The following is a 72,089-nucleotide window of genomic DNA, read 5'->3' on the forward strand; positions in this document are numbered from 1 at the left end:
CATCAGAAGACATATGAGAAAGAGTTTGCTTGTAGAAGCCATGGGAGCTGCTGACACACAAATACAAGAAAAGAGAAGCCTTCGTTCTCTGCATGGGCACTGTGCCTCTCCTTCCAACACCTGTCATTGGAAACACTCAGTTAAGAGAAGCCTTCGTTCTTTGCATGGGCACTGTGCCTCTCCTTCCAACACCTGTCGTTGGAAACACTCAGTTTTAATCATATCTTGCAAACGCGTTTCATGGAGTTCTTCGACGGTTGGAATCGTATGCAACGCTCTGAGTTCTTTAAGATATTATTATTGGGTTATTGTAACATATAATTGATTTTTTGTGATTAATTTCACGTTCATTAACTTAACATGGAGATTGACATGTAAACAATCAAATTACTAAACGAATAAATCAACAGAAGTATTTATATCATGTGACAAAGAAGTATATGCCCATGATAGTCATAGCGTACATACATCTGTTTCATGAAACAGGCGTTTCGTGGAGTTCTTCGACGGTTGGAATCGTATGCAACGCTCTGAGTTCTTTAAGATATTATTATTGGGTTATTGTAACATATAATTGATTTTTTGGCATTGAAGATTCTGTGTCTAGCTCTCAAACTCAAAAAGAGAGGCTGCAATTTTAAAAAAAGCAGTGACTAATATTGCAAGCAATTGCAGGAGTATCGCTCATGCTGAACGACAACCTGCATGTATACCAAATGGTGTATGCTTCTGAGCTGAGATTTGTCAGCCTGTGAAGGATTTCGTGGCACTGAACTCTGTAGTTACCCCTTTGAAGAAGAGAGGCTTGATACCCGCATACGACGCTTTGAGTCTTGTCTGAAAATCCGAAGGCACGTCAACATAAAGCTGCAAAGATACGACTCACAACAAAGCCTCATATAATAATACATTTAGATGGCAGAAGCATTTCATTCTTGTGAAGACGATGAGAAAATATGGTTTAGCCTCGACGCAGATTTTAAGCTTCCTGGTTTACAACATTGTGATACAAAATCTCATTGAAGGTGAGAAAATAATCTTGTATGGAATCCTGTATTTCCCTTGAAGGAGACGGAAGAAGATTCGTGAGCCTAGCCATTTCATGGTTAAGCAAGAGGTAACTCATGATTTGATAAGCAGATGCAGAAGCATCTTGAGACGCCTTGGGAATCTCCATGGCTCGGATTGATTTCGCTGCTCCTCTCGGCCTTAATTCCATTGGTAAAGTCCCAGTCCCTGTCCCTGTCCCTGTCCCTATGGGGGTGTTTTAGTGTCGTTCATCTCATTAACTACCAGGCATCACACTGTTACCGTGTTAAGATTAGACCAAATCTGCTTCAAGCTCGACAGCTGCTATCTGTTGCTTCAGTCAGTTTATCCTTTTAGTGAAACCTTGAGCTTGAAGATTACATTAGCTTTGGAAGTATGCCCGCTTCCTGTAATCATCACGGTTACTCATGTGTTATACTTGTTCACGTGTATTGGTTATGTATAAATCCCATTACTATGACCATATATGATATCAATATAAGTTGCTTGTTTCAACTGCTTTCACAGCTTCTCTTAAAACCAATGGCAATGCAACTCGCATCATCAATGAGTGACCAGTGTGACTCCTCTGTTTATACTTCTTTGCTAAGCCCTTGCAGATGGTAAACGCGTCCATGTCCACATGGCTCAGACGGGATTTCAGGCAGACATCTCTATAGAAAACACGCTGCTCAACATGTCCTTGATTAAGCATGCATATCTCATGTGCCCGGGAGTCAGTAGACCTTAAATGTTAACTTGATGCAGGGACTCGCTGCCTCGCAGCTGCCCTAGTTTAACATTATAATCATGGTGTCCTGCCAACTATTACTCATGTCAGGTTGGAAATACAGGAATAACCTTACATTTTCACCTTTTTCGTTTCTATTTTATTACATTAATTTCTAAAGTCTGCAACCATGTCTCTCTTAGACTTTGAAATCAACCCATATTGAAATGATATTTACCTTTGTGAAGATCCCACAATGCATAACTAAACGGACCTGATCTCTTCATTTATTTTTTGTACCAACTATTAAATTCCATGTCGCCACTGTGGTACGCCACTTTCTACTTATAACGTTTCGATATGGGAAATAAATACACATTTTTCACCTACCCTCTATCCATGTCAGGCTCACATGGCTTAATAGGTCTCAACCTCTCGAAGATGCAGATGAGAGGATAGGTTGAAGGCATGGGATTTCTTTTTTCCAAAACCTAGACACAAATCATCTCTTAGCATGCCCTTCATTTGGTATACTACCATTTGGTTTCCTTGACACCTCAAGTGTATGGACCGTCGTGGTCCATGAGGAACGATATACAGGAGCTCGACATCTGGAGCACCCTCGAAGTATCTTAAATTAAGGTATTCTTATCTTGATCCTTCGCCGACGGCAAGGAATTGCAAGTAAAGGTTTCATGCTAGTGTTTTCTCCTTGCATTAATGTCCTTTCAGGGTTCTTCATAATTTATTTCAGTTTAATTCATATTTTTCCAATTTATTTCAATGCTCTTCATAATTTTGATTTGGTGCAATGTGGTTTCATTTTTTCTTATTTTTAGTGTGTCTATTACTAGGTGCCCTCAACGTACATGGATTTTAACAACATCTATGTCTCCCATTGAAGCAAGGCCACCTATTTTGCCGCATTGGTTTAAAATTGATTCTCCCTCCACTTCTCGGTAAGTCCCCCACTCATTACTGGAGCAACTATATTCGTTACAGCTGGTGTGGTGTTTATTGTCTACTTTGTTCATGGTAAATCAGAGAAAGAGTTTTTGGGGTTTATGTCTAGCTCTTTTCTGGATACTAATCTACCACTTGGCTTGAACTCTAATGAATACATATCTATCATTTTCTTATTGAATATTTGTTCCATTCCTGATGTCAGTGTTACAAGCGTTCCATTCTGGGTTGGTCGCAGGTTACGATAACCTAGACCGAAATCCTTGTTGAGTGACTACACTTTGTTCTTCCACACTGATTTCCTGTTTTTTTGCTCCTACTAGCAAGGGTTAACACTCCCATTTTGTCACAATTTATTCTTTAGAACAAAGATTCAGTTCTTGATTCTTATGACCTTGATTGGGTCGTTGATTTAGGAGGTAGGAAAAATAATGGAATACTCTCCTATTGAATGCTTCCTCTCCTTTTTTTTACTTTTGTACTTGTTAATCATTCGAACGATTTGAAGTGTTGAATTAACACCTAATGTCTTGTCTTCTCCCCTCATAGAGATTTTACTAGCTAGTGTTAAATGTCATTGAACTATTATTAGCATTGGAGTACCTTCTAGCCAAGGTAACCAAACTAAGTAGTATTTTTGTTTTTGTTTTTATTTATTTTTGGTCTTCATTTTTGTGCAATTTATTTGTTCTCACTATTATTCTTGTATCCCTCCAACTTTAATATACTTTTTCCTCATATTTATACAATTAGATGTCTTTATTGGAGCTCATGTTTTCTCCCAGACTCCTTTCTTTAATAGATTGATGCTTCAATTACTAAGTCACATTTTTCAAGTCGTTTCCACATTATAAGTTCAGTTATGTCATTCGGCTTGGGGTTCTATTCCGTTGTCTCCATTGGATTTAATTCTACGCTCTCAAGGCACAGATTTATTGGCTATCCAGCCTCTTGCTTGAGTCTTATGAACAGTTTGAAGTTAGACAAATTTGGTAAATATATCTTTTCTATTCCATGTATTTTTGAATGAAAATACATCCATGGAATTGTTGGAGGGTGCGTTTAGTGTCCACTATATTATTCTTGGTTAAATTATGGTTCCCTCTATAGAAGTGCTCATGGAGTCAGTTGTATCTCTTGTTCATCTTTTATGGTCGAATGTTTTGGGGTTAAGTATGATTCAATTTCAGTTAGTTAAGTCTAGAAATATATTAACATTAATTATGCTAATGGTTTCTTTCTCTGCTTTGATTGCGCTTCTTGAATCTATATACATGTATGGAACAGCTAAACATTTTGGTAGTGAGCTGAATTTCTTCTTTCAGAATCTACATATAGCTTATAATTATTTTGTTTCCGTACTTAATCATGCAATATATAAGAATACCATACTTGTTTTGCTAGAAAATTATAGTCAAAATATTGACTACTGTAGTAGCATCTATAGCTTGTATGCCCTTCACATTTCTTGTTCCCATACACTGTAACTTTCTTTACATTAACCTACTCAGGTATTTCATATCATTGTATGTTAGGCTCATTATTAGCACTAAGCACCCATGAAGAAGAATTTATTATGTGTGAGAATTCTATTCTTCTCCTACAATGCATTACATGCAACCATATGCCATCTCTAGTGCTAGTGTTCTAGGAATTATCATGGACCTTCTTATATGAGTCAAAGTCTAGATTTTGATACTTTAATCATCAATAACTTTTATTTCTATCCATGTTCCTAGGTACCTTATTTGTATTTCTTCTCATAGAGAAATTACTCCTAAAGTTATAACAGCAAAGGCCTATAAGATAAACACTAATTGAGTAATGGTCTCCAGAGTTTATTTTGCCTGCGTTATGGGATATGCCTCCATTATAAACTAAATAAAAAAACTATGTTCTACTCAAGACCACACATCATATATTTATCATTCACTTAAATAATTTAACTAAGAGAGTCCAAATCAAACGCACATCTATGTAAGCATCCCTACAATGGATTTTGATATACCTAGTTACACAACTAATTGTAATATAACAACTTCACAATCTTTTCTAGATCTAACCAGATAAACATAGCAATAATTGCAAAGAAACTTGTACTTTAACAAGACATTGTCCAGCCAACCTCGAACTGATTACCAATTCCCCCCTAGCCGAAATCCTTTTTGCCAGGGTATCCATAACCTATGTTGATCCCTTCAACACATATTTAATATCTTTCTTTCATGATAAATTTTTTGTTAGATGCATCCCGCTTTTGTGGAACTTTTTATCCACTTGCCCAGGCTTCTCTACAAAAGCTCGCCTTTCTCTCCCACCATGCTTTTAGGCTTTTCTAAGCTTAGCATATTTCTCTAGTTAGGTAAATATAATGGATATTTCTCTCCCATCCATTATGTTTATCTATAATTTTATTCTAGAATGCTTATCATGAAAGAATTATCAAATCTCATTTATCAATGAGATTTTATCTTTATTTTATTTTGGAAAGAATCTCATTTCTAGGTGTCTCATTCCCAAGTACATACATCTCATTTATTTATTTATTAATAAATAACCATTTACATAATTAATTAAATATTATTCTTTGGCTTTTCTGCCATTCTTTCTAACCCCACTTAGTCTAACGAGAGCGGTTTTACCTCAACGGAGGGATATTAGAAAAATATCTTCTACAGGTTCAGTATTCCAAAAGAATTTGTGATTGACCAAGGCTCCTAGTTTAGGTGTAATTTAGTTGAAGGGATAATGAAACAACACCACATTTTCCATCGGGAGTCCAATCCATACTACCCCTAAGAAAATTGGAAAGTAGAAGTCACTAACAGGGAATTATAGAGAACTCTTACCAAAGTCATCAGTGGCAGTAAGAAGGACTCTACATAAATAATTGTTGAGGCCACCTAGGCCTGTAACACTACTTGGAAAACCATCACTTGTTTCACCACATACATGATAGTCTACAAGAAGATAGTATGATGTTAGGATGTGCTAGTCAACGGGAAATCTACTAACCCACAACACATTACATATATAATTATCAAAAAATACCCGACATATACACCATAGTTGGCACCATATAAAACAAAAAAAAAACAATACACCAAGATGACCAAGTAGATAGGTAAAAGACAATACGTTCATAATAAATGTGCACCTACTAATCGGGGCAAAGATAGATTCATAAACCACCAAACTGCAATGCCGACTTGCTTGGTTGTTAATAGTCTTGGTTGCTAATTATTTTCTGAAAAAGAGTTTGTTGCGGGGACCCTCACACTTGATCCCGAAGGGTCCATGAGATCACCACTATCCAATTCAGAAACAATATGAGCTTTCACATGCACTAAGTGGGAGTCAATCCTATCAAGGAAGAAATCCTGGTTTCTAAGAATCCTTTTGATGTCTTCTAAGGAGGCAAAGATATTATATTGCCTCACTTTCTTATCATTTAAGACTAGGACAAACAAGTAATGTAGAGCCACATAATTCAAACATTATTTTTCCTACCCATATTGTGGCCAGGGTCAGGAACCCATGGTAACAAATCCTACATAATTTTGTAGTGTGAATGGGATTGACATTTAACTCCGACTTGAGTTTCAAATTTTCAATTTTCTCTCCTAATCTCTCATGGAACAACATTGAAATAGGTGGTAATTGAGTCATGAGAAAGGATTTTCCCTCCTTTCATACCCTAAGGAGCACTTCCACTCCCCCCCATCCCCTGGTCTACATCACATTCTCTCCCACGGTATCATAATTTAAACTCTGGGGGCCCAACTCAAATAACTGTTATGAATTTCTCTCCTTGCAAACAAATAGGAGAATAAAGCAGACCAAGGTACTATAGGAATTGGATGCCACCCTAATATATTGTCCCTAAAACCCAAGAGATAAACCTCATACTTGACATAGACTTTATCATGCAAGACGACGGACTCAAAAACCTCTATAGAGAATTCATAGCTCTATACCATTAAACAAAGGAAGAGATACAAATGCCAAATGCCTTCATGACACGAGCAACCTTAATACACCACACACTAAGGCCTTTCCAGCCTCACTTTGAGCTTAGCAAGATAGCACCCTAAAATATTAACTCATATAATAACAATCTGCGCAGACTTTGACCAATTCAAGGGGCCCTAAACCAAGAGACACATATAGAATGACAAACCACTTGAAAACCTTAAGACAACAATCCTAGATAGCGCACTGCAAATAACCAAAATAATCACACACAGAAAGAAAATGACCAAAAATAATTGAGCAATGGGATAAAATTGGAAAGGACATAGCCCTCTGGAATTCCAAGTTCGGAGTGGCAATGCATCAACCAAAACACCTAGGAATATTCATCATTTCCTCCACGAACATCACAAGCTAGCTCCTTCACCTCTCTCCACGACAATTCCTAACCTAAGTCTCCACGCCAAAGTCCTCAGTAACACAAGCAAGCCAAAATACATTCAAGATGAGGTTGAGGACCATCTTTAGCCTCTAGTCAAACCACAACCAACAAAGCCTAACCTTGCCATGCAACCTAAATTAATAGTTGATGTCGCATGTCGATGCATGCGATGGTGGGCCACATCCTCCTAAGTTTAATTTCAATCAAGAAAGCTCCTATTTCAACCTCATTATGTTATTAATTTTTCTTATAACTAATAATAGTAGTAATTTGAAATCAATTTAGTTAATTTTATATTTGTAGGGTTTTTTTGATGCATGGATTGATGTGTATATGTTTTCTAAAACATGGGCTTGTATAACTTATAAATAACTTGGCAAGGCCATAAATGAAGTGAGTTTTTAAAATCCTAGGTAGGGTTTGAGGACTTATGACTTCCGTAACGCTGTAGCATAATGCCTATGATCATCAACAACAAATTGACTGCGTGAGTATGGAAACAACAAATATTTACTTAAGAATTTCAGCTCACACGGAAAGATAGGGCTGCCAAAGAGGGTGTTTTCCGGACTTGCTCTCCCTTCCAAACCTAGACGAAGGGGCTATAAGCCTATATGGATCTCTTGACGCCATTTGCGGCCGCCACGATGTAAGGAATGACCGACAGCCATCATCATTGATGTCCTTGATGCCGAGAGACCAACAGCCGTACTTGGCCATGAGGTTTTGGGCAAGTGCTATTTCATGGACTATACCATTATAAATGCAGTGTTGGGAAGCGGGTTCTGACATCGGCTTTGGCGGTCAGCCGTGTGCATCATTTCTCCGGCGAACGAATTCCGATTCCGTATGTATTCGCATTCGCCGTCCCATGTCATAGCACTTGCCTCTGCGGGATGACCATCACATAGCCATCCATGGAATGCACTCCAGCAAATTTGAAATTTGAAATCTATTTGGTGCTCTCCGTAAATAATATGCTATGATATTCAGGATGCGCTCAGCCATGTCAGTACAGAACTCATCCCCGCCTTTCACAACGCAGGCAGCACCAAAGCGGTCGCTCTTATTTGGGGCATCTCTATTTCCTTCTGTCAGTGGCGAATGCTTCATTCCGTGCTCTCTGGGACAGACATAGCCTCTGCATTCAAAGCCAATTCCGCCATGAAACCTCCGGCGCCAAAATACTCTCCATATTTGGAGATCTCATTCTTCCCCTGCCGCCAGAAATGAAAGCGGAAGACCATCTGGAAGATGTTTCGGCTCTGGTGGAATGTGTCTTGCCGAAGCTAAATTTGAAGGACTGCACAGTTGAGATTGAGCGCATGCAGACAATGGAAGCTAAAGTTAGAGACCATTATCAAGTGCAGGCGGAAGCTTAGAGACCTGATGCAGTCAAATATTGAACAATTTCGCTAGCATCAATATTCAAGTACAGACCAGCTGGAACTATTCAATATTCGATGCAGGGGTTACCTACACTATGTTAAATCCGGTTAATTTTCTGTCTCCAATTTGCATAGGTGTGTTGCGCATCTGGTAAAGAATGATCTCCTTTTTTAATTCAATCAATTACTTTTGTTTTTTAATACATAATATAGCTCTGATACGCCACACATGCTCTCGAACAATCTAAATGCATATCGAAATGAATTAATTTTGTATGAACGGATTTGATTTGTCACAGTTTTTTTCTTGCATATCTAACGAATCCTTGTCTAATAATTATGTGCTTGGCAAGAAACAATGTCATAGTTTGAAGTATTGGTTTAATACTTCATGTTATTGTATATTTAGGGAATTCTTTTGTAATAATAAAGCCAGAAACAATGTAGAGTTTGAAGTATTGGTTTAATACTTCCTGTTATTGTATATTTAGGGAATTCTTTTGTAATAATAAAGCCAGAAACAATGTATAGTTTGAAGTATTGGTTTAATACTCCGTTTTATTGTATATTTAGTGAATTATTTTCTAACAATAACGTGTCCAGCAAGAAATAATAATACTTCTCTCGTTTGTTAGTATATTTAGCAAATTCTTTAACAGCACAGAGTTTGTTGCAAAACTACTTTCTCAAAAGTCAAATATTTAACCTATTTTTTTTTTCGTTTAAATATGTATAAAGCATCAGAGGATTCTAATTTTATTTTTCCCTTTGGGGTTGTTTCGAAAAAATTCTAGTAATACATATTAACTTTATTTCAACATTTCACTCCAAATAATTATATTCATATTTTATTTAATAAATGACATGATTTTAGCACTCTCTTCTCAGGTTAAGAAAAAATGATGTAAATTTATTAATTTGCTTAAAATTTAGTTTATAGAAATACATTTGCATATGTTACTATAAATATATTGATTTTAAATTTAAATATTAAATTTATTAATTAAATTTTTTTTAAATATATGAAATTGACAAAATATGAAAAATGATGTAAGTTTATTAATTTGTTTAAAATTTAGTTTATAGAGACACATTTATATATGTTGCCATAAATATATTGATTTTTAAATTTAAATATTAAATTTATTAATTAAAGTCTTTTTAAATATGTGAAATTGACAAAATATAGAAAAAAAATACAATCACATATCATTATCGTTATTATGAGTATAATACATTTCAAAAAAACACAATTAAAAAGCGAAAATGTTGTGCTCTTTTTCCTTTAAAATGGAAATAACACAAATACAAGGGATAGACACTTCATGTGGAGTGAGAGATTAAATTTGACCCGTCCCCTTCCCATCAAAAAAAAAAAACTATGACGTTTTTATTTTTAAACTGTCCTTCATATGACTTTTAATATTAATTTTTACTGGGTTTATCTAACTTCTACAAATTATATTCATAATTACTCTCATGAAAATAGTAAATGGAGATATTGTTGCAACTAAATTAAACAATAAAATTTAACAAAATAGAAATTGAAATACACATATCATGTTTTTCATTTAAGTCACTTTAATCTCAATCTCATTAAAAGAACACTATTTGTGAAATGAGTTTCAAACAAAAAAACATAATGTGCGTGAACTATGTAAATGTTCAAATAGTACATTCATTATCATCATGTAAATGGACTAAATTTTGGATAATTTGTGTAGGCCAGGGAACTTGAGATGAAGTAGACCATCCAAAAATCCTTTCAATAGAAAGTTGATTCCTTTTTTTTAAGATATTTTTGATATATAATACCTATATAATAAAAACAATTTAATTAGATATACATGAATTTCAATTCATCAATTAAAAACATATTTAAACATTAATCTGGCACGAACTTAATAAATTACCAAAAAAAATCATCTTTAAACAAAGGTATCAATCTCATGTTTTTTAAAATCTCATGGCTAAAATATAAGTTTCATTTAAAAAATAAATAAAAATAAAAAATAAGTTAAACAAAATGAAAAGATCGTATAAAAATCAAGGCTTTTAATAATCCAAGCTTTAACCCGGATTGTAACAATTTGGTAATACCATCCATGTCAAAGACCAAATTCACACTATTAAATTATAAATTATAAGAGACTTCAAAATATGGAAATTTAAAGGTGTCCTTTAGAACTCATTATAGTGACTATTAAGTTTTACAACTCATTAAGGTGAATATTGAGCTTTATATATAAAATATAGAGAAATGTATAGTAATTACAATATTATAGGATCAAATAATTGAAATTAAAATAAAAAATCAAATAAAATTTTAAATAAATCATATAAGAGGTTAATAATACCTAGATGAAGAAAATCGGGAAACCGACCTACTCATCATCTTATGAAAACATTATTTTCTTATCATTATTTCACCGGTATAGAATCAATACATTTAAATGATAATGACTAAATAATAAACAAATTTGTTAGTAGTAAAATCCAAACTATATTTATTAGCCAAAACAATATTAAGTTGAATAGTTATTTATGAAATTTTTAATTTAACAAAAACATTAACAACATAAACTATATATTTAACATATAGGTAAATAATTTTAAATAAATATTAATATTTAATATATTATTTATAAATATATATTATTATTTTAAAATTGGAATCTCCAAAATTGAAAAGTGCAGGCTTCAAAATTAGCTTTCCTAGTTGAGGAATTAAATAATGCAGCACAAACGCTCCATGTGTCAACATGATTAAACCTCTTACTTTGATTATATTATTTGTGATTATTCACCCAAAGTCCACAAATTAAATTAAATACAACTCAATTAAGTTAACTTAAGAGTGATACATAAATTCACTGTGGCCCAATAAAGAAATCCATATAATATCATTCGAAATCACCATAATAGAATACATAAAACTTCGATTCTAAAAAAAACAATGTATTTCGGTAAAATTTAGAAGACCCAAAATGCATCATTTTGGGAATGTGGCATAACTAATATGCACTTTTAATGTAATAAATGAAATTGCAAATTTCGCAAACCTAGAATCTTCCTATACCTCTATAACTACCAAACATAAAACTAAATTCCAAAATCCAATGCAAAAGTATGCTATTCAAGCACAACTATAGGTGCAAGCATGTAAAGTCAATACAATGAAAAAGGTGAAAATTTGCAAATAGGCAAAATCCAACTTTTGAAATCCACCATAAACCAATTCTCTTGTGAATAAAAATTATAAATTTATATACCCTGGTAAAGAAATCAATTGCTAATATAAGTTTATAGAACCCAATAAAGAAAACATCAAATTTAGAAAAACAAGCAAGTAAATTTGTGTTTCACCACAACTTATTTCAAGTTTTTGTAAATTTGGTACAACTAAATAAGGAAAGATGTGTATGCCTCCTAAAACTAAATAGTCTAATAGCTCTAGAGAAGGCTCTCATGTCTCACACATAAAGAGGTCTTACACATAAATCCATCTCAATGAGTCTAGTAGATCAAACATCAATTTGAGGTTGGCCTAGCTAGGCTGTGACATTAAATTAGATTATGCCCATTATCATATTCTCTTCAAGTCTATTTGAGTATATGTTTACCCAATACAACACACGGTCAATGCTTCCCTATCCTACACTCTTCAAATGTAGAACAACTCGAGGAAGGCTAATAGAGATTTTTGTCAATGAGATAATGTAGTCACTAGAATACATACATTATTTTACAAACATAGTATTAACTAGATTATCACTCGAGTTTGGTTTTGAGGACGAATCCTTGGAAGTTCTCATGGAGCTTACAAAAGTACAAAATGCAAAAAACCAAGAATTTGAAGAAATCAGGTTGTGTTCAATAATAGGTGCAGTTAGGTATTCAGGTGTCACGACTCACTGTCAGTTACGAATTAGGATTTAACGATTACAACTGTGCTTTAATGAAAAAAGGGTTCCGAGCAAGGCTTAATCTGTTATGCGACATGCCACAAAAGCATTCAATTTATTTAGCAAATAGAGCATTGAGTAGTTGTCCTCTACAGGCAGCCTTCATTGCAAATTACATAATGCAGCCAATTAGCAAGTTTCCAATATAGGTGAATCTTGATACTAATTGATTTATTGAGTCTGCTACATTAAATAATTTAGTGAACAATAAAGGACACTGAAGTTTTCCCACGTAAGGTGGCAAATCAGTTATTATATATATATATATATATATATATATATATATATATATATATATATATATAGATATATATATATATATATGTGAAACTTGTCATAATTCGGCAAGTGCTATTTCATGGACTATAGCATTATAAATGCACTCTTAAGAGACCTTAAGTACAGTGTTGGGAAGCGGGTTCTGACATCGGCTTTGGCGGTCAGCGGTGTGCATCATTTCTCCGGCGAACGAATTCTGATTCCGTATGTATTCGCATTCGCATTCATCCACCCGCATACCATCCATACATCACTCATTTTGAATTTGGAAACCCGCCGTCCCATGTCATACCATCGCCCGCATACCATCCATACATCACTCATTTTGAATTTGGAAACCTGCCTAAATACTGACTCGCGCCTTTCTCTCCTATTTACTGCCCTCCACTTCCTCCCTGCTTTATCAGTCAATATCGTCTGAATGCTTTTGAAATTAGGAATTTTTGTCCGAATCTCTGCAATTTTCACACTGTACTCAGAATTCGGTGTCAACTGAAGGGAGTATCAATCTCTGTTTCGGCGATTCATACAAATTTGTGGCAAATCAGCAGATAAAGAAGTCAAAAAAATGGCAGTGAATACGCCTGTGTTCACAATAGCAGCTGCGGTTTCCGCAATTGGGGCTTTCTGCAGGTTCGAATCTCATCGCCTTCCATCAACATCAGATACGGATGGCCATCATGTAAGTATATGAAAAATTGCTTCTTCATCATTTTGGGTTCTGCAAAGAGGGGAGGGGTTACTGTTTCTTGGGGTTAGGGTTTCTAATTATGGTGGTTTTTGGGTTCACAGGATCAGAGTTACAGTCGGCAGGGCGGTGAATTAAATAGAAAAGCAAAGGAGGAACGGACGACAGTAAAGTTTGCCCCTGAATTTGACGGTCTCCACTGCTATGAGACGTTGGTTAGGTTCTGATTGCTGTGAGGATGAACTTAACCAACCAGCAAATTGAATTTCACTGATGTGATAAATTATGTAAAATATATTCATTTAAATTATATTTTTGGACAACTTTCCCTTCTTTGTATTTCCTGAACAATTTCTTTAATTTAATTCTTTCGATTATTTTTTAATGATTATCCCACAGTTTTAGCTCGCCAAAATTTGGGCATTCGAATTCTGCTAAAATCGCCCAAAATCGTGGATTCTAATGACACAAATTCAGAGGGCCATTAAAAACCTTTACAACACAGAATCTGTATCATGGAGTCGCAATGCTGGCAGTTTGTATTTTAAAATGCTTTTTATTTTTTGTGCATTTTTTTCACAATTTTTCCCCAGCGGTATAGTATGCAGAATTCGGTATATAATTTGCAGAATTGAAATGTTCAATGTTTTTGGTTTTTTTATCATTTTTTTTTCTCAATTGTGTCCCACATTTGATGGGATGATATTTTCCCAGCGGTATAATATGTAGAATTCTGTATATAATTTGGATAATTGAAGTGTTTTGATAGGATATTTTCCCAACTTTATAATATCTAGAATAATTTGGAGTTGGAGAATGGAAGTGTTTTAAGGAGTTATTGAAATTTTTAAAAAAATTGAATTCATTTATACATTTTAATAATTATAATTTTTAATAAAAAATTACAATTAACTGTTCCATAATTAAATTTTTAATAAAAATTATACCACCAAACAAATCCTCTACCAATTAACTACATTCTACAATTTACTCTAAACAAATCCTCTACCAATTAACTACATTCTACAATTTACTCTAAATTCTTATAGCTAAACCAAATTAACAATAAAATTAAAATTAACAATTTACTCTAAACAAATCCTCTACCAATTAACTACATTCTACAATTTACTCTAAATTCTTATAGCTAAACCAAATTAACAATAAAATTAAAATTAAAATCTCATTCTCAACACCTCCATGATTCTATTTTTCTATAACCAGAAAAACCGTAACAATAAAATTAAACTAAAAATAAAAAATATGATTCTGTTTTTTTGTATGACTAGAAAAACAGTAACAATAAAGTTAAAATTAAAATTAAAAAATTCTCGATTCCTTCTCATGGACAATTCCTTCATGAATCTTTTTTAATAACTATGAAAAAATAATATAATTATTTAAATGAATTCATTAAATTTGTTTTCATAATTTATTAAATTATATTTGTCTTCCAGCTACCAATGTAAATTAAATTTTTAAATCATCTATATTAAACAATAATCTATATTAAATAATCTAAATTTACTGTGATTTTCCAACTTATTTATAATGGAAAAAACTTGTTTGGTCTTATCATTCCTTATCAAATTACATAAATAAAAGAAAAAAAAGTTATTAATAATTAAAATACAATTGAGGTGAGGTCTTGTAATGTCTTGGTATGTAGATATTATGACTTTAAATTATTAAAAGATATTCCTAGAAGGTCATACTTAGTGAACACCCAAGTGGGTATGTACGTTGAGAGACAATGACTAAGGTGTCTATAAGTCATTGGTATCACCAACATTGTGCTATGATCTATTGAGAGATAGAGATGTCAATCAAGGCCTTGTTGTGGAAAAAAATGTTGGTTACTATGATTCTATAACAGATGGATTGCCAATCTAGTTTCTCTTATGTGAATTCTTCAAGATTGGAAAATAGCCAAACACCTTGTAATGTTATATGAATACCTCCCTAGTTACGAGGGAGTGTTGAAGGAAATGTAACTAGGTTCGGTCTTCATAATTATGATTTTGATATTTGTATTTATTCAATAAAATAAATATTATTTCTATAATATATGTCAATGAATTTATTGCTCATTGAAATAGGTCTAGCACATGTTACACTGCTATAGGTGAGTCAAAGAGTAAAAAGAATTATGTTGAAGACCTTAAGGGCATGTTACTATAGGTATACTTATGCCAAAAGAGACACCTCCAAGCAAATTCAAGTCTCCTCCAAGCATGCGCACATCTTCCGTATATGCCCAGTTTCCGTATATGCCCAGTTTCCGTATATGCACACATCTTCCGTATATGCCTAGTTTCCGTATATGCGCACATCTTCCGTATATGCCCACATCTTCCGTATATGCCCAATTTCCGTATATGCGCACATCTTCCGTATATGCCCAGTTTCCGTATATGCGCACATCTTCCGTATATGTCCAGTCTCCGTATATGCTCACATCTTCCGTATATGCCCAGTTTCTGTATATGCACACATCTTCCGTATATGCCCAGTTTCCGTATATGCGCACATCTTTCGTATATGCCCAGTTTCCGTATACGCCCAGTTTCCGTATATGCACACATCTTCCATATACGCCCAGTTTCCGTATATGCACACATCTTCCGTATATGCGCACATCTTCCATATATGCGCACATCTTCCGTATATGCCCAGTTTCCGTATATGCGCACATCTTCCGTATATGCCCAGTTTCCGTATATGCACACATCTTTCGTATATGCCCAGTTTCCATATATGCGCACATCTTCCGTATATGCCCAGTTTCCGTATATGCGCACATCTTCCGTATATGTCCAGTTTCCGTATATGCGCACATCTTCCGTATATGCCCAGTTTCCGTATATGCACACATCTTCCGTATATGTCCAGTTTCCGTATATGCGCACATCTTCCGTATATGCCCAGTTTCCGTATATGCCCACATCTTCCGTATATGCACACATCTTCCGTATATGCCCAGTTTCCGTATATGCGCACATCTTCCGTATATGCCCACATCTTCCGTATATGCCCAGTTTCCGTATATGCGCACATCTTCCGTATATGCCCAGTCTCCGTATATGCTCACATCTTCCGTATATGCCCAGTTTCCGTATATGCACACATCTTCCGTATATGCCCAGTTTCCGTATATGCGCACATCTTCCGTATATGCCCAGTTTCCGTATACGCCCAGTTTCCGTATATGCACACATCTTCCGTATACGCCCAGTTTCCGTATATGCACACATCTTCCTTATATGCGCACATCTTCCGTATATGCCCAGTTTCCGTATATGCGCGCATCTTCCGTATATGCCCAGTTTCCGTATATGCGCACATCTTCCGTATATGCCCAGTTTCCGTATATGCACACATCTTCCGTATATGCCCAGTTTCCGTATATCCGCACATCTTCCGTATATGCCCAGTTTCCATATATCCGCACATCTTCCGTATATGCCCAGTTTCCGTATATGCGCACATCTTTTGTATATGCCCAGTTTCCGTATATGCGCACATCTTCCGTATATGCCCAGTTTCCGTATATGCCCACATCTTCCGTATATGCCCAGTTTCCGTATATGCCCACATCTTCCGTATATGCCCAGTTTCCGTATATGCACACATCTTCCGTATATGCCCAGTTTCCATATATGCGCACATCTTCTGTATATGCCCAGTTTTCGTATATGCCCAGTTTCCCTATATGCACACATCTTCCGTATATGCCCAGTTTCCGTATATGCGCACATCTTCCGTATATGCCCAGTTTCCGTATATGCGCACATCTTCTGTATATGCCCAGTTTCCGTATATGCACACATCTTCCGTATATGCCCAGTTTCCATATATGCGCACATCTTCCGTATATGCCCAGTTTCCGTTACAGCACACATCTTCCATATATGCCATCTTCCGTATATGCGCACATCTTCTGTATATGCCCAGTTTCCGTATATGCACACATCTTCTGTATATGCCTAGTTTCCGTATATGCGCACATCTTCCATATATGCCCAGTTTCCGTATATGCACACATCTTCCGTATATGCCATCTTCCGTATATGCCCAGTTTCCGTATATGCGCAAATCTTCTGTATATGCCCAGTTTTCGTATATCCGCACATCTTCCGTATATGCCCAGTTTCCGTATATGCGCACATCTTCCGTATATGCCCAGTTTCCTTATATGCACACACCTTCCGTATATGCCCAGTTTCCGTATATGCACACATCTTCCGTATATGCCCAGTTTCCGTATATGCGCACATCTTCTGTATATGCCCAGTTTCCGTATATGCGCACATCTTCCGTATATGCCCAGTTTCCGTATATGCACACATCTTCCGTATATGCCCATTTTCCGTATATGCGCACATCTTCCGTATATGCCCAGTTTCCGTATATGCCCAGTTTCCGTATATGCACACATCTTCCGTATATGCCCAGTTTCCGTATATGCGCACACATCTTCCGTATATGCCCAGTTTCCGTATATGCACACATCTTCCGTATATGCCCACATCTTCCATATATGCCCAGTTTCCGTATATGCCCAGTTTCCGTATATGCGCACATCTTCCGTATATGCCCAGTTTCCATATATGCGCACATCTTCCGTATATGCCCAGTTTCCGTATATGCGCACATCTTCCCTATATGCCCGGTTTTCGTATATGCGCACATCTTCCGTATATGTACACATCTTCCGTATATGCCCAGGTTCCGTATATGCGCACATCTTCCGTATATGCACCATGTTCCTTTCACCATAAATCCGATGTATGATACTAATTACCAATTAGAATGATATCATAATAGTCAATTGATTCATATGCAACAAACACCATTAGCCTCTATCATGCAAAGCATAACTTATACTAGTTAATGATACCAATTCTCAATGCATAATCTCATACTCAAATATTGACTTGAGTATACTCCCCTTGTGGTCATGCTCCCTCTTTGTGTTAGGAATAAGACCTCTTTGTGTTAGGTCCCTTTTGTTGGCACCTTTCCTGTTATCCACCATAAGACCGAATCATGGCGAGCATTGGCTTAGGCCCTAGGCACTAAGCCCTTTTAAGTCCTATAGGAGGCGTTTTTCCTTTGTTAATGGCTCCACGTCATTGGTCACGTTTTTAGGCGAATGACCACCCATCAACCCAAAGGACGGAGCTCCCTATTTGATAGCCCCTTTGTTTATTATGTGTTTCACTCCTTCCTTTCTACGCGAAACAATCCAAGGAGCTAGTGCTTAGATGCTCCTAGAGCCTCTGCGACTCTTTTCTCTATGCCCAAGATATTATTTCTATGTGAAACAAGTCGAGGGTAGTGTCCAAGTGCTAAGCTCGAAACTCCCTTATCCATGCACTTCCCTCTTGTGCATGTTAACAAACTCATCGGGGTTTGCCTTCCGAGTTGACATGTCCCATGGGGACCGCCCGAAACGCTCCCCATTGGCCATCATTGTTGCATGTTGGGCACTTGCAAGTGGTCAACTTAATGCGTCGCCCCAGCATGCCTAAATACCAATGGGACAATCCCAATATCGAGGCAAAGGCAATGTTGGCTTCTCCACCACAAACAACCAGTGGACTGTCAAGAGCAAGAACACTGCGCACAGAATGAGGACCATGATGAGCTAATCCATCAGACCCTCCAACGCCAATTAGTAGGTCATGTACCAAGACAACGTAAGAAGCAACGCCACAATCACCAGAATGAAGAGCAAGTGAAACGAAAGCTGCCGCTGGTACCGCTTATCTCTCTTATCCGACGTTTGAGACATCCATGGCGAATTCGTGCACCACCAGAATGACGCTTCTCGGAGCTGATGTTAAACAGATAATACAAATATCAGTATTTAGGCGGGTTTCCAAATTCAAAATGAGTGATGTATGGATGGTATGCGGGCGATGGTATGACATGGGACGGAGGATGCTGGTAATACAAATATCAGTATTTAGGCGGGTTTCCAAATTCAAAATGAGTGATGTATGGATGGTACGCGGGTGGATGAATGCGAATGTGAATACATACAGAGACATCGACACATTCTTTTATTAATCGGAATCTGTTCGTCGGGAAATGGCGCACACGGGTTGACAGCCATAGCCGATGTCAGAACCCGTCTCCCAAGACTGTCGTCAGAGTCTCTTAAGAGTGCATTAACTTTTCTATGGGGTAAGAAATAGGAGTTCCCCGAAACTTAGTCTTCCTCTTTCCAACACTTTGCTCCCTAGCACTTCGTCCTTCTTCTGGCAACTGATAGTAGTCCTTGTTATGTTTCTTCTATAAGAGATATTCCTCTTTGCTCCTTGGTAGATTCCTTTACATATGAAGAGTACTTTATCCTTCCTCCAACCGAGCTCTTTCTTGAGATATAGTTTCAAGTTTGATATGACAATAGTGTATCACTATTTCTTCACGCGTGTGAGGGGATTCCTTCAAGACTCTTATGTGGAGGTCCTATTTTATTCTTCACTTGAGTGAGCTTCCTTTTCGCTTGAGTGAGAGGCCTTATAGGCCTACTTTACTAGCCCAACCAATGAGATATGTATGACTGTGGTGGAGGGCTTCTATGGCAACAGAGATACCTTCTTTATCTTCGCATGTGTGACTGCATATTTCCCTAGAAATAATCCTCTTAGGCTCGGTTGTGCACCCTTCTTCTTCGTTGCACTTGGAGAACCTTTCTTTGTCCTTCCTTCACCCTTTTCTTGACTTCCTACCTTCGTTGATTTCAAAGATGAAAGCTTGATGTTATGATGGAGTGGACAACCTCTATATATAGAGGATTGTCCCTCCTTTAGGCCGACTTGAAGAATGTAGGCCGACTTGACTTATTTGCTTTGGTAGGCTTCTTTTGATGGTGCCACATGCTTGGAGGAGACTTGACTTTGCTTGAAGGTGTCTTCTTTGACGTAAGTGTACCTGTAGTAACATGCCCTTAAGGTCCTCAACATAATTATTTTGACTCTTTGACCCTCCTATAACACTTTAACATTTGCTAGACCTATTTCAATGAGCAAGAAACTCATTGACATATATTATAAAAATAATATTTCTTTTCTTGAATAAATACAAGTATCAAAAGTGCATTTATGAACACTGAACTTAGTTACATTTCCTTCAACAGTTTGTCGCATTATGGTTTTGATGACGGGCCTTCAAGCCTTTTTATTTTATGCTTCTCAATTGGGGTTTTCTAACCCTCTTTGTAATGGGTTTTTACTGTAGACCTGTGTGTCTGTTATTTTTATAAGTCTATTCGAGCGTCACTAGGATTTACTTGCCAGTCACAATATCTTCCTGTGTCACTAGGATTTACTTACCAAGAGTATCTTCCGACTTGTTAACTGTCAGTCTGAGTATTTTTTGGCGCTAGTCGAATGATGAGTGGGTGCCTATTTTTGGGATATATCTGGTGCTCCCTACGAAATTTCTTTAACGGACCTGCCCGCCATGTATCTTGATATTAATCATATGTAATATGAGGATTTATGTGGCACATATGTTACATGCATGCTATATGTAAACATCTCTTTATTTAATAGAAAGTTGTTGATTTTTTTACCTGATTTCTTTTTTTCCTTAAAATAAAATTTAATAAATAAACCATAGATTAATTCAAAAATATATCAATTGGATTTATCTTTGAAAAATTTCAAACTTTCGAACTTAAAAATATGACTCCAAGTTTTCACTTTGGTCTAACCATTTGAGAAATGCACACCACTCTCATGGTGATCTCACACAAATTACCAAATATCTATCAATAAATTTAGTTAGTTTCTGAATCTTTCATGTGAATTTCCAAACTAGTGTTTACTAATGAAAAATGAATTTAGTTTTGAGTTCAGGAAAAACTTAAAAATATAAATTAACCCATAACAATTAAAGCGAAATTTGCATTCCATTCCCATGTATATAATAAAATTAACTGCAATTCTCACTCATCATTTTCTCCGAAATGGAGATATGACATTCCAAATAAATCTATCAGCGCTCTGTTTCTTCAATTCAGCGCAAGTTTTTGTAAGTTTTGCAGCCCTGCAAGAAGAGACCAAGGGTTGTCCCGATAGTTTACACTAGGCCATTCCAAAGAAAACTCTCGTCACTCCCGTTCTTTAATTCAACTCTGGGTTTTTTGTAAGCTTTTTGTTCCGATAGCTTACAACAGACCCTCAAAGGATTTCTTATGTAATTATATTACACAATATGGTATTCCTATGCCTTTAAATAGGCTACATTAAATGAGGGTCACTCCATGCAGGTGGGCGTAGGTTTACAAGTAAAGATTATTCTTGGGTGATGGGAGCATTCCCCTATATACATAGTCTCTCGTGTTTTTGATACACTCATAATCCGGATCACTTGACACTGGGTTTGATGTCTGTATATTGACATTTCCTGCTCATTTTCATGGCCAAGGATTTCTGATATGTCATATTTTCTCATTCGATGCCTTGTCTAATTTCTCTATATGGTTTCATTATTGGCCTTTGTTCTATTTTGTTGTTTTCGGATTTAATGTCTCATATAGTTCGATTTATGGACTTTTTTTGTTTCCTCTCGGAAACATTTGTCTTTACATTTCGTCTATGTTTCATGGTTTGCAGAATTGTGTCAGAGCAACATGTCTCACTTATATCATATATACATGTAACCCTTTTATTTAATATAACACTATTTTTTTATGTTTGAAAAAAAATTGGCTACATTAAAAAAGAATATTATTAAAAACACTATGGTTTATAAGAAGAGCTTCGGCGTAAATCACATATAGAAAGACCTTTGTCGACGCGTTTCGAACCAGCAAGTGTGGCTCATCGTCAGGACAAGTTGAAACAGATCCAGCTGACTATTTAACATGCAAAGCTGGATCTGTTTCTTCAACTTGTCCTGACGATGAGCCACACTTGCTGGTTCGAAACGCGTCGACAAAGGTCTTTCTATATGTGATTTACGCCGAAGCTCTTCTTATAACTGTTATGGATCATAGAAGTCTCAATTCAACAAACACTATGGTTTGTTAAAACCCTTAATTTAATATCTTTTAATAATTTAAAGTCAAAATATCTACATACCAAGACATTACAAGACTTCACCTCAATTGTATTTTAATTATTAATAACTTTTTTTTCTTTTTTCTTTTTTCTTTTATTTATGTAATTTGATAAGGAATGATAAGACCAAACAAGTTTTTTCCATTATAAATAAGTTGGAAAATCACAATAAATTTAGATTATTTAATATAGATTATTGTTTAATATAGATTATTGTTTAATATAGATGATTTAAAAATTTAATTTACATTGGTAGCTGGAAGACAAATATAATTTAATAAATTATGAAAACAAATTTAATGAATTCATTTAAATAATTATATTATTTTTTCATAGTTATTAAAAAAGATTCATGAAGGAATTGTCCATGAGAAGGAATCGAGAATTTTGTAATTTTAATTTTAACTTTATGGTTACTGTTTTTCTAGTCATACAAAAAAACAGAATCATATTTTTTATTTTTAGTTTAATTTTATTGTTACGGTTTTTCTGGTTATAGAAAAATAGAATCATGGAGGTGTTGAGAATGAGATTTTAATTTTAATTTTATTGTTAATTTGGTTTAGCTATAAGAAATTAGAGTAAATTGTAGAATGTAGTTAATTGGTAGAGGATTTGTTTAGAGTAAATTGTTAATTTTAATTTTATTGTTAATTTGGTTTAGCTATAAGAATTTAGAGTAAATTGTAGAATGTAGTTAATTGGTAGAGGATTTGTTTGGTGGTATAATTTTTATTAAAAATTTAATTATGGAACAGTTAATTGTAAATTTTTATTAAAAATTATAATTATTAAAATGTATAAATGAATTCAATTTTTTTAAAAATTTCAATAACTCCTTAAAACACTTCCATTCTCCAACTCCAAATTATTCTAGATATTATAAAGTTGGGAAAATATCCTATCAAAACACTTCAATTATCCAAATTATATACAGAATTCTGCATATTATACCGCTGGGAAAATATCATCCCATCAAATGTGGGACACGATTGAGAAAAAAAAAATGATAAAAAAACCAAAAACATTGAACATTTCAATTCTGCAAATTATATACCGAATTCTACATATTATACCGCTGGGGAAAAATTGTGAAAAAAATGCACAAAAAATAAAAAGCATTTTAAAATACAAACTGCCAGCATTGCGACTCCATGATACAGATTTTGTGCTGTAAAGGTTTTTAATGGCCCTCTGAATTTGTGTCATTAGAATCCACGATTTTGGGCGATTTTAGCAGAATTCGAATGCCCAAATTTTGGCGAGCTAAAACTGTGGGATAATCATTAAAAAATAATCGGAAGAATTAAATTAAAGAAATTGTTCAGGAAATACAAAGAAGGGAAAGTTGTCCAAAAATATAATTTAAATGAATATATTTTACATAATTTATCACATCAGTGAAATTCAATTTGCTGGCTGGTTAAGTTCATCCTCACAGCAATCAGAACCTAACCAACGTCTCATAGCAGTGGAGACCGTCAAATTCAGGGGCAAACTTTACTGTCGTCCATTCCTCCTTTGCTTTTCTATTTAATTCACCGCCCTGCCGACTATAACTCTGATCCTGTGAACCCAAAAACCACCATAATTAGAAACCCTAACCCCAAGAAACAGTAACCCCTCCCCTCTTTGCAGAACCCAAAATGATGAAGAAGCAATTTTTCATATACTTACATGATGGCCATCCGTATCTGATGTTGATGGAAGGCGATGAGATTCGAACCTGCAGAAAGCCCCAATTGCGGCAACCGCAGCTGCTATTGTGAACACAGGCGTATTCACTGCCATTTTTTTGACTTCTTTATCTGCTGATTTGCCACAAATTTGTATGAATCGCCGAAACAGATATTGATACTCCCTTCAGTTGACACCGAATTCTGAGTACAGTGTGAAAATTGCAGAGATTCGGACAGAAATTCCCGATTTCAAAAGCATTCAGACGATTTTGACTGATAAAGCAGGGAGGAAGTGGAGGGCAGTAAATAGGAGAGAAAGGCGCGAGTCAGTATTTAGGCGGGTTTCCAAATTCAAAATGAGTGATGTATGGATGGTATGCAGGCAATGGTATGACATGGGACGGCGGGTTTCCAAATTCAAAATGAGTGATGTATGGATGGTATGCGGGTGGATGAATGCGAATGCGAATACATACGGAATCAGAATTCGTTCGCCGGAGAAATGATGCACACCGCTGACCGCCAAAGCCGATGTCAGAACCCGCTTCCCAACACTATACTTAAGGTCTCTTAAGAGTGCATTTATAATGCTATAGTCCATGAAATAGCACTTGCCGAATTATGACAAGTTTCACATGTATATATATATATATATATATATATAGAGAGAGAGAGAGAGATATAATAACTGATTTGCCACCTTACGTGGGAAAACTTCAGTGTCCTTTATTGTTCACTAAATTATTTAATGTAGCAGACTCAATAAATCAATTAGTATCAAGATTCACCTATATTGGAAACTTGCTAATTGGCTGCATTATGTAATTTGCAATGAAGGCTGCCTGTAGAGGACAACTACTCAATGCTATATTTGCTAAATAAATTGAATGCTTTTGTGGCATGTCGCATAACAGATTAAGCCTTGCTCGGAACCCTTTTTTCATTAAAGCACAGTTGTAATCGTTAAATCCTAATTCGTAACTGACAGTGAGTCGTGACACCTGAATACCTAACTGCACCTATTATTGAACACAACCTGATTTCTTCAAATTCTTGGTTTTTTGCATTTTGTACTTTTGTAAGCTCCATGAGAACTTCCAAGGATTCGTCCTCAAAACCAAACTCGAGTGATAATCTAGTTAATACTATGTTTGTAAAATAATGTATGTAATCTAGTGACTACATTATCTCATTGACAAAAATCTCTATTAGCCTTCCTCGAGTTGTTCTACATTTGAAGAGTGTAGGATAGGGAAGCATTGACCGTGTGTTGTATTGGGTAAACATATACTCAAATAGACTTGAAGAGAATATGATAATGGGCATAATCTAATTTAATGTCACAGCCTAGCTAGGCCAACCTCAAATTGATGTTTGATCTACTAGACTCATTGAGATGGATTTATGTGTAAGACCTCTTTATGTGTGAGACATGAGAGCCTTCTCTAGAGCTATTAGACTATTTAGTTTTAGGAGGCATACACATCTTTCCTTATTTAGTTGTACCAAATTTACAAAAACTTGAAATAAGTTGTGGTGAAACACAAATTTACTTGCTTGTTTTTCTAAATTTGATGTTTTCTTTATTGGGTTCTATAAACTTATATTAGCATTTGATTTCTTTACCAGGGTATATAAATTTATAATTTTTATTCGCAAGAGAATTGGTTTATGGTGGATTTCAAAAGTTGGATTTTGCCTATTTGCAAATTTTCACCTTTTTCATTGTATTGACTTTACATGCTTGCACCTATAGTTGTGCTTGAATAGCATACTTTTGCATTGGATTTTGGAATTTAGTTTTATGTTTGGTAGTTATAGAGGTATAGGAAGATTCTAGGTTTGCGAAATTTGCAATTTCATTTATTACATTAAAAGTGCATATTAGTTATGCCACATTCCCAAAATGATGCATTTTGGGTCTTCTGAATTTTACCGAAATACATTGTTTTTTTTAGAATCGAAGTTTTATGTATTCTATTATGGTGATTTCGAATGATATTATATGGATTTCTTTATTGGGCCACAGTGAATTTATGTATCACTCTTAAGTTAACTTAATTGAGTTGTATTTAATTTAATTTGTGGACTTTGGGTGAATAATCACAAATAATATAATCAAAGTAAGAGGTTTAATCATGTTGACACATGGAGCGTTTGTGTTGCATTATTTAATTCCTCAAATAGGAAAGCTAATTTTGAAGCCTGCACTTTTCAATTTTGGAGATTCCAATTTTAAAATAATAATATATATTTATAAATAATATATTAAATATTAATATTTATTTAAAATTATTTACCTATATGTTAAATATATAGTTTATGTTGTTAATGTTTTTGTTAAATTAAAAATTTCATAAATAACTATTCAACTTAATATTGTTTTGGCTAATAAATATAGTTTGGATTTTACTACTAACAAATTTGTTTATTATTTAGTCATTATCATTTAAATGTATTGATTCTATACCGGTGAAATAATGATAAGAAAATAATGTTTTCATAAGATGATGAGTAGGTCGGTTTCCCGATTTTCTTCATCCAGGTATTATTAACCTCTTATATGATTTATTTAAAATTTTATTTGATTTTTTATTTTAATTTCAATTATTTGATCCTATAATATTGTAATTACTATACATTTCTCTATATTTTATATATAAAGCTCAATATTCACCTTAATGAGTTGTAAAACTTAATAGTCACTATAATGAGTTCTAAAGGACACCTTTAAATTTCCATATTTTGAAGTCTCTTATAATTTATAATTTAATAGTGTGAATTTGGTCTTTGACATGGATGGTATTACCAAATTGTTACAATCCGGGTTAAAGCTTGGATTATTAAAAGCCTTGATTTTTATACGATCTTTTCATTTTGTTTAACTTATTTTTTAAATGAAACTTATATTTTAACCATGAGATTTTAAAAAACATGAGATTGATACCTTTGTTTGAAGATGATTTTTTTTGGTAATTTATTAAGTTCGTGCCAGATTAATGTTTAAATATGTTTTTAATTGATGAATTGAAATTCATGTATATCTAATTAATTTGTTTTTATTATATAGGTATTATATATCAAAAATATCTTTAAAAAAAGGAATCAACTTTCTATTGAAAGGATTTTTGGATGGTCTACTACATCTCAAGTTCCGTGGCCTACACAAATTATCCAAAATTTAGTCCATTTACATGATGATAATGAATGTACTATTTGAACATTTACATAGTTCATGCACATTATGTTTTTTTGTTTGAAACTCATTTCACAAATAGTGTTCTTTTAATGAGATTGACATTAAAGTGACTTAAATGAAAAACATGATATGTGTATTTCAATTTCTATTTTGTTAAATTTTATTGTTTAATTTAGTTGCAACAATATCTCCATTTACTATTTTCATGAGAGTAATTATGAATATAATTTGTAGAAGTTAGATAAACCCAGTAAAAATTAATATTAAAAGTCATATGAAGGACAGTTTAAAAATAAAAACGTCATAGTTTTTTTTTTTGATGGGAAGGGGACGGGTCAAATTTAATCTCTCACTCCACATGAAGTGTCTATCCCTTGTATTTGCGTTATTTCCATTTTAAAGGAAAAAGAGCACAACATTTTCGCTTTTTAATTGTGTTTTTTTGGAATGTATTATACTCATAATAACGATAATGATATGTGATTGTATTTTTTTTTCTATATTTTGTCAATTTCACATATTTAAAAAGACTTTAATTAATAAATTTAATATTTAAATTTAAAAATCAATATATTTATGGCAACATATATAAATGTGTCTCTATAAACTAAATTTTAAACAAATTAATAAACTTACATCATTTTTCATATTTTGTCAATTTCATATATTTAAAAAAACTTTAATTAATAAATTTAATATTTAAATTTAAAAATCAATATATTTATAGTAACATATGCAAATGTATTTCTATAAACTAAATTTTAAACAAATTAATAAATTTACATCATTTTTTCTTAACGTGAGAAGAGAGTGCTAAAATCATGTCATTTATTAAATAAAATATGAATATAATTATTTGGAGTGAAATGTTGAAATAAAGTTAATATGTATTACTAGAATTTTTTCGAAACAACCCCAAAGGGAAAAATAAAATTAGAATCCTCTGATGCTTTATACATATTTAAACGAAAAAAAAAAATAGGTTAAATATTTGACTTTTGAGAAAGTAGTTCTGCAACAAACTCTGTGCTCTTAAAGAATTTGCTAAATATACTAACAAACGAGAGAAGTATTATTATTTCTTGCTGGACACGTTATTGTTAGAAAATAATTCACTAAATATACAATAAAACGGAGTATTAAACCAATACTTCAAACTCTACATTGTTTCTGGCTTTATTATTACAAAAGAATTCCCTAAATATACAATAACAGGAAGTATTAAACCAATACTTCAAACTCTACATTGTTTCTGGCTTTATTATTACAAAAGAATTCCCTAAATATACAATAACATGAAGTATTAAACCAATACTTCAAACTATTAAACCAATACTTCAAACTATGACATTGTTTCTTGCCAAGCACATAATTATTAGACAAGGATTCGTTGGATACGCAAGAAAAAAACTGTGACAAATCAAATCCGTTCATACAAAATTAATTCATTTCGATATGCATTTAGATTGTTGCAGAGCATGTGTGGCGTATCAGAGCTATATTATGTATTAAAAAACAAAAGTATTTGATTGAATTAAAAAAGGAGATCATTCTTTACCAGATGCGCAACACACCTATGCAAATTGGAGACAGAAAATTAACCGGATTTAATATAGTGTAGGTAACCCCTGCATCGAATATTGAATAGTTCCAGCTGGTCTGTACTTGAATATTGATGCTAGCGAAATTGTTCAATATTTGACTGCATCAGGTCTCTAAGCTTCCGCCTGCACTTGATAATGGTCTCTAACTTCAGCTTCCATTGTCTGCATGCGCTCAATCTCAACTGTGCAGTCCTCCAAATTTAGCTTCGGCAAGACACATTCCACCAGAGCGGAAACATCTTCCAGATGGTCTTCCGTTTTCATTTCTGGCGGCAGGGGAAGAATGAGATCTCCAAATATGGAGAGTATTTTGGCGCCGGAGGTTTCATGGCGGAATTGGCTTTGAATGCAGAGGCCATGTCTGTCCCAGAGAGCACGGAATGAAGCATTCGCCACTGACAGAAGGAAATAGAGATGCCCCAAATAAGAGCGACCGCTTTGGTGCTGCCTGCGTTGTGAAAGGCGGGGATGAGTTCTGTACTGACATGGCTGAGCGCATCCTGAATATCAGAGCAGATTATTTACGGAGAGCGCCAAATAGATTTCAAATTTCAAATTTGCTGGAGTGCATTCCATGGATGGCTATGTGATGGTGGCTAACCAGCCATATATTGTGCCATTAATGCCCTTGCCAGCTATGTATGGGCAGCACGTCAGGCAGGATGGCATAGGATGCATACATGACTCCGGCCGGCGACCTCGCGTTTCCGGTGACATACCCGGGACCCACCAACGAGGGCCCGCCCGCCCCGTCCCTCCGTTCCCGCTATCCACGTCAGCGCACGGGATCTATGTTCAAATGAAACTCTTCCCTCGCGCCCATTTCATTAAAATTGATTTTCGAACGCCGATGGCTCTGCAACCTGCTCTGCGCATCCGTTGCTAACAACCGCTGCTAACAACCGCTGCATCCTGCTTCGCATGTCCTCTGCTACGTGCTCTACGACTGCTCTGCGATCACAGGTATTTCTCTGACTACATTTGACAAGTCTGCTATTTGTCTGCTGCGAAATCTGGCACATGAACTCTCTCAGAGAAAAGGAACATTGGGTTCATCTTCTTTCTTAGGGTTACTGTGAGATAAACTTGCTAGGGTTCCCCTCTTGATTCCAGCAGCATTAGGCAGTTGGATCACTGGGTCCTGTTTGCTTAGACGAAAAATTCTCACCTAGACGACGAGCATCTGAACTCTTCATTACTCGCAATCTCTTCACAGACTTCACAAACATGCTGAAAAAAATAAAAGCATTTTTCCATTCAGAAATCTGCCTGTAACGAAATTCTGGATTGTCAACTTGAAAGTGAGGATAAGCATCTACTTAATAGATAAAATTTTGGTTTCACATAAACTTATGTGAATGATCAGTAGCCCCTTGTGCAGATTCTGGAACCGGCATACCAGATAAGAATGTTACCCTTGAAACTGCCATAAGGGATTTCTCAGGCAAATTGGAAGGATCTATTTGTGAGGAAAACGAGGCAGAGATTTTCCAAAGCTTCACTTCCCATACCTGCCATTGTAAATTTAGAATTCAGTTCTTTGACAGTAATAGCTCAGTTCTTTGACAATACTACTATTAGCCCTTAATGATACTTGCATCCGCAATGGAGGAGGAAAAAGATATTGGTTATTGAATTAACCATAAACAACAAATCATGACAGATAAAAAGAGATCATCTAAACTATAGATGATTTAAAATGGTTAGTTTAGTTGAGGATACTGGACTTTCCAACAGAAAATAAGCTTTACAAATATTTATATAGGACAAGGATGTGACTTTTCATCTCTACTATTCATCTTGCAGGCAGTCTTGCTGATGATATCAAAGGATTTGCAGAATTTTGCAATGGCACTAATCCTTTGACATGAGGAACTGTACCCTTGATTTGACAGGAAATATTTGAAGCTTTGCTGATTGAGAGCTTCAAAGTCTATTCATGGTTCCTCCAATACGAAGAACCACCCGTAGGCGTAAAAAATGGAGTGCAGCGTGAAATCAACATGATCAAAATCCCTGGAAACAAGCTACAATCTCAGTAAACAGTTTAATACAGGAACTCCAGAAATATCATAAAACAAACAGCTATATTGAAGGGAAAATCATATGCAATTACAGATGTAAAGAAGTTTTTCTTGATAACCTTTTTTACTTCTACTATGAAATATGTTTTGTCAACTTCATCTAGTGCCCTAAGCTCATTTGGAGTTTTATCATTTAAATATTTTATCATTTATTTTGTTGTTAGGACTTTGTTTTCCAACTCATTATTAATTATTTTGATGACTGTATATGACTTTCCTAGTAGATATTTTTGTTCTTCCACAATGCAAATATATTTCAAAACTGAGTGCATCACCTGTATGATTTCTTCCAAAACTTTCCACTTTGCTTCCAACAGGGAGAAGTTTCTTTCAATTTGGCCTTCAATTTATTGATTTCTTCTTGAGAGACTTATTTTTCATGTATCAGTTTTTTGTTTCTTTCATTTTATGAATTGAGATGCCTTTCTTTGATATTAAATTGTACTTTTGCCTCTACTAGAGTGCCCATGTTTCCTCAATTCTATTTCAAATAATCTAAGATCTGATAATGCTTTGGACATTTGTTCTACAAGATCCTAAGTATATATGGCATTTGAAGTGGAAGCAACACAGACATGAGCCTTCTGAGATAGTTCTAAATGCTAAATCTTCTCTTGCAGATATTCAATTTCATTGTTTCTTCGTATAAACTCTTCTAGCAGTTGCGCCTTTTCTTTTTCTACTTGTAAAAGTTTTGTTGTTTGTACATGTTCAATTCCTAGGATTTTCAACTTTTTCCTCAAGGACTGCATTTTTGTTTATGTGTTTTGAAGGAGAATATTGATAGCCTTTATGTTAATTGGATTCACTCCCATATTCATTGTTAACTTCTTATATTCTTGTAATTGCATATGATAAAACAAACTTCAAGTTAAACTGATATATGGATAACCACAATTACATACACAGTAAAAGCTGAACAGTAAAAGTGCATCAGTATGCTTATAAATTTCTATATACAAACTGTATGCTCTTTTCTATTACACTGCAATAAATTAGAGGTTTCCATTAACATTTTTTAATAATAATAAGTTCTGGCTACTTAATGCGGATCATTCACAAGGCTGTGTAAGCATTCTTGAATTATGAGACTAGTAACAGAAAAAGGAAAAATGGTTACTTCAACTTAAACTGATATATGGATAACCACAATTACATACACAATATGGTTATAAATTTTGAGCTGACAAAGAGTATATATATATAATTGGCTCGTTTTGTTATATAAGGCCATGGTGGGTATGCGATTGCATAACAACGTGTTTTTTTCTTTTTTGTTACAGCTGAAGCTCCTCCTGGTGCTTTGTTATTGCGTGAGGAGATCAAGGATCAACAGACCTTGGCTCAATCTACAGTTGCAACAGTTGCTCAATCTACAGGACTAGTATCTCTGTCTCAATCTACTGGGTTACATGTTCCTCTATCTATGAGTTCACAGTCAGCCAACAATATAAATTTTCAAACGCCTTTGCAAGGAGTCAAACAGAGTGAGTTGAAATCAGCTTCATCAATTGCTAAATCCAGTGAAGTCAATCTGGCAGGTGCAAAATTTACCTCAAATGTATCCCAGTCAAAATTGCTTGAGATTGTCTCCAGAAGTAACCGACTTATGCAATGGGCATCTGCCAAACCAGCTGAACATGTGCAACCTGTTTCAAGTGTCTAGACGACAACTTCTGGCAGCACTGGTTTTGATAGAAGGTTGGATGGTAATTCCAATTGTGTGGCCAGGGAACCATATGGTGATACAAAACTATCAGGCATTTCTAGTAGTGTTCCTCAATTTATTCAACAGCAGGCACCCATGGACATGCCTCTGTATATGCGTTCACAGCTGAGCTGGATGCATCCTCAGAATCTGTCATCTCATGCCACTTCTCAGGGAGGTGTAAACTCGATGTTAGAATTGCCGAATTCAACCACACAGAGTCCTTTTAATTGCAGGCAGATACCAATGGGAGCTGATACATCCCAATCTCAAAAACAACTATGGAAGTCTTTACCTTCAAAACAGCCTTCTCAACAGACATCTGAATTTTCAAATTCGATTCCACCAGATTTGAATGTAGAAAAACAGTCTCCAAGGTCTCCAGTTAGGCAGTCTTCTGGAATGCTGGTTGATTCACAGCCTGATTTGGCCCTCCAGCTTTGATTTATTGAGCATTTAAAAGGTTGACAGGGAACATAATTATGTGTGAATCTCTTGGGACAGTTTTGAATAACTTGAACTTCTTAGTGGTTGGTGAAATTTGTTGGCTAGTTAGGGCATTGAAACTGGTTTCCTTCTATTTGTATGTTTAACTATGCTTGTGGTTCCTTTGCAGGCACAAACCAACTTGGTCTTTGTAATATCAAAAGCTCTGCATTTTTGCGACCATTGAAACAGTTCTGTTAATATTATTAAGGGAAAAATTCATGAACTCTTAATTATTTCAAATTCTGAGTTTTTCTTGTTTTCATTAATTATACACAATTCCCACTTGTTCCTGAACTTTGGCTGCTGATGACCTGTGATTCTCCAAGCAAGTTTCTAGGAGTACTGCACTGTTTCTAGTCTATTCTGTCAGCATTGTCGTCAAATCTATATCAAACCTCTTTTTCCATCCATATTTTCAGGCCTTAAAAGAAGTGTGGATTGATAGCACACCATAATTCAGGTGGAGATTGAGAGGCACAGAAATGTCTAAAATATAGCATTTGAAGCTGTCAAGGCAGACAATATATTACAAAACCTAATAAACTCTGGAATTGTTGATAAGGAAGTAATTTTGTAATTATTGAGGAAGATAATGCTTCCTTGACAGTACCCTCATGCTATGAAACTCTCGGTAGGCACAACCATCAGCAATATAAACTACAATCCAGCACTGTAAAATGATTGGCATCATTAATCTCTTGGTTGACTAGAAAGTCTATGCATCTCTGCATATGATGTTGCAGGAAACAACTTAATGATACCAGTGTCATATTGGTGTGATAAGAACTAGTGTATTATGGCAACTCTGACATTCTATTGGAAGTCTGAATCACTGTAACAGAATTTTTGCAAGGTTCCAGAATGACCAAAGAAATTGTGCTTCCCAATGCTATATGAAATGAGGACAGTGGGATCTTTGAAACATTCAGAGGCATACAAAGTGAACGGGCTTCCCATTGTTGTGCATCAATGGACATGATTATCACAGCTCGTTTAACCATTTATGTCATATTGGTTCTTCCAGAGACCCTGAAAACCCTTGGGACATGGTCGAATATAAAATTGTCATAGATCCAAAAAGAACCATGATTAAAGTTCTGAATTTCAGTTGAACTGACACACAGTAAATCGCTGATTCACGTTGATGAAAAACTCACCTGTTCATGAATCATTTCAATTTTCACTATATGTGACATTTGGTTATTCCCTGGGTACTAATATTTCTCGTTGTATGGAGGGAATATAAATCCCATCTAATTAAAATAACTGAATGGAACGCAAAAGGAAGAAGCATCAGTCAGTTTCTCAAAACAAATTGTTGGAAGCACATTGGAGGAGATTTCAAGAGGGTGTGCTCCATTAAAGAAAACTGTTGAATGGAACATCAGTTTGAGATGACGGTATACACATTAAATCAGAGATCAGTTTCAATGGTAGACATGAACAGCACCAATCTGTTGTCAATTTTCGGTAACACTGGTTTTCCTCTCAATTGAGTGGCCAGTTTCTGCAAATTAATAATCACTTAATTTACAGATTTAATTGAAATGATGATTTTTCAAAAGTGAGTACAATTTCTAGGTGAGGCCTAAGATCAAATCTAGGGATTGCCATTATAATGCCAAGGGTATATTCAATAGCCAAATATACCAGGAATTTTTGATTTAGCAAGATTTGAGACTCCACGACAGTGGGGGAGCCTACTCTTTGAGCCTTATCACAAGGAGCTAAAGATGCCCCTGTGTGATTTGAAATCGGGTGGAGAGGATAACATCCCATTGTGCCAACCACTGAAAAGAGGATTTGAAATTTTGAAACTGGATAAAGGGGATAATATATCCCATTGTGTCAACCACTAGATCGTCCCATCAAGAAAAAACAAGCTCGTCCCATGAAGAGAAAACAAATCCAAATTTTTAAGCATGTTTTGAAGACATAAATTTTTAAGCATGTTTTGAAGACATAAAAGGTTCATGGTAACTGATTTGGTTTGGCAGGATATGATAAAAGAGGCATGCAATTGAAGAGATTAAAAACTCAACAGCAGGCATTAAGTTTTATTTTGTGAAACAATACTTTAAGTTAACGAGAGAGCAAAAGAATAAGAAAGGTCATTTGGGTTGTTATCCTGCCCCTGAAGATAAGTGAGAGATCAGAATGTGAGGGCAGGTGACTGAGACTCCTGGTTAAGATATTCTAGCCAAAAGCAAAAGGAAAAATTCTCGAGAGAATTCACACTAACAGTAATGTAAGTTATTATCACCAATCAGAATCATAATGTTCATATTGTTGCAGGATAAACTTAATTGGAATTAATTTTGAATAAAAACCACCAAAAGCACAGACAACCCAGATAATGTATAATTGCCCCTTTACTATACTTGTATGGTAAAATTGTGCAGTGCATATATTACTACAACAGGGGCAGTAAACTGTCCCTTCCCGAGTGGTAGAGGTCCACTTATCATCAAAGATATGAAATGTAAATGTTTCTCCAAGTACTGATCTGTTATAGATGCCAGGATCACCACCAGCAATGCTCTGATTATATTGCTGTGTATGCTCGGATTAGTTTTCAAAATTTACTTTGGAAAGTGGCATTGATTATTGTTCTTTTGTTGAGCCTGAGATTAAATAACCAAGGGCATGGTTTTTGATTTTTTACTGCTAAGAATTGTTATATGTAACCCTTCATTTTCATATTATGGATTACTTTATCTTGTTTTATGTAGATTTATTTTTTTGATATCAGTCTACTTTGCAATTAAAATACAGCTATTAGCCTATTGCTGGGCAAATGACTTTACATGTTAGCCAGTTCAGACTTTCATTTCATGGGTGTATCTCTGTTTCTGATTTTGCTTAGTGTTTGCATTCTAATCTGGCATATACAACTTTGTACAAATCAAGTTTGCATTATTAATCATCATGTTATTATGAGTACTGGATACAGAGAGTTCAAGAAATATCTCCCTCTGCAATATTGATGTCTCTGTTATTTATTTGTTCATGCTTATTATAGCAATTTGCTTTTGTATTCATGGTGATAGGAATGCGTATACTTCAACTAAATTACCGATTGTGATATGTGTAGAAGATCGTTTATATAGAGATAATTACATATATTAGCTAAAATTGTTCAGTGCACATAACATATGCCTTTATTGTCGTTATTGGATTTACACATGTTCCACTACAACAGGCCGTGTACATTTGTATGTTTTTAAACAAAAGTTTGCTTTAGCTTGAAATACAGAGGAAAAATAGTTTTGTTCGTATCACTTACCTATCAAAGCATGTAACTAAACAAGATTAATACCAACAGAATTAAGGAGAAAACTTCTAGCTACTTGGGCAATGCCATCCAGCACATCAATAATATTATTGCAAGAGCTTCTGATTGATGATGCAAAAGAAGTGAGGAAGCTAAAAATTAAAGCCCAGCTAAAGCAGCTCAGCCTCAAAAAGAACCCAAACCCCATTATGTCATTCTTTGTCATTCTCAGCCTTTGGTGGCATGAATGGCTAATAATCCAATCTACATAGCAAGGACTGAACAATCTTAGTTTTTTCAAACAGTTGAAAGATAACAAACCCCCCAGATATTTTACCCAAGATAGATTGTTGTGCAACTAATTGATAAATCAATGGCTTAGGAATTTTTTTTGATGATGCTGCTCAGGGACAACCTCAATTCAGTGGAGCTGGTGGAATAATTTTCTTTAAGAGGTGCTTATTTTTTCAGTCTAAAGCCGGTCTAGAGAAAGAACTAACCATTAACAAATTTCAGAGTTTAATTAACAAATTTTCAAAGCTCGTGACCTTAAAGTTGACTCTCATTCTTGCTGATGGAAAAATGTGTAAACAACATCCAAATTTATGTGATTCATAAATGGTAATAAACTAGATGAAGAGTGCATGCACTATGGAAAGACAAATGTTAAGATCGATTTTGAGGAAGTCTAGTTCATCACAAAACAATTTTACCATCTTTTTTCAACATGTGTAACAGGAAAAGGATTGAGATGACAGAGGGTCTTTCCAAAACTGTTAAAGATCCATTTTAAGTCGAGTTCATCACAACCAATCTCTTTTCAACATGAGTACAGGGAAAGGATTGAGATGGCAGATGGTTTTTCCATAACTACTTTCTGGTTGATTCCTGGTCGTTGGCACATTATTCAAGAGGAACGTGGTCTCTCAGTTGACTATTTTCATCCTTTTTTTCCTTTAAGTCGTCTGCTCTGCTCTATGTATGAAATGTATTCTTGCAGAAATTTATTCTAACGAAGTTGTGGATCATTAATGCTATGCCATGATAATGTGAGCATCCATGCACTGAGAGTGTAGCGTAATTATGCATGGAGGTTGATTAACCTACAAGAAATAAGAGGTCTAACATGAATGTTACTAAAGTTCAGTTGTGACGGTTGTCTCACCCAAATGTCGAAGAATGGTTATCATCAGACGACTAGAGGTTTGCAAACATGCTTGAACCTGGCTATAAAACAGTTGTCCTTAAAGAAACAAAAAGAGAATTAATACTTACATGTTCCAAGTGATCAGCATTCTAAGTTTATATGTAGGTGTTAAGGATTCCAACTTCGTGTCAAGCAACAAGTTGAAGGAAATAAATATGTGGTGAGTGCATATAGTATGGAAAGCAAGGAAAAGAAAGGATTTATTACCTAGAATTGCTTGTGTGTTGCAAACCCTACTCAACAAAAATGCTTCAAATGAAGGAAATCAGATTGCTTGTGCAGATAGTTGTGTTGTTTTATGGAGCAGCTACAAGTATGTGGATGGAATTAACAGGTGTAGATAACAAGGTAACTATGAGCCTTTGGTACCCTCCAAGTATTAATAGGCAATCATGAATGATGCTTGAAGAAGATTGTGCATACATATTATTAAGCTGAGGAGTTATAATTCCATGTCCAATAGTAGTCTAGTCAAGTTTGAAAAATATTAAATGGACATAATTAAAACCAATCAAACATTCACATATTCATATGCACTGAAAGCAATGATCCACACATTTGCCAACTTGTGGATGGCCTTTAGAATCACCAGTAGGTTAAGAATAATTAGTTCACCTCAAATATAATGTACATAATTGGACACATGAATTCAGTTATAACATGATTGGACATCCAAGGTGAATGATATTACAAAACCAAAAAAAAGTACATCCACGAGTACTTTACTGAAAGAACCACGGTATGAGAATCCCAATAAAAATGACAACCATGGTGTATACACATAGTCGAGACCTATATTGATGCTGATCAATGTTTGCCAGTGGAATGAACGATGATCCTGAATCATCTCTGGCACCTACATCTACACTTGAGATTGCTCCAACCATTAGATGAGTAGAGATTTTATGGATCTCCGCAACGTGTTTTATCGAAAAAGAATTAAATCGAGCACTCCAGATTTTTGCCTCTCTGTAGAGGGGCCTCAAATTGTCTGCGTGAACATTGTAGATGCCTTCCATGTGATTACAGATTAATTCTGAGTTTGTCAACACTGTTATGTTATTCACCCCATTGTGTTTTGCCTCTTTTAAACCTGCAACAAGTGTAATGTAGTATTCTTCGTTATTGGTTGTCTTTCCCTGCACTTTCCATATTCTATAAATCACATGATTTTTTGCCCCATTGTGAAGGACAATTTTTAAAGATGCTGGACCAGGATTGGGGCGGCATGATACTTCAATGCATAGTGTCCACTTTTCCACCATTCCGTGGGCTTAGAAGCACTGCATAGTGACAACAACAAAATAGATTCATGTTAGAATACTTTAACATGACAAAATATCCTGATTGAAATTGATTATTGTTATGCTACCTCAAGTCTGAATGCACATCCTTGAAACATAACAGAAAATACCATATCAGTGATAAGACTTAGAGGATGCACATCCTCAGCATCAGCAAGTGTCAGAGGATGAGTCCTCTACCACAATTTGGCTTGACAGCTCTTCAGGTTAATTTTGTTTGGTTTATCCTTCGGTAGATTAACTAATTTTTGCATGAAATGTGATGCAGTCTAAAGAGTGTTTGTCTCCCTGACTTTGGATGTTAGCCATGGTTTTGGATTCTCCTTAACTCATCAGTTAGCTCTGGTATTCTTCCTGATCCAAGAGATCTGCTGTTGAATAATTTCAGGTAGTATCTGCTCATAGGATTGCACTCATCATGAAAAATCCTGATTAAATGTCATTTACTACTGTTTGATTTATCATTTATACTTGAAATTAACATCGACTATCACATGCTGGAACCAACAGCTTCAACCAGGGCAGCCACAACAAGAATTAGGAGTCATGGATTTTCTACTAAGTTTGCTTCAGGAGCAAAGCGAGGTTTCTCTGATGCTCTGGGAGTGAATTTGATGCGTGATTTTGGGTTTGGATTACCAGAGTCGGACTCAAAGTTGTTGAATCAGTTACAGCCAAGGAATTTCATATTTCCTTGGGCTGTTCCGCAGCAGTATGGCCTTGCAAACGCTTGGCTCACTTGGGAGCAGAAAAGCAAGCAGAATTTGCAACACTATTCCAAGGCTTTAGCGCCCAGCGGGATTCCAGATGATAAAACGAACAATCGATTTGGGGAGGGTGCTATATCCACCCAAAATACCCAATCTGTAGTTAAAGCTTCTCAGGAGAGCCAGAGACCGCCGGCGCCTGTTGCTGCCTCTGAAAAGATACAAACCCCAGCTGAGACTGATCGTGCTCCGAACCAAAGTGTAACCCCTTCCAGGTCTGTACAACTTATTGTTTTTATTTTCTTAAATTTTTGGTCTTTAATTTATCTTTCCTTCAATTTCTTTGTGTTTTTTCTTTTGAGATTTTGGGTAGAATGCATTTTTCATGAGTGCGTTTAATTTTTTGGCTGTTACAGAGCACCGCCGGTGGTAGGATGGCCTCCTATCTGGAGCTTCAGAAAGAATTTGGCTGCGCAACCCAAAGTAGCCGCGGCCCCCTCTTGTAATCGTCCTCCACCTCCACCTCCAGCAGCAGATCCAGGGGAAAAGAAAATCAACACCATGTTCGTCAAAGTAAATGTGGATGGCGTGCCTATAGGCCGCAAAATTGACTTGAAGGCCTATGACAGTTACGAAAAGCTCACTGCTGCTCTGGATGAAATGTTCCGAGTCGCCATAAATGGTTTGTTTCCTAATCTCTCAATCTTGCACAGAAATTATGATAGAAGTATTCTGAATCTTTCGCTTGAAATAAACATACAAGTTTTCTGAATCTTTCGCTTGAAATAGACATAGAAGTATTCTGAATATTTCGCTAGTTCTATTTGCAGCTCAAACATCGGATGCAAATCCTTTACCTGAAAATAATAATAACCAGGCGAGTCTCTTGTTTTATCATCGTTACAGGCAGATTTCTGAATGGAAAAATGCTTTTATTTTTTTCAGCATGTTTGTGAAGTCTGTGAAGAGATTGCGAGTAATGAAGAGTTCAGATGCTCGTCGTCTAGGTGAGAATTTTTCGTCTAAGCAAACAGGACCCAGTGATCCAACTGCCTAATGCTGCTGGAATCAAGAGGGGAACCCTAGCAAGTTTATCTCACAGTAACCCTAAGAAAGAAGATGAACCCAATGTTCCTTTTCTCTGAGAGAGTTCATGTGCCAGATTTCGCAGCAGACAAATAGCAGACTTGTCAAATGTAGTCAGAGAAATACCTGTGATCGCAGAGCAGTCGTAGAGCACGTAGCAGAGGACATGCGAAGCAGGATGCAGCGATTGTTAGCAACGGATGCGCAGAGCAGGTTGCAGAGCCATCGGCGTTCGAAAATCAATTTTAATGAAATGGGCGCGAGGGAAGAGTTTCATTTGAACATAGATCCCATGCGCTGACGTGGATAGCGGGAACGGAGGGACGGGGCGGACGGGCCCTCGTTGGTGGGTCCCGGGTATGTCACCGGAAACGCGAGGTCGCCGGCCGGAGTCATGTATGCATCCTATGCCATCCTGCCTGACGTGCTGCCCATACATAGCTGGCAAAGGCATTAATGGCACAATATATGGCTGGTTAGCCCTTGCCATGTGATGGTCATCCCGCAGAGGCAAGTGCTATGACATGGGACGGCAAATGCGAATACATACGGAATCGGAATTCGTTCGCCGGAGAAATGATGCACACCGCTGACCGCCAAAGCCGATGTCAGAACCCGCTTCCCAACACTGTACTTAAGGTCTCTTAAGAGTGCATTTATAATGCTATAGTCCATGAAATAGCACTTGCCGAGGTTTTGTAGGCTTTATCCCTTCGTGGCATACTTTAAGTGGATACACGACTTTTAGACAGGGATCGGACTACAGATCGAGAGTTCTGTCATCCCTTTGGTAGATGCGATGATCCCGCTTACGCTAACCCACATAGGAACTGAGTATCGAACCCTAGAGTCGGAACCGAGTATCGAACCCTACGGCCGGCCGACGGGAGGATGACGGAAGCGATGAAACCATCACGGTGAGGGAAGCGATGACGGAACAATAGAGTCTAGCTTTAACCATGGTCGGCATTTTGCATTAAAAATGATGATACAATTTCAATAGGAAAAGTTTGGCATAAAAATTGATGATACAGTTTGAATAGGAAAAGGTTTTCAATAAGAAAAGTTTGGCATAAAAAATTATGATACAGTTTGAATAGGAAAAGGTTCGCATAAAAAATGATGATACAGTTTGAATAGCAAAAGTTTGCCATAAAAGTAATGGCAAAAATCATTAAAATATTTAAATATTAAGTTGACGATATTGTTTAATTAGTGATCGAAAGTAAAATGAAATTATATTTCAAACATTTGAAAAATATAATAATGATGCTTTTATTTCAATATCCACCTCAATAAACATGACACTCATGTGGTTTCTTATATTGATTAAACAAGGGCAACTGAGTCGCAGTAGTCCCTGCCGATATACTATGGCAAGAGCTAATGGGCATACTATACGGCATTAAATGCCCCGCTACATGCGCTCCCGTTAGCTCTTTAACATGCGTGCGTGTATTTTTTATTTATCTATCACCCCCCGCGCGTGTTAAAGAGCTAATATTTTTTATTTATCTATCACCCCCGCGCGTGTTAAAGAGCTAATAGAGGCGCATGTAGCCGGGCATTTAATGCCCAATAGTATGCCCATTAGCTCTTGCCATATACTACATCAACAATGCAATCAGCAATCCTAATCCGCATCCAAAACTATTAACAACTCACAAACATGTAAATAAAGAAAACCACTATGCTAGGCCTACTAAGCAACCTGGAGTTAGTTTGTCACGTGAAACTTATCCTCCCTTGCTACACACTTAGAAAAAAATTACAGTGTCTGTCCCGGTTTGTGGTGTACAGGTACTCAATTTGGCTGACATTGTTATTTTTTTTAGGTATTGGGTACCTCGAATGTCCCGCTACCGAATACGAATACATTTCCACCTTTGCAACCTTGCAAGCCCCTGCATTAGGATTCCCTATGTACCCACCCTTGGTGTATCAGAAATATGACATGTGCTACGTTTAAATAGAGGAGGGTTTACTAGTTTGTTTAATCTGAGCACCAGAATTCTGATCCCTTGTTAGATTACATCACAATTATGTGTCTTCAACTTGCATGCCCTTGTCTGGAAAAACCATATCATTTTCTGCAGTTGGGTCTCCTTTCCTTTGCTCTAGCCACGGTTGCAGTGCCCCCTTTCAATTTCTAGGGGTCAATTCACTAATTTCAACATTTTGTTTCACTGACTGAGGCCTTGCCTTGCCTTTCTTTCCGCCTTGGGATTTCCTATTGGATATTAAGAACTTCTCGTCCCGATGCTGGTCCTTAATGTAGCATATCTGTTGGGCTTTATTAGAAGCACCGTTTGTTGGCTTCTTCATCTTGTAGGTCTTGGAGAGTTTCTCGAAACTGAGACCTCCTACTGGGAAGATCAAACCAATCCATGGTTCGAGGTGAACTCTTCAGTTTGTGCACAAAAGATTCGTGAGTTCTTTCTTGTCGTAGGGTTCGGTGTTTTGGTAGAAGGAAGTTTTTTCTTGTCGTAGAGTTCGGTGTTTTGGCAGAAGGAACAGAGGATGGGGATGTTATGTGCACGGTCTGCTTAAAAAACATGGAAAAATTTGAAGAGATCCGAAGGCTGACGAATTGCAGGCATATCTTTCAATGTTCACAGAGCTTGTTTGGACAAATGGCTTGATCATAACCAGAGGACTTGTCTTGTTAGGTATCCTTTGTTGTAGGTCTCCTTTTCTTTAAGACGAGATTTAAAGAGAAATGAATGAGGAACTCAGAACTTTAGACCCCGGTTCGAATCTCTTTGTAGATGCTTCATCAGTCCTTTTGTAGAGATGCTCATTAAGAGAAGACTTTTCAGTGTCACTGTAACTACAGACTAGTTCCTATATGTATAAGCACAGATTCAGAGGAATGGGCAAAGAGAACACGGATCGAATCTGGTGGCTGCTTCAAGGTAGCCAAAGTTCGTTTTCTCTTCTATTTTTAGCATAGATCTCTCTCTCATTTTCAAAGAATTGTTTTATCAAAGAATAATTTATCAAAAAATAAATTTTGGGAACACTGATTGCTACATTGTTATGACACTGAACTTGCACATGCATATAGTCAGATGCCCGTGTCTTGTTGCCCATTCTTTTGTAACATTTTCTTGAAGCAATTTTTAGAAGGAAATTATCACATGATTATTGATATCCTCTGTGACATTTTTGTGAAATGACCTTCATATTGCAGTTTGAGTTGTTTACTGATTAGGCTTCTGATTTTTGCCTACAAATGGAACACACGCCCATTTCTTGCAGTTCACCTATCTTTTGCCTTTTTAAGTTCATTATTTCAAAACTGAAACTTTGATTGATTTAAACTGGATAATTTGATTGATTTTGAGCTAGCAAAACTCCTTATTTAAATGCAGTTCCACACTTATTCGTTTAGTGGGCTTAAATTTTTTAAATAGAATCAAGCGAGACTATTTTCATTAGAATTAATACAGTTGAAAGATGCTCTTGATTATTGTTTTCTTATTGTTAAATTTTCTTCTAAAACAGAAACTACCCATAGGGTAATTATCCTCATAGAATATGTAATTATTCTCAGGTATCGCCATACATAATGCACTGAGAATTAATGTCATGGGATATGTAACTTTGGGGATTCTCAGGTATCACGATATATAGATCACTGAAAATCAAACTTGGTGGTGGGGGTGGTAAACTCTCAGTGGTATCTGCCGCTGTAGTCCTGCGAACCAAAAATTCTCTTGATGGTTGATGCCAAGTTGTAACTACTGCCTACATTATTATGGTTTTATTATTAAGGTTATGTGATGTAGAAGGTGAATGGAATGTGCACCTCTCACTAGTTAGACTATAATTCGTTTTTGGAATTTACCTATGTTGAATTTCCAGCGTATGAAAATACTAAAAGTCATAACTAGACTGAGTAAGCATCAACGACACAGTTTTTATTAATCTCAGGTTTTCAGAATGACCTTGAATCTCTAAACGAATTACGTTTTTAAGCGCCAGTTATGTGTATATGATGCAGCCTCCTGGTTTTGCTCTACGATAGATGCTTGTGGTCATATTGAAGTTGTTGGAATGGCCATCTCACCCTATATTATTGCGATGACAAGTACAACCAAACAACCATTGACAGAATCCAGCATCTGTGGTCTTAAGCGATGTCAAAAATTGCAAGTTATCAGTCTAATGGTATATCTCTTTTATGAGATGTTGGAGTAACACTCAAACAGGAGAAAGGTTCAAGGTGAAATAGTCGATCTAGACAAGTGTAAAGCATGCAACCTAGGACATTGCACGCATTCTTTTTAAAGAATTAATTATTATACATATATAATTTAATTTTTGTATATTCTTGCGCTATTTCTTTAATTTATTCGTCAATTAAATGAATGAATGCATAATCATACTTATTAGGGTCCCCCGAAATACAGCCTTCCTGGGCTTAAGGTCTTCCCTTGCAATAGGGCTAAAGGGAGTCCTTCCTCTCACAATGCCCTGAGGCTTCTATTCTAGGATTCATTTAAGAGCCAGGGATACCTATCCAGCCATGGACCAGGGCTTCTTTTCTGGGATTCATTTAAGATCAAGGGAGACCTATCCATCCATGGACCAATGCCTGTCCACCAGACATGTATTATACATGCTGGTTGACATGTAGAAGGTGAAGTCATACTCCCATTCAGATAGTTTCCCACTCCATAGCTAGAAGGAGAGGCTGGAAGAATAGGCCAGTAAATACCAGACTTGGATGTCCCTTAACTATCAAAGTTGAATGTCGTGAATCATTTCCTCTTACCTTTTCAAAAATATAGGGCTTTTATGCATGAAACAAGTCATTGTTTTTTCTTTCCCTGTCGAATATATTGTGTGCGACAAAGTCAAAGTTTTCTTCAGTTGTTACGCCCTAGATTGAAGCTATGATTGGGTCATTGGGTTCATTCCAACAACATTGCGACTCTCTAACAGTCGAAGAATAGAGTAAGAGAAAAGATGGTGAATAGAATATTAATAACACCCTGCATTCAGTTAGAAGGGGTCGTCACTTGGGTTCAGAAACAAATTTTCTAAAGGAAAGGTCATCGTAGGGACGGTAACTCTCTGAAGAACAATTTCTGTTAATTTAGCTGAAATCCCATTAGAGATTGGTTTGAATTTTCTCTTTAGATATTTATCCTTAGAAAAAGGGGGCTCTTCACCTCACTATAAGAAACATTCAGATTCATGAGTAGAAACATTTTGATTCATTACTTGAAGGAGGAAATGCAAGAAATATTCAGATTGCACAAACACATTCAGAAATAAAACACAAGCTTACATGTCAGTGTTTTCCCCTTTTATGCATTTAGCAGAATTGTGACCCAAGGTTGGTTTGTACCCCACTTGATCTTGTGCCATATAGGCGCTGAACCCCGGGAAGCCGCTCCACCATGTCTAGTGCTTGGAATAATAGGATTTAATGCTAGACTTGCTTGGAATAATAGGACTTAAACGATGGACTTCGTCTAGTGCTTGGAATTGCAAGCTTTAGACCCTTACTGGGGGGGTGTTTTTCAGGGCCTAAAATCACAGGGCCTTACATCGCAGGGATCACAAATACCTTCGTACTATTTGATGGCCCTCATCTTTCCTTCTTTGGCGCCTGACACATTCCACACCCTGAAATAAAGCCAAAAAAAAATGCAACAGATGATATTCCTTACCTATTGTTTTGAAATCTGAAGGTTGACTAATTAGTCACCTCCCAGTTTACCATGTCAGAATGAGCATACACATTATTCATATGAGACTTCCATTAGAGTATCAATGGGATTTGGCTTGTCCTTTGACAGTGGTTGTAGAGCCAGAAAAACGAAGGGTAAAGCCTTTGAAAGTGGCCATTAGCTCAGAACAGAGGCATAAAAAACCAACAGATTACCGTGAGATATTTTTAACCATGGCCTATTAAATAAAAAACCATGGCCTATTTAATAAAATGAAAAATATGATAATTACACGTGGATAAAAAGTTAACAATCTTTTGATCACTTTTAAACAAATTTTATGTTTCTTTTTAAACAAATTGAAAATTTCAAAATATAAAATTTTAAATAAGACTAGAATAGTTCGACACATGATATCATACCACACACCTGTAGAAATACGGGCACCGCATGGGGCCATCCTGTGACCACCTGTCCACACTAGCAGAACATGGATATGCATGTTTCCAAGGCCGCTGACATCTTGTCCATCCGTGTGTCCATTATACCTATAACTCACTGCCATTTTGTGTTCGTCGCTGTCATTTTCTCTAGTAAAGTTGCTCCATTCCATTCGATGCAGATTACTCTAGCAACAATCGAGTAGTTGAATGGCGACACGTCTGTCGGCATTTCCTACGATTTTCAAGAAACTTTATTTAATGACAATAACAAGCCTGAGGTGGGATGTGTAGCATGGCTCACCATTTATAGTCAGAGTTGATGTTGATCCTAGCACTTCTGTGTTATTTTGCATTGTTTTGATGCTCATATCCCTGACGAGATATTTTATGCTCTAGTCAGTAAAGATAGTTCCCCAACTACACTCATTTTCAGAGCACTGGATCAATAGCCAGCAGGAGGAGCACAAGAAGTGGTGTAGTTATGGGGAGCACATGCCCCTCATATCCTATTGTTGTGGAAGCAGTTGTTGATTTGTTTATTCGGTTGACAGTAGCTTCCGAGGAGAAAGTAGTTGATTATGCAGAGGTAGATCAAAGCCATACTCTACAGCAACAGTAGCAAATCCAGCAACTCCAGACCCAGAAAATCCAACAACTCCAGACCCAGACCCAACATCTAGTAGAACCATCAGTTCATCCACCACCAATAGCATAACCAGAGCTACCTGTTCCAGTCCTAGCTCATTCTAGTCCTAGCTCCCCTTCGCTCGGTCCCATCTTTCCCACAGCAGCTGTTGATGTATATGAAGCAGGAGTAAGAGATGCTGCAATTGGGGTTGTTGCTTCATCATATCGATACCCACCACCGGCAAGGGGGACAGAGACAAAGTCATTAGTAGCACACCCAGTCATATATTATGGTGTTTGAGCAGACTACCAAACCCCAAGAAGTTGATATAGATAGTTGAAAGTTTAAACTACCACCACCTGTTGATCTACCACTAGCTTCTATCCACCAACACCGGCACGAGTAGCATCCATCATAGGTGGCTTAGCTAGTCTTCACAATCCGGACCACACTACAGAAGTGGTAGACAGATCTGTAGGCACCAATAGACCTATCGATCTATGTTTCAGGCGATGACATCTGAATAGAGCTACAGTTCTCAACAAAGAAGGTGGGTTTTTCTTTCCTGTTCAAATAAAGCAAAGTGGTATTTAAAGCTTAAATTAAACAGAGAACCTTTTTTTGGTTCTTTTAGTAAAAAACTCAAGCAAGCTCTTTCAATCCTTTTTGCCTGATTTTCAAATGAAGAATTTCCTATGTACAGGAATGAACCAACAATTTATATATGAAAAAGTGAATACAAATAAAAATTCATAACATGTGAAATATGATGCACAGTTCCAGCGCTGCATCCATTACTTTGAGGTTGAGCTTATGCATCCATTTGCTTTGAGGTTGAGCTTATGTTTGTTGCATCCATTGCTGTGAGGTTGAGCTTATTCATCCATTGACATTACTTTGAGGTTGAGCTTATGCATCCATTGATTTGAGGTTGAGCTTATGCATCCATTGATTTGAGGTTAAGCTTATGTCTGTTGGGTGGGATGATAGAACCCAAGAGATGGTTTAAAGAAAGAATCAATAGCACTAGAGCTGCTACATGCAGATAGCCCACCAGAGCTGCCCACCAGCGTTGCCACAAGCAGATAGCCATGTGGCAGTAAATTCTCCAGATAGCCATGTGGCAGTACCAGCGTTGCCACAAGCAGATAGCCATGTGGCAGTAAATTCTCCAGATAGCCATGTGGCAGTAAATTCTCTTTGAAGTGAAGTTAGCCATGTGGCGGTAAATTCTCTCTCAAGAAATTTGGATATAATAGAAAGTTTCTATATAATATCTTGAATAATGAAACTTTGAATATCTTACGTGAACCCTTGCACATTTTACGCACATTTTACCCTTGAAAAATGGAACTTTGGATATATTACTGAACTGTTTACATTTTATTTGGAACTTTGGTTATTCTATTTTGGCTAGAAAATAAATAGATCGAAAACTGTGAAATTAGCAATAAGAAGTTCAATACAAAAGTTTGGTTAACTTGGGATGAAACGAAATAACCAACAAAAAAGTTTGGTTAAAATTGGGTAAAAGGTTTGTTCAAGGAAAACTAATATGAATTTAACAATTGATCGATCGCTATAATCCCACAGTGGAGGCAGGGACTAATAAGCAAATCCACATTAAGGATGTAGAATTGTGTGAGCCTTCTCTCGTTCATATTCTTAACATTGAACTAAACCAAACTTGGTGTACCCACAATTAAAAGGCATCATATCAAAACGTGGCAGTCATACTCACTACGCAAGCCTAGTCATTGGGTTGAGCTTAGGACATAAATTTCTTAAAAGCCATTTTATCGAAAGAGGTCAGTCAATTCAGTACGCAAGCCTAGTCATTGATTTGAGCTTAGAACGTAAATGATTTAGTATTTCTAACACAAACCCCTAATCAAATAGAAATAATGACGTTTACAGATGCCTGAAATGGAGTATCTCGATTCTCATTCATGGGTTTTATTCTTCTTCATGATTTCATGAATGGGAGAGATATTCTCATTTCCTTTAGGCATTTCTCTCTTTAAATCAAATTAATCCTCTCGGCACAATCAGCATTAGATGCTTTACTATGTATTCTTTATCACTTTCCTATTCGTTATCACTTTCAAATGGGCATAGTTTACATATTCAATCTACTCTATCATGGGTATGGTTGTATTCTTACACATGAAAACATGGGCCACACACGGTGGATATGTCTCCTACTTAAAGTTCCCTTCTTATTAAAAAAAATATATCATTAGGTTATGCTTTAAGTACGTTTGCATTAATGAGGTTGATATTCATGTTTCGGGTCAAATAAGGTTAAGCTTTCTATTTTATATTATTAAATGTTATAAATCATGAGTTTTAAAAATGATAATTTTTAATAATTATATTTTATTTAAAAGGGAAACTTTTTTTTACAATGAATAAAATATATAAGACAAGATTTGATGATCATAAGGCTAGGACTCTTAAATATATAGATATATTGCAGACAAAGGGTACAATTATAATGAAAGAGTACAATGAAAGATTGTATCCTAAATAAATATATAACAATAAAAATGTAATTAGCAATTGCACCAGATGTTGCAAAGGAAAGGTTGTAAGTCATAAATTCGAGAACAATCATGTAAATTCAAGAATAATCATGACATATAGGACAACATGGAAGGTTTACCATAAGTCATAAGCTTTTCACATGCCAAACAAAGACATAAGAAAACAAGGCAAGAGGTGAGCTTTCCCACTTACAAAAAGGGTTGTCTCATTGAACTTCAAGGTTGCCATTGAATGTAACCATTCAAGCTTCTTCCGACTGAGGATATACTCACCCAATCAAGCATTATAACTTTATGATTTATAACCTGACCAAAATCTAAAGCCCACGAAGACATCATCTTGATTCACACATCCAAAACCACAACCTCTAGTACTGCTCAAATAGCGGAAGACTCATTTACCAGCCCACTAAGTCTCAGTGAACTGACTTAAGATATTAACTGAATATTATAAACTCAAGACAATTATTATTTATCTAGAAATAGCCCTCCTTATCTTGATTGTTTATTTTTGAAATATTCTAGAATTCAATTGATGGGAGAAAGGACAAATTTTCAAACTCACTCAAATTGACTACAACCAACTACAACTCTTTATCAACCAACAGTAGAGAGGGCATTTAAGATTAGAGTTGTCTACAGGACTTTAACCTGAAATAGATGAAACTAGTTATCGTGGAAGATTATAATAAAATTGGCAGCACTAAAAGACACAACAATGATGATGATCTAGTGCATAAGTCAAATTCAAATTTCCATGTTATGTGCTCATTGTGCTCTTGTTCAAAATAATGCCTTCTGCAGTGTGAGATCAACTGTAATAGGAATTCTAAAGAAAAAATAATTATTTTGGTTTATGTTGTAGCGGCTACAACCACCCTCCAAAATTTTGGCTTGCACCCAATTTCGAAGCCTCCGTTAAAAATTTCACTTGATGGCTTCACACATTTGGGTTCACTCCGTGAGCTCGTGTGAGTCTTCGGACCCACCTTGCTTGATCATTTCACCCAAGCTTTTTGATGTTCAGGTCAATGTCATGCTTGCGACCATGTTCTGGTCATGCTCAAAGTCTTCGCTTTGTGTGTACATTTTGTGTTCGCTATGAAAACATCTGTCACACTCACACACAGAGTCACACACACTATCATGCAAGCGTCGTCACGGTCGACCAATGATCAATCACAAGTGTCATGCTTGTTGCTTACAGCGTCGCTCATTCATGTTGAGCATGTGTATCTAGATGGTATGGGTCATCTCACCGTCAAGTCATGTAAGTGTGAGTTTGCAAGATCACATATGCATCTTCACTCATTCACACACTTAGTAATTTTGCTGAAGTTTTAATGACCAGACTCCCCTGTGACAGCCGGACCATCACCCCATTATTGACTCGATCGACTGCCTCCCAAAACAGAGTAGAAGCACCAAGCAAGCCATTTCAATTTGCACTGCCCACAAGCAAATCAATCAACCATCATGCTGGTCAAATATAGAGTTTAAATTGGTAGCCACCTTGGGACTGACTCCCCTTAAAAATTGCACAAGGGTTGTAGACCTTGCTTGCTCCGCTAACTCAGAAAATTGCGAAGACAAGTCGAATAGACACCTGGTTCCTGTCCTTGTCTCGCTTAGAAAATTGTATAGTTTTTCCAGCCAGGCCTCCCAACAGTCGACCCGCTGCTTACTAAGAAAATTGTGCAGTTTTCAAGAGAAAGCCCTCTGCTCCCTAGCAATCTACTCAGCTAAAAAATTACGCAGAGGTGATCAGAAAGATAGCCTCCCAGCATCACCACAGTTTTTCCCTCCAGCAGCTCCCAACAACTGACTGACAGTTCCCCTCACGAATTGCGTAGTTTTTACTGCCAGTGACCCAACAACTAACTACTAGTTCCCTCCAGGAATTGTGCAATTTTTTGCTGCCAATGTCCTGAGAGCTAGCTGCCAGTTCCCTCTAGGAATTGCGCAGTTTTGGCTACTAGGTTCCCACTGCCTGTTCATTTCGTAAATTACGCAGATTTGGCCTACCCAACCTTCCCGCAACCCAGACTATTCCTCTCAAAAACTACGAGTTTTGTCCTCCAGCTGAGCCAGACCCTGCTGAAATTTATTTTCAATTTTGATTTCCCATCTTCATCACCTAGTTACTCTTGCGCAATTTTCATCAGCAATTCCTAGAGCCTCCATCCCGTGTCGCAACCTTGGTAGCTCTCCCAGTCACCTGCATCTGAAATGATCATGCATCATGGTAGACTAGGAGGTTTTTGGATTTGATGTCATCTGCCCATGAGTGAATCCAGATACAGGTACACAAGAAAACATTGTACGATGACGGATGGGATGAAAAGAGGGAGTGCATGCAGAAGAACAAGTTCACCAATGGATGAACAAACGATTCATGCGAAGAGACGTACTCATGAACGGATGATCATGCAAAGATGTGTTCGAAGATGGATGGACGTGTAAATTCCTTTTGCGAACAGACAAACCTGTCAAGCTTACCAACAGACAAGCAAGGAGTAATATGTGAAGGAAACATCAAGTGAACCAATGACCATCAAAGGCTTTGTGCACTTTGCCATGTAGAGGTGAAGTTCTGACACACTATGAGGACATTGATCACCCAGCAACACTACAGCTCGACATTCACACTAGTGGCAACACAAATGTACTATCATTGTCATGTCGAGTCATGTCATCCACAACTCTACTATGGCCCCATACTGCCAATGAATGTAATGTAACGTGGAAGTCCAAGGGACCCACCTGTTTTACGAAGAGTCATGAAATTCAAACAGTCATGAGGGTAGTCGAACAACCACAAGGGTCAGTTTCACCCTTGGCTATAAATACCCCCTCATTTGTACATGCAAGGGACTTTTCACCTCAACTCCTCCCACATAGCCTTGAGAGTCTATAATCTTTTATTTGAGGAGTAAGTAGTGGCTCCAATGCCCCACCCACGAGGTTAGTGATGTATGGTGTAATGATGTGTCTTGGAACTTTTGCTTAATTCAGAAGCCTGCTAATAGGCCAACAAATTTCACACATGTATTGTAAATGTTGTAAGACTAATCTTGAACACTTGTAATGCATGTTGCTTTAACCTCTGTTTAACACTTGAAATCATTCACTTGTTGTAATACATATATATTAATGAAAATGCATTGTATATGGTGTTAATGTTGTCCTACCCATGGTGGCTACCTCCCCAGACATCAGACAGAACTTTCACATAAAACTTGCTATAACAACCATTGCACTCGCACAGGCTCATCCACTGAGTGTTGTACATGTTATCTTCCCTTGTGTGTTGTGACTGCCACATCTGTGTGAAATTTTCCTCCGGAAGCTGTGCACATGCTGTTGTGTTGTGTGTTCCTAGTAGAGTTGGTTCTTCCTCCCAACTAACTTGGGACTCACTCTGACCCTCTCCCTCTATAGTGAAATAACCATTGACACAAGTAGCACTGACAATCGCAAGGCACGCGAACCTCCCTTCTCGAAGAGAAAGAAAACCGCTCTCCTATGATGACAAGCAAGAGTTGAGGAAAACCTTTAAGATAATGGCAATTGGGCCATCATACCAGATGGGACTCCCACACCAAATGGTGTGAGGTCTAGTTGGGACTTCATACTGAGGCGATCCCATGAATGTTGGTGGGTCCAGCACCGTCAACATTTTTGGCGCTAGAAGGAGGGCAGCTAGTTGTATATGGCATACGAATAAATCAATGATGGTGATCAAGTCGGCCATCAAACGATTCCATACAACAAGCTGTAAATGTAAAATAAAGAAATAAATAGAAAACTTTGGTTGATAATAATGTTTCTTGTGAAGGGTACAACTAAATATTAATATCATGCATTCCAAAACCTTGAAGCCATTAAAGGAACATCCTAATGGAAATTTCAAATAATATAAATATCTAGAAAATGAACCAAGTTAAATCATATAGAAAAATCTATAACCTAATCAGGTTAGTCTATTTAAGTTTTTCATTCCAACAAAATATAAAGCACAAGGGTAGAATAAAGAAAATAAATAATACTTTTGAAAGTGAATAAAAATTTATAAATTTCTTAAATCTAGTCCACACAGCATGTGTGTAGGAACCATCGAAGTATAAGTCTCTGATTCTTCTCCAAATATTACCTAAAACTCTGCAATGCATTACCCTTTCTAATGATCATTTACTTTCATTTTATAGTTATGAGAGTTAAATTCCCATTAAATTTTTGTAACCTCCCTAAAATAAATTACATCAATAACTGTTTTTCCCTAAATGAAATGCACAACCCCTTTATTTAAATAGTTTTATCCAAACCTTCAACCTAAAAAACCTTTTAAAATGTCACTATTACTTTTCCTTTACATATGAATTTCTCTGTGTATACAAAAAGCTTATGTTATAAAATGAATTTCAAGCAAGTAAAATTCAATTTCTGGAATTTTGTTTGTTGAACTAAATTTGAAATTTACTTTTCTCCTTTAAAATGTTCAATTCCTTATTTTCTAGAAAATCAACAACAAAAATCCATGTAATAAATTTAATAAACAAAAAATAATAACCAAGGTCACGGGACACATATTCCAAGTTGAATTTTGAGGAAAACATAGTGACGGGGGTCAGTTGGAATTAACGAATGGCTATGGAAATTGGCAATGGCAATGAGAAAGCCTTTGGAAAGGCATGAGACATTTATTGGTACATTATTTATGGAAATAATGGAAAATAGGAGAAAAGGGATGTGAAAGGTCATGGGTTTCATGTGAGGAGGGAAATCAAGGAAAAATATTGGAAACTAAAGAAAATAGAGGCCTCATTAATCAAAAGGCTTACGAGGATTAATTTGTATCTTTTTGTGAGTTCAGTTTTCGAGATCTCATTTTCTACTCTCTCTCTCTCATACTCTTCGACATATAGATTTTTCTTGGACCATTCTTGGAGGAGTGTGGCATACTTTGGATTTGGAGCAAGAAGGCAAAGGAAAAGAAGGAAAGCATTAGAGGACAATGGGATCAATAGCTACAATGGATTTTTCTTGCATGTATGATATCCTTGCTAGTTTTTGCATGCACGACACATTCATGTGGTTTCTTGGTTACGGTCTATCATTGGCATGGAGGATTACTTGTATTGACAATGTTTTTTCCTAGCCTTGCGATTTTCCAGATAGCCATGGTGTTGTGGGTTTTTTCCTTTTGTTTTCTCATTGGTGCTTATGTTACTTATGGTTGTGGGTTTGAGTTATTAGTTCCTCAAGCCTTGGTTAGAAAAATGTCCTGGAAGCCCTATAATAGCTTGGGTTGAGTTAATAACCATGGAAGCCTTGGCTGGAAAAACGCTCTCGAGCCCTTGGTGGGTTGAGTTACTAGTACTGTAAGCCCTCATTGGACAAATTCTCTGGAGCCCAACAACAATTGTGGGTTGAGTTACAAGTCATGGAATCCTTGGTTGGAAGAAATGCTCTAGATCCCTAGACATCTTGGGTAGAGACTGATCTAGTGATGGTTAGTGATGTCCGACCATGATGCGGAATCACTGGTTGAGGATTGAGGTGGTTTGGCCTATGGAAGTCCTGGTTTCGTTTTTTTCAATTTTTTTCATAAGATACCATATTCATGCTTGGAATATGGCATGGGGGTGATTGGTTGAAAGAGATATTTTGTTCAGCCCAATCTATGGTTGGGTGGTACGCGAAAGTCCCTGACTAGGTTGGATTTGCATCAATTAATAAGATCTTGCTTTCCTTTTCTATTTTATAAATAAATTTGATTTCCATTATGTGTCTTTAATTTTTTTGTCCCCATTGACATATCTTTGGTTATTTTTTGGTTATAAGCATGGTTTACGACAGTTATGATGTATGGCTCTCATTATGTTTTGGTCAATAAATGAAATGTTAATGAATGAATGATATAGTAGATAATAATGAAGTTATTTCGAGGATATATCAATCCCCTTTGACGATTCTTAGATATGTATGAGATTCCTATGTTTAGATATATTGTTATCACCCGTAGATTTCATGTTTATGATATGTTTGAAAAAATGCTTGTCATGGATAGTAGGGTTTACATCAAGTCCTTGTTCAATTTGTTTAATTATTAACCTTGTTTCAATGTTATTTATCATTTTTGAATGTTTCATGAAGTTCTTGGTAGCGGCCTAAGTCCTGACCCTAAAAACATGGCATAGAATCTCGGGTCACTAGCACTAAACTGCATGAAAAGGGCCACAGTCACATGGATGAAATGTTGTGGGACTAATTGGAGGGTCCCAGTCACATGCATTCACTTTCAAGGGAGCGACTAAGGCTCTAAATTAGTGAAAAAACAAGTTCTCGTATGGGTTTGAAGCTTGAAGGGGTTGGGTGGATTCTGAAGGTTCTGTATCTTCGGAGGAAGATCAAATTGGTATTGTCATGATCAATCCGCTTCCTTAACTATACATGGGGAGCTGAATCATAGCATAGTAACTTTTCGTCACATGTTTACCCTGGTGGACCTGTTAGCTTGGGTAAATTTTGGAGGAGGGTATTATAGAGTGGTAACAGAGCATGGTTTTGTTCTCCTAGGATTAATATGTTTTCATGTGTACATGTAGGTTGCATATGTCTCCTTATGCTTGTGGTCGATTGTATCATTGTGTATGCATGGTGGTACTCATGGTTGTCATTGTGATGTCATGCAAAATTCGATGGTGTTGTTGTCAAAATGGTTTCATCATGAATGCATGTCAGTGTTTGTATGTATTTTGTATGGACGAATGGTGTACATATGTTGTTATGCATACATTGTGTGTAGTTCGTGTGTATTTGTGGCATCATACAAGGTAAGTGGATGATGGTTGAGATGATGTCTTTATAGCATGATCGCTATGATTATACATGTATTGCGTTAATCTGGTTGATCTTATAGATAATATATCCACCGTTGAACTAAACTGAGGTATGTTGGCTTGTTTATAATTTGGTTCAGATTTCATTATATACCATGTAGGAAGAGAATATTAAAGATGATTAGCAAGATGGTAGACTACAACCCTTGAGATTCACCCTATAGATTAGATGAGAATCATAGTGAGGGATATTCTCTTGACATAGTAGACACTCTGAGAAGTTTGAAAGAAAAAATAAGAAGTTGTAAAGAAGATAATAGCCTAATCATTCAATCACGAGAGACACTTGCTAGGGCATATGAGAAATAAGGAGAATTAAATGTAGTGATTCTTCAAATCTTGTCAGACTTGCAAATATAGGAAACACTTAGGACCAATCATGGACATGAGGACATGACTAATGGGGCATATGATAGAAGCTCACATGATAGGCACAGGTTGGATAGAGATGACATAGTCAGAGATGGAAGATTCTTGTATACACGTGATAGAAGAGGCAATGTACATGGGATTTAACGTAGTTTTGGTTAAGATGTGTATAATGGTCATCATCGTTATCATCATTATAGGAGGAGTGACAGGGGATATTTTTCAGAAGAGTTCAAGAAAGAAAAGCCACCTACATTTGATGGGGTAATGAAGAAGTCAGAGAATGTTGAAGCCTAGTTGCTTGCAATAAATATGTTTTTAAGATTACATGATTACTCAGTGAACATGAAGTCCATAATATCTACATTAAATCTTAAAGGTAAAGAAGAAATCTAATGGGAAGATGTAAAAAATTTGGTAACCCACCACAACCATAGCAACATTCAGAAGATGAACTTCCTCTTGAAAATGTTTTAGAAAATCTAAAGAAGAAAATTGTTATAAGAAACAAAGTCACTAAAAAGGAAGAAAATCCACCCAAGGAGAAAACATAGTAAACAATGAAGGGCACTATAGAAAAAAAGAAAACTAGAAAACAAACTCCTCTCTCATCTACCATAAGGAGAAGCACAAGACTTAACCAAATGGTAAAGGAGTCATCTCAATAATTCACAGTGTTTGTTAATTAGAAAGAGGAAGAAGAAACAAAGGTTCTGTTATGAAACCGGCTCAAGAAAAGATAGAAAAAATAGATCAACGCCTTAGAATTTAGACTCTTCCAGGGGGAAACCTCCTTTACATTACATAAATGAACAATTCTTGGGTAATACAAATGAAAAGACCTCCTTTCTATATATAGGAGTCCAAGGATAATTTTAGGGGCGAATGTTCGCCCTTTGGCGAAATTAAGGGGTTTTAAATTTTTAGTGGGTGAATATTTTGTATCATAGTACATTTTTACAAATCACCTCAAATAGCCCACCTTATTTTAAGGGAGAGGGTAAAAAAGGTAAATTTAGCCCTTGAAATTAGGACTTACAACCTTCCATTCGCCCATTTTCAAGAATAGGTTTTATTTAAGTGAATCCATTCGCCCATTTTCAAGAATAGGTTTTATTTAAGTGAATCCTATGGGCCAAATACCATATTTATAAAAGAGGTATGGTAAATTAATAAAAATATAAATAAATGAGGGGTATGGTAAATAAATAAAACATTTTTTATATTTACTCCATAAGTCACCTTACATAGATGTAAGGGTGTAAACAAATAAAAATATAAGTAAAGTGGAGGTATGGTAAATAAATAAAACGTCTTTTTATACTTACTCAAAAGGTATGGTAAATAAATAAAAATATAAATAAACTAGACGTATCGTAAATAAATAAAACCTCTTTTTATATTTATTCCATAACCCTCATTCTATTTATGAAGGCTCAAGAAAGAGGTTTTATTTAAGTGAATCCTATGGGCCAAATACCATATTTGTAAAAGAGGTATGGTAAATTAATAAAAATATAAATAAACGAGAGGCATGGTAAACAAATAAAACATTTTTTTATATTTACTCCATAAGTCACCTTATATTTACGAACACTAAAAAAATGGGTTATATTTAGGTGAAACCTATGGCCAAAATACTATGGGACAAATACCATGGACTAGATTGTTATTAATACCATGCAAAAAACCATTATTAACCCTAATATTAGAATTAATAAAAATAAAAATGGCACATGGTATTGACCCATGGTATTCACCAAAATGGCACATGGTATTGACCCATGGTATTCACCTAAAATGTAGCCTATTTAAATGGGGGAATTAAACCAGCATGTAGCCTATGCTAAGATTCACTAGGACTTTACAAATTTTTATTATTTAGTGAAAGACTCGCTAAGATCTTACAATATTTTATAATTGAGTAAAATATTCGCCATGCCTGGTGAGAGATTCGCCAAAAAATTATATATACATATTATATTATTGATAAAATCGCCTTCCATTTTTCCTATATACCATGGAGATTCGCCCATTTATTATATTTATAAATTTAGGGGGGGTTCTTAAAATTTTCCCTGTAGGAGTCTAAGGGGTCATAATGTAATCAGAGCCGACATAACAATAATAATGTAAGGGCACAATAATAACAATAGTGGGATTCTATGTGGCACAATAGTAACAATATGGGCACTACATGGGTACATCAATATAATAAGTGGGTGGTACTAATAACAATAAGGGGTTACACTAGTAGTATAGGGGCCTAACAGGTTCCATCACCAACATTATCACCAATGTCATCACCAATTGATAATCCAGTGAGAAGGACACCAGAGATTGATCCAGTGCAATCGGAGATATATGACTATATTGAGTCTCAAGAGAAACATGCTATAATAAAGGTATCTGTTTCTTCAATTCAAGGAAAAGAAATTCATTCTGATAGTCCATAGGCACCTCTAATTGTGAATACTTTTAAACAATAAATTTTTGAATTAGAGAAAGTGAACAGACATTTAAAATAGGAACAGGAGGCATTATGTTGCATCTAGATTATGGTATGAAAATAATAAAAAGTTAAAGGAGAAGAACAAGTCTCTCAAGGGAAAGGTCATAAGTTTGAAATACAAAATTTTGATGAAGAAGCCCAAGATGGAAATTGTTAAGAAGAAGGTAAAGAAAACAAACTTGGATGTTTTAGCTCAAGCTTCTAAAGGACTACAGTGACAGACAAAGGTCATCAGTTTTGAATTTTTTCATGAGTACATGCAATGACCTCCATGTGGGGGAATTTTGAGCCTCATAATTTCTTCTTTTTGACACCCTATTTCCATCTATTTTACTCCTTTGTTATCATCATAATCACTCACTGGGTAACGAATACCAGAATCTACGGCATGGAAGGTTTATAAAAGTCTTGTATTTGATAAGTTAATAATGTTATTTATTATTAATGTAATATTTATTTTAGCTAGCGGATTGGGATGATTCTATAGCTAATGTCTAATTCTGCAGCTAAGTCCATTGTTTCATAGGTTCTAAGGTGCCAGGTAGAGCGACAAATATATGGTAAGATATCTATCAATGCACTCCATGATTCTTTCCTACCTTCATGAACTATATCGATCAAGGAAGCCTCTAGTTACGTGGTCAAAGGAAAAAGTCAACTCTTTCAACAATAGAGGCGAGTGAGGAACAATATATACACCTTACGATTTTATTTGTTAATAGAAAATCATTAGAAAATTTCATTACAATATATTTCATAGTTAATTTTATTATTTTGTTAAGCGGAGCTAGGCAGGAAGCTATGAACATTTAATGATACGAGCTTTATAAAAATACTTCGTAAGAAAACAAAAACATTGTGAGAATTAAAACTCTATTTTCAATTAAGTTATAAAGAATCCTTCTTATTTTGATGTGTGGTTGATTGTTCAATTGGATCTCATGACCATGTTCTTATGGAGGGCCCCCTCAAGTAGTAAGGTTCTTTTATGTTTTTAAGTGAATTTCCTTATATCATTTGATAAGTTTATTTTCCAAATGCATCCCATAGAATTTCCATATCATTTTCCTTTGTTGATTTTTGAGTTAAATAATAGTAGTGTGATTTTCTTGTTAACTAATTTTCTTTATTGATTCAAGAGCACATGAATTGAGTTTAATTAGTAATGATAAAAGAAGTGAGAGTTTAGATTTAGATTAAAATTGTAATTATTAAAAACAAGGGATTTGATTATAAGATTCATTTCAAGCAAGAGTGATTTATGATTTTGAGCAAGTGAGAATATTGTTGAAAATAGCAATAAGAAATGCAAAAAATAGAATTGCTAGAAATATCACTGCTATAAATAGCAGTTCAACCAGTGTTGATCTTAGAAACAATGGATGAGAAAATGGAAGTGCTAAAAATATCATTCTATAAATAGCATTTTGGGATACTTTCCTATTTTAGTCAGTCACTAAACTAAAATAGTGAAGTAAAATTCGAATTTGATCTTAGCAGTTGTTTGTAAAATAATTAACTATTTCATCTTGAGTTAGTTAGTTAAGGAAAATCAAACATGAAGTCTATGTGGGGACATGCAATAGTTTCTCCATTAATTGAAGAATTTATCCATCAGTTAAAGAGATAAGGATGAGTTGTAATATTGAGTTGTAATTAGTTGACTTAGTTAACTGAGTCAAGTATAGTTAGATTAATTCAAACAGTTTATTGAATTAATGTAAGTTTAGTTAGTTAATGCTTGCATGCATGTAACTATTGCACTTCAGATAACTAAGTATTCTCTCATAAATAGCTCATGCATGTCAGTTCAGATAGAGACCCAATTGAGATCAGATGGAGGGGCAGTGTACTATCAGTTGCTAGAATATTCCATTGTGAATATTCATTTCATGTAGAAGGAATTCTTTCCTTGAGGATTGCACAGTTACTTCTTCATGTTTAGTGAGAGTGATGAGGCCAATTCACACATGTGACATCATTGGACCCCAAGAAAAATTGCACAATGAAATAGGAGGCTTAGAGGGCTTCAGGAGGACATATACTATATCTATTTAGTCTGTGAGCTGTATTGTTTGATTGCAGAGAGAGAATGATAGCTTAAGAGCTGATTCTTTTTGTAACTTGAACAAGATTTTCACTTGTATGATAATACAGAGTTGGGATTTTAGGCTATGGCTTTCCCCGGGTTATTTCTTCTGTGTTATGTGTGATTGATTTCTCATTCTCAGTTATATGTGTTCTTTTGATCTTTCTCAATTCGATTAAGCTTCCGCAAAGTGTTGTAGAAGTAGACCTTGTATTGTGTTTTAGTATATTGCATAATCTGTTGATCTACAGTGGGAATTTCTACGAATATGTTTTCAATTCATTTTGGATTTTCATGTGACAGTGTGTTAGTATGAGAAATGATTTGATTCCTTCAGAGAATTGAGTTTCTTTCAAAGAAGAATTCAAACATATAGCAGAGAGAGAGAGAGAGTATGTGTTTTTCGGAGTTAAATTTCATTTGAAAAGTGTGGGATTGATTTATAATTCTAAGATTTTCATAAGTTGTGTGGATTTCATGATTAGATATAACCTTTATAAGAGTGAAATTAATTTTATAAGTGTGGGATTGATTTAATTTTATGTAGAGTTGTGAAAGTTTCTTTTGAAGAAGATGATAAAAGAACGTGATGATTTTAGAAATTTCTCTACTCATGTGCTTTCCAATAACTTAATTTAGAATATATATTTCAATAACTTAGTTTAATTTATAGGCGTGAATAATCAAGGAATTATAGCACATACAATGCACTTACACTTCATCAACTTACTAACTCTTATTGATAATTTACACAAGTAATTTGAAGTTAATTAAATTACCAAACATTTTGGCATCATTGTCGGGTAAGTGTAAATAGGATTTTTCTTTTGATTAAAAAAAATGATATGCATAGGGAAAGATATTTTTGATGTAGATTTGTAGGTAGAGGTAAAATTCTAATTCCGAAATCATCACTTACCCCATCCATGATGTCGTAGTGCCACACCACCCATGCAAACTCATATTCCATCATTAACAGGCAAACGCAAACTTCTTGAGGTACTTAGTTCTGAAATCCAACCTATAGATTCACCAACCTCATCAACCAAAGCAATAATAAAAGAAGAAGAGCCTACATTCCCAACACAAGTAATTTTCCTATCTTCAATGGGACAAAGAATTCTAGGAAAAGAGTTAGAGACCCCTAGTGAAGGATTGGAGGAAGAAACCTATTTTAACTTACCATTGATAGAAGAGCCATAACTAGAAGAGCTAGAAGAATAACCAAAAAACTAAATTTGGGAACATTATATTAGTTCTGAAAAATCTACAATGGTTGGAGAAGAGGAAGGGGAGGTACATAATGTTAATAGTGAACAACCTAGGATTGGAGGAGGAATATGAGGAAATAGAGGTGGAGGTAGATGGAGAGGGGGAGGTAGGAGAGATCTAGAAAAATTTAGATTTCCTATACTCGACGAAGATACAACAACTGCAATGGAAGAAATCTCACCCTCCATCCTTCCAAATTTTCATGGATTAAGAAGTGAGGATCCTAAAACATTTCTCTTTGATTTTTAAGTCTGGTGTAGATCTTATGATTATTTTTCATGACCATTTATTGACAGTGTTGGACTCACCAACATGTTATGATGTCTCCATAGTAAAACGTCCCAATTAGAGCTCAGACCATTTGGTGTAGGATACCCAACAATGGGTCGTACAGTAATGCCTTGACCACGGTTTTGCACAGAGGCAAGTAAGATGTCCTTGTCGGTAGTAAGGGTGTGACAGTTGTATTAATCCAAGGAAGTGCATCAATAGTTCTAAGACATGGAGGGTGAGGTGAGTGCGCCCCTTGGAAACCTGTGATAGCATAGAGTTAAGAAGGGAACACACGAGAAATTATGCATCACAACATGGAAGGCAAGTTAGCTAGAAATCCAAAGTGATGGTTAAAACAACAACACATTTTGGAAAGATACATGCACACATATACAGAAAGCTACACATCCATGTGTAACAAGAGAGATACATATATCATTTAGAGTACTCAAGATAGCTGAAATATAATACAACATATGCATGAAACATGTTGGCTCTTGTTATATTAAGAAGTGTAAGTTCCAGTCATACAATACGTCCATGTCCAACCACTAGTTCCAATAACAGGATGTTATAGCCACAACCTCCTGCTCCTCCAAAGAGATATACTAGATTTTCACAGTAGAGAAGTGCAGGCTCATTACGATACTATCCAAGCTCTCTCTAAGATAGTATTATCGGAAGCTTGGCTAACCAAAATCCCTTACAATGATTTATGACCGACTATTTATAGCAAAGGGTGGGGTCACCCTAGACATTCCCCTTTGTGATAGTTCATCTACCCTCACGGCTCTTCATCTACTCTATGACTGTTACATCAAACGATCGACGCTTAAATTTACACTTGACAAGACGTTACATTACAATGCACATGTACTCATGTAAGATAAAATGGCTTGAGAAAGCCATGCAAGACATCACTATGACTAAAAGTTAGCATGCAAGCATTGTGTTTTCACCAAGGTTCACTTCGAACAATACATATTTTCCATCAACGAATCATGGACCAAAGGTAACAAGTTCTTCACATAGAATTAGGATGATAGATGACCAAGTAGTGATAGCTCCACAAGGACTCTTGTACTTTACCTAGCTTGTTTCAAGAATTGTGCATGGTTTCATGCGAAACTAACCTACGAACAAAACAGGCAAAGAAGCAACATAGAAAATTAGAAGCATAAGTAAATGTGAAATCAAAGTGAGTAAGAAAACAAGCAGGCAGACAAACCAACATGCAAAGCAAGAAAGCAAACAAGCATGCAAGAAAACAAATAGAAAGAAAACACTACTCCTACTCCAAAGCTAATGGTGCATGGGCCTGATCACGTGAAGTAATACTTCCAATGCAGCCACTGATGCATTGGTTGCCCCATTTTGGTGAAGGTTTGGTCTGCGATCAACCCGGTTGTGTGGACCAGCAAACAATAAACATATAACAATGAAGACAAACACACTTCATGTTTAGAAGTGTCCATAGGACATAAGTGAGTGCAAGTGCATGACATGTGGTCGGTGGAATTGTCACAGTGTTGTGTGAGACTGCGTGAAACTTTGGAGGATACACATACTCTTGAGTATGACATGAAAGAAAACGAAAGAAACAAAGAGAACTTGCATCGTACAAATGTGCTGGCAATATAAGATTCCTCCAGTGCATGAGCGATGGGATCATGTAGTTCAAGTGGAGGAAGCATGATCTGTGTGTGAGATTGATCTTCAATGCCTACAGATAAGTGATGAGGAGCCTCGGATGATTGGACAATTTCCAGATCAAAAACAAAACCAACTTCAGGATAGCAAGGGCCTGACATAACCATCAGCTCAGTTTGAAGTGCCTTGATAGTCTGGGGTGTTTTGACTTCATCATCATATAGATCATCATAAACAGGTGGCTTCAAAAAATCAATTGCGATAGAATCATCATTGTGACCAAATATGGGAGTAAATGGATCACGACAGCCATGATCAGAAAAATCAATGATTTCATCAGCATCCTAATGATCTGATAAATCAAACAGAGGGGTAGATGAGAAGTGAACAAATTCATCCTCTGTGTTTCTGGAAAAGGTATATGAAAGGTCAAGTGAATTTTCAATGAATAGTTTATCCTCTCTATTGTCTAATAATGGAATGACATCCTGTGTGTCCTGCGAGTGACTAGAAATGGGTGCATCTGCAGATGAAGATAACATGCGGAATCATGGATGGCAGGTTCACCAAAAATGTCAGGAAAGAACAAAGGGGGCTCAGACAGAAGGGAGTCATCCTTCGCCAAGTGTTGAGGTTGAAGCTCCTAGTCATACTCTTCATGAATGACAATGCATGTTGGTTGTGCAACACCAACTCCATAAGTGGCTTGATCCTTGTTCACAACAAGTGTAGAGCCCAAAATGGAAGAACACAAGGCACCATCATCCGGAGGATCATATGACTATGAAGAAGGAGGTTGTGTTACAAAATATATATGACAACTTGATGGAATCACAACCATCTCTATGCAAAAATTAAGTGAAGTGATGTTGGGAGAATGTGACAGTAGAGCAGATGTGTGGACATGATGTCCCACATAGCTTTGCAATGGTGGAGCTGTTTGATGAGGGGACGACAGAGAGTCACTTGTGACAGTGATCGTGTCCATCTATACAACTCCATCACTGAAGAAATATGAGGGAGGCTTGAGTTCAAATTTCTTCTTGGGATGTGAATGTTTCTTAATGCAGTACTCGAATCTATTCCAAAGTTAGAAAAATTTCATCCGGCTCTTCAAAGCTTGAAACTGAAAATCATAGAAGTGCTACAAAAAATCCATAGGCAATTCATGTAGAGCCTTCCATTGTTGTAACAGTCTTTGGTGAATATTTTCTGGATAGAAATGATAGAAACTATCTTCAATGAGATCATAGAAGTGCTCGAGTGAGTCAACGCTGTCAACCGGCAGGTTGCAAGACCACCGATGTGGAGATTCACGATGTGTGTATGCAAGAAACAGATTGGCTTGTTCATCAGAACATCTATCATCCTCGTGAAGCATGGCAAGGAAGTCATGTAAGAACTCAGGCCAGGCCACGTCGCCTACACCATCAGACATGTATGTGGATAGGAGATCAAAAAACTCCCTCATGATGGTAAAAGATTCTACATGTGAAAAACATCGTGGAGGGAGGAGAGGGCAAGACCCATGTTAGATATGCAAAGGTTCAAAATAGGATGAGAGGACACAACTTGTCATTTGGCCCTCCATCCAGCACCAGATATGTTGACGGTGCTGGACCCGCCAACATGTAAGGGTATCTCCTCGGTAAGAAGTCTCAATTAGACCTCATACATTTTTGTGTACGATTCCCAACAGTGGGTCGTATGGTAATGCTTTGAACACGGTTTCACACAGAGGCAAGTAAGATGTCCCTATTGGTAGCAAGGGTGTGATAGTTGTAGTAAGCTAAGGAAGGTGCATGAGCGGTTGTAACAGACAAAGGGTGAGGTGAGTGGGCCCCTTGGAAACCTGTGATAGCATGGAGTTAATAACGGAACACACAAGATAAGATGCATCGCAACATGGAAGGAAATTTAGTTATAAATTGAAAGTGATGGTTAAACCAACAACACATTTCAGAAATATACATGCATACATATACAAAAACCTACACATGCATGTGTAAGGAAATAGATACATATATCATTCAGAGTACTCAAGATAGTTGAAATACAATACAACATATTCCTAAAATGTGACGGGTCTTGTTATATTAAAAAGTGTAAGTTCCAGTCATACAATACATCCATGTCATCCCACTAGTTCTGATAATAGAACATTATAGCCACAATCGCTGCTCCTCCAAAGAGATATACTAGCTCTACGCAATAGAGAAGCCAAGGCTCATTACAATACTATCTAAGCTCTCTCTTAGATAGTCTTATTAGAAGCTTGGCTGACCAAAAGCCCCTACAATGAGTTATGAGGGACTATTTATAGTAAAGGGTGAGGTGACCGCTGACATTCCCCTTTGTGATAGTTCATTTGCCCTCACAACTCTTCATCTACTGTATGAATGTTACATCCAACTATTGACACTTGAACTTACACTTGAAAAGATGTTACATTACAATGCACATGTACCCATGTGAGACAAATGGCTTGAGAAAGCCATGCAAGACATCACTCTGACTCAGACAACTATTGGAAGACCAACTCTTCGACATCCTCATGATGGTCGACAGTAGAAAACTGATGCCAAGCTTGGTAGTATGTGATGGTGTCCATGTACTCTGAGGTGACATCTTTTTGGAACCTGACTCTTGCCTCCATGGAATTTAGGTACACTACTCAGGCTCCTCTTTCCAACTTGTCTGATAGCATGTGCATCATTATCTTGAGTGCGGACGAACCAACAACATACTTGTGCATGATGTCTGCAGTGATGGACATGTCTGGGATGGTGGCTATGCGCATCAACTCGTCAATGTATGATTCAATCTCTAGTTAGATTTGTGCCTTTGCCTTTCCCTGGGTTAGTCTCCCAATAGATGGGATAGCATGTGCATGCACAACAACATCCATACTCTTGAATACACATGCATGGGAAGACTATAGACTAGTGATGAGCTATGGGAGCTCTTCATACTTCCAGATATGACTCCATATGCGTGCCTTCAGCTCGACCGCTCTTGGCTTCATCATCTTATGCAAAGTAAGAAGGGATCCCGTGTATCTCATCGTCCATGTTTGCATGTAATAAACAACATCATGCACGTTTGACAGGATACGTGCTCTTCTAGCACATCGCTGCTTCCAACCATTGAGATGGATGACTACTTTATGCATGGTACCAAATTTGGAATATAAAACCCACATCACTGTGTCAACGGAAAATACTTCATCTAGTATTACCTTCTTGAATTCTACATGGGTAGATGATATACCCAAATTTCCTCCTTGCTTGGCTGTCTCCAGCTCCTTCGCCATTCGCTTGTTCTCAGCTATCAGGAAGCAAACACTCGAGCTAGTGGCTTCGGCATATACTCTAGTAGCATTAGCCAATGCTACAGGATGTTTGCACACATCAGACACGATCACTCATTCATCGAACTACACAAGAGAAGTATGATCATCCAGATTTGACACTCTGCAATATTGCACAACTCTATGTTGAGACTCATTGAAGGAGATGTTGTGGATCTCCTCCACCAGATTGTCTACATGGATTTTAGTTTCTACTTGGTTGCTTAGGACTTTCTCCTCTTCTGAACACGTTGAAGTTGGTGGGTCGACCTCTTGGTAATGAGACATGAGGTCGATGTCTTTCTCTAAATCCTGTTGCTCCTTATCTATATCCATCTATTCAAGTGCTTTCTATATCTCCTAATCAAAGTCCTCCTCCTGTGATGGTTCACCGTGTTTGCCCAATGTCAACTGTTCTGATGAGTCTACTATCCATACGGGCACAGTTTCATCTATATGAACAAGTTGTGCCCTCTAGTGTACTTGCTCCTACTGTGCTTCCTTCTCCCTTCTCCACAACTTTTGTTACTGCTAGAGTTGCTCTTTCAACTCATGCAACTTCTTCATTGTTTCCTCCATTCTTCATTTCTCTCTATGACTTTGCGCGTTTCTCTTGTCGCATTGTTTCCTCTTTGCCTCTATTGCCAAATATGCTTTCTGCACAAGTGGGTATGCTTGGAACTTTCATCTTTGCTATTCCCCCATGTGGTTTACAATCTTCCTCTTGCCCTTGTCACACATTGGTATATTCACCTCAGTTGTTGCTGCTACTACTGGTGCTTTCTGGGATGCTGCTTCATGGTCCTTCGCTACCCATTCCATAGCGAGGCTGATTGATTCATTGAGTCTGGAGGAGTTGTAACTTCAAAGGTCGAATGGATACTTCTTCATCTTATCTTCTTCAACATCTGTATGCTTGAAACTTCGTATCTCGGATAACCCGATCTGCAATGGAAGAGCAGGCTAAGGTGCCTTCTTCTTCCGGTGTAGCCTAAATTTCAATCCTGCCGAGATGTGATATGATATTTCCTACATGATGAGCTTGTCCGAGGAAAACATCAGTAGAACATGAAGAGGATTCTCTGCGCTGTACATCCATATGAAGGTGTCGGACGGTAAGGTATACCAATCAACGATGTCAACAGTGCCTCCATCGCTGCCTTCAACAAGCAAGGTGTATCCTGTTCGAATATGACCTTGTAAATCGGGGTGACAAAATTATTAGACAGTTGTGTGCTAACTCCTCTGAAGTTGCATTTGGACAACATCTTATGATAAGTCGTCACAACAGTCTCCATTGGTGTCGATGCCGACCTCAAGCCTGGGAACTCATTATGGCCACAAATTACATCCAAGATGTAGGTAGGCATGTAGATTTCTACTTGCTTACCTCTGGGTCGCTGTTGAGAACTTGTTACCTATTCCTTTAGATGATGAGCCAACATGTTAGACTAGTTGCATGCTTTCCTTCTTTGGCCAGTTGGTCCAACGCTATCACCCAAATCTATGGGAAGGTTTCTATGGTTTCTTGGCCATACATTCGACATGAGAAGATTACTAAGTATTGATACACCTTCCATATTATATTCGTCTTGTAGACCTGGTTAGGTTTCATTCTAAGCTCAGCAGGCTCCTTCACGTAGTTCTTCAAGATATCTCTGGAGTTGGCATTGCTGCTGGGTAAGCTGAAGGGAGTCTCCATGGTGATCATGGGCTTCGACATCTGGTACATCTCATCATAATCCTAGGCCTTAAAGGTAATAATCTCTATCCCACTGACACTAAATTCCATCATCTCGGGATCAGTGTGTGAGACGATCCAATGTATCATGTCTGCGCATGGGAGCACGAGATACATGCAATCGATCTGGTACAAGCCAGAGTTGTGGATGTTCACATACACTTGGCAGTCTTCGAGTTCTTCCCTAAATGTGCCTACAATTGCATCATTGACCTCTTACCACTTTAGCTTGATGTCCTTGTCTACAATCAGCTTGGTATCTTCATAGATCACAAGCTTGTAAACACTTAGTAAACTACTACTCTAGTTGCACTTCCGTCAGTGTCCTTTGATCCTACTCTCTTGGAGGGCATTGATCTTGAACTGTTAAGAGGTGGACAGAAACCTCCTAGATTTGGAGACAGAGTGACATGCATGGAAACAAATATGTCAGCAGAAACCAAAGCAAACTTGAGGAATGACATGCAACATACCTGGGGATTGATTGGCAAGGATTGCGCAAACTTTCCTAGGAGGATGGGAGACTAGCTTCCAAAACTACACAAAAGGAAGTTTGGACTGTCTAGGGAGGTAGGTTGGCTACTAGAATTGTGCATTGCACAATCCAGGCTGGCCTGTTGGCTGCTGGAGCTGTGCAATGCGCAATCTCAGCTGGTAGTGGTTCGAAGCCAAGTGACTACATTATGCAATTTTATGGGCTAGTTGTCATTGTCCCTCAGAATTGTGTAATGCAAGACTGGAGGATAGTCACTGGGAAGAAATGTGCATTTTGTGAGAGGAACACAAAGCCTTCCCTCTAAGGATAGTGTAATGTTGTCGTGGTGAGGAAGAGTCTGGGACAAGGCTGCCTAGAGTCACCGACGAACAACTAGAAGCAAATATGAACATGAATGCATGGTGATAATGAGTGTAAGCAGGAGTGAATGATCATGCACGGAAACAATGAATGAAGGATTCATCAAATGGAACAACGTGCATGTGGGTGAAGTGAGCCACCGAATCAGTGACCATTCGTGCAAAAACGTTTCATGCATGTGACAACAGTGAGATGCTAACGAAAACTAAAACAATGCTAGTACAACCTAGTATCCATATAAATGACAAAAAGTGTTCACAGAAATCAAGCAAGAAACATTCACACAAGACAAAATAAAAATAGCGGCATAAATGTTGCAAAAGACAATTTAAGGTGACTTACCCACAAATAATGGAGCTGGATGTGTCGAAGGTTCTTGGACATGTTCTGGAATGTTAGAGCTCCAAGATCGATGTGACTGAGTGAGCTCTGAAGCTTCGAACAAATAAGTTTGAGGCTGAAGACGCGCATGCCAAAAATCTAAGAAAAATTGACACTTGGAGGAAAGATTCTAAAATGATCTTTTCATGTAACCTCTAGCTACTAAAATAGCTCCCTAAAATCTAGGGAATTTTTTTGCATGTTTCTTTTTTCTATTCCAAGAAAAAGCAACTGATGCATGCAAGTTAAGTTTTCTTGGTCCCGGGTGGAACCGGTCAACCCAAATTGTTATAGACATATTTGGGCACTGCAACCCTAATCACATATGTCCATAAACCAAGGGCTTCTAAACCACTAAAAGTGTTGTTTCATACCCTAAAGGAACAAGGTTAGCTAATTACATCATCTCCCAGAAGTTCTCCATGAAAAACTACTCAGAATTGGTCAAAATAGGACCATACTGACTGCTCCATGCATAGGGTGCGATGCATACTGGAAAGCCCTTCTGTAGGGTGCAATG

General features: G+C 36.5%; 3 protein-coding genes and 1 long non-coding RNA gene across 5 annotated transcripts; 3 read left to right on the forward strand and 1 right to left on the reverse strand.

The window, feature by feature from the left end:
• The first annotated feature begins 13,226 nt into the window (after positions 1-13,226).
• LOC149148703 (uncharacterized) lies at positions 13,227-13,717 on the forward strand. The gene is made up of 2 exons (XM_089437867.1): positions 13,227-13,450; positions 13,561-13,717. The coding sequence occupies exons 1-2, from the start codon at positions 13,337-13,339 to the stop codon at positions 13,681-13,683; spliced, it is 237 nt and encodes a 78-aa protein (XP_089293993.1). The 5' UTR covers positions 13,227-13,336; the 3' UTR covers positions 13,684-13,717.
• A 10,175-nt stretch (positions 13,718-23,892) lies between these two features.
• On the reverse strand, positions 23,893-24,470 carry LOC149148704 (uncharacterized). Its single transcript, XM_089445853.1, has 2 exons — positions 24,211-24,470; positions 23,893-24,100 (listed from the first exon to the last, which is right to left on the reverse strand). Exons 1-2 carry the CDS (start codon positions 24,322-24,324, stop codon positions 23,978-23,980), a joined length of 237 nt encoding a protein of 78 aa, XP_089301979.1. The 5' UTR covers positions 24,325-24,470; the 3' UTR covers positions 23,893-23,977.
• Positions 24,471-29,653: 5,183 nt separating this feature from the next.
• On the forward strand, positions 29,654-33,536 carry LOC149148705 (uncharacterized). The gene is made up of 2 exons (XR_016263082.1): positions 29,654-29,978; positions 32,383-33,536. It is a non-coding gene; the product is annotated as an uncharacterized LOC149148705 (long non-coding RNA).
• A 6,024-nt stretch (positions 33,537-39,560) lies between these two features.
• LOC149148706 (auxin-induced protein 22B-like) lies at positions 39,561-40,994 on the forward strand. 2 transcript variants are annotated; one of them, XM_089440462.1, is made up of 3 exons: positions 39,561-40,063; positions 40,205-40,470; positions 40,619-40,994. In XM_089440462.1, exons 1-3 carry the CDS (start codon positions 39,576-39,578, stop codon positions 40,843-40,845), a joined length of 981 nt encoding a protein of 326 aa, XP_089296588.1. In that variant the 5' UTR covers positions 39,561-39,575; the 3' UTR covers positions 40,846-40,994. The 2 variants fall into 2 exon arrangements, with proteins under 2 accessions (XP_089296588.1, XP_089296587.1); XM_089440461.1 differs by having other exon boundaries at positions 40,607-40,860.
• The last annotated feature ends 31,095 nt before the right edge of the window (positions 40,995-72,089 follow it).

This window comes from Pinus tabuliformis, chromosome 9 (assembly GCF_031772625.1).
Source record: "Pinus tabuliformis cultivar Carrire ecotype Pingquan chromosome 9, CPIR1, whole genome shotgun sequence".
NCBI classification, from domain to species: Eukaryota; Viridiplantae; Streptophyta; class Pinopsida; order Pinales; family Pinaceae; genus Pinus; species Pinus tabuliformis.

Bases quoted from the DNA above. Each gene is read 5' to 3' on its own strand.
- LOC149148704 (XM_089445853.1), bottom strand. From the start codon at position 24,324: ATGGCAGTGAATACGCCTGTGTTCACAATAGCAGCTGCGGTTGCCGCA. The intron at 24,101-24,210 runs GTAAGTATATGA...TTGGGTTCACAG, and splicing joins CAGATACGGATGGCCATCAT to GATCAGAGTTATAGTCGGCA.
- LOC149148706 (XM_089440461.1), top strand. From the start codon at position 39,576: ATGCTGGAACCAACAGCTTCAACCAGGGCAGCCACAACAAGAATTAGG. The intron at 40,064-40,204 runs GTCTGTACAACT...TGGCTGTTACAG, and splicing joins CAAAGTGTAACCCCTTCCAG to AGCACCGCCGGTGGTAGGAT. The intron at 40,471-40,606 runs GTTTGTTTCCTA...ATATTTCGCTAG, and splicing joins GTTCCGAGTCGCCATAAATG to TTCTATTTGCAGCTCAAACA.
- LOC149148703 (XM_089437867.1), top strand. From the start codon at position 13,337: ATGGCAGTGAATACGCCTGTGTTCACAATAGCAGCTGCGGTTTCCGCA. The intron at 13,451-13,560 runs GTAAGTATATGA...TTGGGTTCACAG, and splicing joins CAGATACGGATGGCCATCAT to GATCAGAGTTACAGTCGGCA.